Raw genomic sequence first — 72,089 nt, 5'->3', positions numbered from 1 at the left:
ATTGTTACCTCTAAGTTTTACATTGAGATGGTGAACAATTATTTCATCACAGATACGCAAAGAATGGAGGCTCAATAAATATAGCCCCAACTAGATAGAGCCATGACACACAGTGCTAGATCTTCAATTGCAGTTCTTAGGCGCGTATTTTCCTAACTTTTAATTTCAAGATTTGGTGATATGTTATGGCCTTCACAATCCCCTGATGTGTGCATATTAGTCTTTTACTATGGAGGCTACTCAAAGAAAAGGTTTACAAAGATAACCTCTTCATGCTAGATGAATTGAATGATGGGATTTGCCATACAGTGAGCCAAAATTAAAGGCATACCTACTAGAAAAAGTATCAGCTAATATGCATGATCAACTTTTTGTTGCCAAAAATTGGCCCCCACTTGTCAGATTTATTTCAGTGTAAGAGTATTAAATCCTCTGGTTTCATAAATGTTATTGTATAAATAAAATTTTAGTTTAAGCACATAGTTTGCAGTTATTTAAAATTAACCAGTCATCCATGCTCTACCTTTATAATAATAATAATCTTGTTTTCTTTTCAGAATCCTTTTGCTGCCTCTCACTTACATAAAATAATAAACCTGTGCAACATGGTACCAGAATCAAAACTTGTAGAAAAAGTACTACATATTTGCAGTGGAAAATCAAGGATACAGGGTGTTGTGTAGCCATCTGGCTATGGTAATTGTACAATCCAAGCGATTTGAACTTCTTTGTGTGTAATTAACTGTACCAAGAACAATTCCTAGAAATATTTAGGCTGAAGTATTTTTAATATCTTATAGTAAATAATAAGAATAATAATTCAAAGTTTACATAAGATGTTTTCAGTTAGCAGATAATCATGTAAGTTTCACCACTTTACAACATCTGTTGAAATGTTGTATAGCATATTTATATAAATGTGTACTATTTTAATTACTATAATAAATATCTCAAAATGAATAAACGGAAGATATGTCCTTAGTTTGGTATAAATCAGATGTTTTAAGTTCAGTAGTTTTTACAGTGAAGGATTTCAATAAAATAACATGATTGTGGAATTATTTGTTATGGATTTTATGTCTTTTTTGTGAGGGCTTTTCATTTGAAATTATTACAATAAAGTAACTTTTAAGTAAGTACTTTTATCTACTTTGAAGATAAATCTGTGAACTTAAATGATAAAAAAGCTATAGAAATCCAACTTTACAATGTTTTTCTCATATACTTAGCTTTGATTTCTCTTCCTTAACTTGTTTGTTTTAGCTGGGTTTATTTTTTATTTCATCTAAGTACATAATGAAATACCAAACCTCAAATCATGTTCCATTAAATAAAACAACTATAGTAAACAAACTTCTAACAGTCATGTTATTTTTTTTTAGTTTAGATGTTATAAGTGTTATGTTTTCTTGTAAATAAAGGAATTTTTCTAATCGAAATATAACGTTTTACTCATGAATATTAATCTTGTTTTATTACCATTGAAGATGTATAAACATCAAAACGATAGTGGAACAATCAAAACTACTAAACAAGACACAGACAAACTGCCAGTTCAAATTCATCTAGCACTTCTTGTCAAAGACTACGGTAACTAATTTTGACTGTACTTCCAGTTATATATACCAATCAAAATATAACATTCACTTATATTCTATACATTACTTTAAAAACATACGATCATTCATAATATAATTTAAAGTTAATGTCAAATTATTGACTTATTAAAACTATTGACTTTTTAATTCCAAATATTAATAACTGAACAAGTACTGAATTTTAAGAACACATACGTAATTTACAACATACGTTAGCAGAAGAAAATCAGTCTTTAAAAAAAGAAACACTCAAATTAAAAACCAATTTAAGTATTACTAAGGAAACATTAGAAGAAATGGAAAATTAAGGAAGGAAACACATGAATCAAATAGAACATTTACTAAACTCAGATGTTCAGGCTTAACTCACAAAAGAAAACTCCACCAAGAAACCTAAAACATCTTTGAGAAACATAACCTAAAACTATGACAACTCATAGATTTGTATGTGAAAAATTGGAAAACTTGAAAAAACTATTACTGTGGTGCAAAATAAACTTAAAAATGAGAAAAGAAAAACAAACAGTCTCTGGACAACCCTACTCATATTCTACTTGAACTTTCAGGTATAAAAACAAAACTTAGTCAGATGGAGACAACTTTTAATGTCTTAACCCCAGGAGCCAGAAATACATGTAACCAAACCTGGAAAACCATTGACAAAACAGAACCAAACTCCAACCTCAGGAACCAGCCAAATCTGCAAAGAAATAAATGAATATCTTGACAGAAACCTTAACCTTGACAGACAATACACATGTATTATCCTCTGACCTCAGAATCCAATATCTCCACTTTACCTGGCTGTCTAAAACCAAAAATATAGCTTAGAATTTTTTGGTTCACAACTCAAAATCAAAGAGTAGTGAAAAAGGTTATGAGGACTTCTTCATAAAACATACTTTTTTTAAGAACACATGAAGGAATATTGCAATATAGAGAGTGTAGGAAACATTAAAAACCAAGACAGCAGAGACTGCACTAACCCCAATTAGTCTCAGAACAAACAGACATTAGATCACCATTTACACAGAGTACAGACCACAATACTCTCTCATCCTGTGCCTCTAATCTATTAGAAATAGTCACTGACACAACACCATAAAACACGTTTTTAGGGAATCATCCAAAACTTTAACAAAATTAAAACCTTGAGAGAAAACCACCAGCACTCATAAAAAACTAACTTCTATAAAAGTTGCACATCAAAATATTGACTGACTGTCAAACAAAGTATAAATTCTCTCCTACTTCCTTTGTAGTGAAACACCAGTTATTATTGATAACAGAACATAGACTATCTAAAGAAAATCTTGATAACACCTCTACTTTATAACTGGTTATTCTCTGATAGGTGGCTTCTTTAGGAGAAACCATATAATAGTAGGAGTGGCAGCTTAAGCAAAATTCAAATCAAAGAATTTTTATTGTTAATTTCTTCAAGAAATAACATGGTGTCAAACTTAAAATGCAATACATTACAAAAGTAAAATTGTACATTACAAAGTTAAGTCTGGCTTTACAAAGTCTTGTTTGAGTCCTTTACTAAGTCAAAATATTCATTTAGGATTTAGAAGGGTCGCTGCACCAGCCAGTCTCTGAGTTGCTTTTTGAGTTGTCTTCCAGTAAGATTCTTCAGATCCAGAGGGAGTGAGTTGTAGATCTTCCATCCAATGTAAGAGGGTTTCTTATTGTATTTAGTGGTGTGATGTGCTGGTAGAATATAATCTTTAGCTCTACGAGTGTTTTAGTAGTGTACATCACTTCCTCTTGCAAAGTCTGTTTGGTCTGTGTACATGACCACTGCATTTATATACAAAGACACAACCGTCAGAAGCTTAAGTGATTTATATGCACTTCTACAACTCTCTAATGGACTAAGGTCTGCTAGTGCCCTCACTGCTTTCTTCTGAAGTATTAGGATTTTGTTGTTTTGTTCAGAAGTGCCACCCCAAACTATTAGAGCATACCGAATGTGGGATTTTATTAGGGCATAGTAGGCTACTTTTGCAGCGTCCAGCCCCCCTATCCATTTTATCCTACGCACTGCAAAAATACCAGATCCAAGGTTTTCACTTAATATTTGAATATGCTCATTCCAGGATAGATCTTTGTCAATAGTTAAACCTAATAGTTTGGATTTGCCCTCCACTATGATTTCATTGATATTGGGTATAGGTTCAAGTCTTCTGCTAAAATTTAATTGAGTGAGTTTTGGATGGGTTCATTGCCAAGTCATTCTGAAGGCAGTACTGGAGTGCTTTGTTAGTTGTTTTAGTTATTTCAGAGTTAAGTCCGTGTGCTGTAATATATTTTATAAGTAGAGTAGTGTCATCAGCAAACAATAGTTTCAATATTGCAGTCACTGATGAAATTAGGGAAGTCATTTGTAAAAAGTACAAAAAGGAAGGGTCCTAATACTGAGCCCTGAGGGACTCCTCTATTTATTGGTCTTGGTTTGGATCTGAATGTAGTTCTATTCCAATTTGATGTGTTCTGAATCTCTACAATCTGACTATGTCCTCTGAGATAGTCTTTGATCCAGTCTTTAGATCTTCCTTTAAAGTCCAGGGATGTGAGTTTCTCTATAATCAAATCATGTCCCAAGCAGTCAAAAGCTTTACTATAGTCTAATAACACAGCTACAACCTGATTATTTTCTTCTAGCTCATCCAGAATAGATTCGACTAAGCTTGTTAAGGCACTGATTGTTGATTTGCCTTTTAAAAAACCATGTTGTTTTGTGGTTATAAGATCTTGTTATTTTAAGTGTTTCAGCATTCTTGACAGTGCATTAGACCTAGAACACTTTTAAAATTCATTTTTAATATCCCATAATCATACCCATAACCCGAGAAGACACCGATCTACTTCGTGAGAGAATGTCAGATGCCACCCTATGGGAAGGCAGCTGTAAAACCATTCTGCTCATTCTCAGACCCAGATGCAGTCTCCACCTCTCTCTTATTCACCGTGGACCCATTCCGAGACAGCCCCCAAAGGATTCACAGCTAGAAATGCCACAGAACGGTTGAGGTTCCATCATATTGGACACTAAGTCTAAGTTAGCCAGGACAACAGCTCTTTTGTTCCCAGAGATCCCTTCATGACCAGGAACCCAAAAAATAGTCACATTGTTCATTCTGGCGAGGGAAAAAACAACTTAATAGCAATCCTAGACAAGTTTGGAGTTGAATACACAAGAATCCAACGCCTTCAATGCTGCTTGGCTATCTGTGAAACATGATCATACGCTCACAACTCCGGTGCCTGTGCCCCTTTTTTTTAGAGCCATCTGTAAACAATTCAAGCTCTACTGGTGGAAGAGGTTTTTTTTCCCTCCGACCAAGCCTCCCTAGAAGGTATGACAATCCTGAAGGGTTAGTCAAGGTAAAACATTGTGGCATCTGATCTGATATCATGTGCAGAGCATTTCTCTGAATCAGGATGCTAATTCTGCAGTGCTACCTGCTACAGCCTGAGGCCGAACAAAGTCTCGCCTGCTGCAGACAGTAGGCACTCCTCCTGGCCATATCCTGAGTGACAATGTCCAAGGGGACAAGGTTGAGTCAACAGTCTAGAACTGCGCCCCGCCGCAATTAGAAAACCCAAATTTATAGTAAGGCAAGCCAACCTTTGGACCATCTTCTCCATGGTTTTGAGAAGAAAGGAGGACAGACATATCGGCCTAAAGGACTTAGGTCGAACCATGCATCGGTATAAACACTACCCTGGATATCCTCCGGGACAGAGGAATGTACCTGAGGGCCACAGAGGCCCTGAACAGCTTGCACAGCAGGAGAAAGAAAATATCCCCCCCTGCTGCATGCAAACAGATCTCACTCCGTCTCCTCCAGGAGCTTTGTATGGGCTAAACGAGTTAATCACCCACTCAATCCTTCTGAAGGCTACTACACAACACATCAAAATCCATTCTGAGTGAGTGGTGTGCCCTGCAGTTCTTCCTCCACAGCTGAATGGTTGATCTTTGTCATAAAAATACAGTCTGGAAAGTGTGTTCCCATCATAACTTTTAGAACTCGCTCCGGTTCAGTAATGCATATACCTTTATTGTCCCTGAGACCACAAATCGGCGATTTTCACGAACTTTGTCATTGATTTTCAACATCAAATCTAGTCACTAGGCTATGCCGACCGCTATGACTATCGTCATGAACATTGGTGTGGCCATTTTTAAAGTCAGTATACCACTCATTTTAATTAATCACAGTAAGAAAAGTAAAAGAGATAAAGACCGTGCAGAACTACAGCTGGATGCGTACTGACCACCAGAGTGTTTTGATACCAAGATGGAGGCTGTAACCCTGCCCTCTACCGCACCATTCAAAAACATCTGTTACTCTCTGGATAGCCCTTGTGTTTAACCATACCCCCCGTCATCATGGTCACATCTATCACCTCCTTACGTGTCCGTGTGCGAAACGTAGGAACATTACCCACATTTGCAATCACTAGACTGCGGGTATATAATGTCTCCAGAAGCGACTTACCTTTGCTGTTTGTGTTGGTGCTGCCCCACACCTCATTATGTGAATTAGCATCATAGCCAATCACCAACTCCAAACCACTCCTCCTAACATGATCTACCAAGACATCCATCTCTCTGAAGGGGATGGAATCACATCATCATACAGTAGATATGATGATGTAATCAACAGGATTCGTCCAGTACCATTGTTGGATTAGAATCCCCATTGGTCTTGAGTGTCACCTCTGAGGAAGCACTTATCCAATTCATTGAGGATCATCTGAACAAAGGTCAGCCCATCCCCTAGACCCCAGCAGGTGGGCTTAAATTTCAGGGGTTATAGTCATAATGGTGGCGATCTTGAGTAGAACTTTCCAAATAGAAAGGGGTTATGTGGCATATCATTTTGAACTACCTCATTCTATGGAATACAAAAGTAAAATCTGATTTAAGATATCTTATTGTCGGACTTCTAGATAGCTGCCGCTGTCCCATACCTGCTGCAGTCACCTACAGACATTCCATACCAGACACTATTAAGATTCATCACACTGTGGTCAGGTGCGATTGGAGTGTCAGGCCTCAAAAACAAGCTTGTTATTTCAGAATGTAAAATGAATTTGTATCATAAACTATAGTCTTTCTAGTCTTAATTTTTAGATGTCACAACACATTTTTAACACTAGGTTTAACCTCCTCAGTGGCACTACATACATTTTTTTTACCTCACTTCAGTTCCAATGTACAGTACAGTGTACATCAAATTTACACTGTTCATATTGGTATGAATTCAACTCTATGTAAGTTAAATCTCAGAAGCTTTGTACAGTATATTGCACATTATATTTTGCATTGAACGGTATTGCCATCTATTGGAAACCCCTTGAACTACTAGAGTGCCACATGTCTGCAACAGTGCTGCCTTGTTTGTTTACAGAGCTATAATATGTGCTTTTTATACTCAAGTTTTGGCAACATTTTAGGTTCTTTTGTGTTAGGAAACAACATGTTTTGCATTCAGAGTGTATATATTAATTTTTGAGGATTTGGAATCAGTCATTATTTGCTTAGTTTTGTGTAAATCAGTGACTAAAAACATATGTACAGTATACTGTACATTGACTCTCAACTAGTGTCGTTTCTTTATTTCTACTGCCTTATGAGAAGTGTGTTTGTTCTAATATTATAAATGAGTGGTAACAATTTAAAGGCCTCTGACATTCTTGATTTGATAGAGAATACCTTTCTGATATTGAGGCTTTATCAGACACTGAAGATAAGGACCCTGAAAATTCGACTGCTGTAAACTTGGAAAATGGTGTCAATTTAGAAGATGATTTTTTTCTTGATGTGCAGTATGAACAAATACCAGACATTGATGAACAAATTGACTCTTTATTGTACACAGAACCAGATGAGGCTACTATTACGGTAGTGGTGCAAGTGGAAGCAGAAGTGGGTTGAACAACGTTATTGTTGGGGATGTTTCTGCAGATCAAATCCTACCTAACACTGGATCTTTAAATTATAAGCCTGCTGAAGAACATTCTGATTTGAGATATTCTGACACACCAGGTACGTCTTTTAGCAACATTGTAACGCTCAAAAAAGAAATACAGTGGAATAAAGAAATCTACACAACAAGGGACCCTCCAGAATGGGATAATGTGTATTCAACACAATATACATCAGTACCATCTCCTTTGGAACTTTTTCAAAGGTATGCACCTAAAATTATACTAGGGACAGCACGTGATTGTACCAATATATATGCAATGCAAAAGAATGTTACAAATTTTAAACACTGCACAACATCTGAAGTAGAAAGTTGCGTTGCTTTACATATTGCAATGGGAACCATTAAACACCCAAGGGTAAAAATGTATTGGGATCGTTCTTTAGGCATGGCCTTATTCAAAGATTCCATGTCTTTAAAAAGATTCTTTTCAATAAGGAACAACCTCCACTTTGTAAATACTTTACAAAGACCTGAAAACAACAATGATGTGTTTTTCAAAGTTAGTCCTTTGGTAGATTGTGTGAGAAATAGATGTAGGGAACTGGAAGTGGAAGACTCAGTCTCTGTAGATGAACAAATTATTCCCTTTACTGGAAAGAATCTTTCAGTAAAGCAATATATAAAAGGAAAGCCATGCTCTTGGGGTGTTAAAAATTTCATACTATCTGGAAAAAGCAGAATGGCCTATGATTTTATTTTATATCAAGGACAGTCAACTGAGCTTGATAAGGAGTATGTAAAAGAATTTGGCTTAGGAGCAGTAGTCGTCCTTAAGCTTTCTGAGTGTTTGAAACCTGGAAATATGTTGTTTTTTGATAACTATTTTTCATCTTACCCATTGTTGCAAATTTTAAAAAGTAAATTAATTTTTTCTGCTTGTACGGCCAGGTTGAATCGATTCGGAAAACCACCCCTGACAAATGACAAAGATTGGATAAAAGAAAAAAGCAGGGGTTACAGTGAAGAAGTAGTCAGTGAAGATGGTGATGTAGTTCTAACTAAATGGCTTGATAATAGAACCGTGACCTTTGCCTCTAACTTTGTGGGCATTGGTGAAAGTGATTTAGTCAAAAGATGGGACGAGAAGGCTTTTGTACAAGTCTTCCGACCACAAGTTACAAAGGAATATAACTCTGCAATGGGTGGTGTGGATCTTTACAACCGATACATTGCTCTCTACAGAATCACAGTTCGGTCCCAAAAATGGACATTGAGGGTGATATTTCATGCAATAGACATGGCAGTAACCAATGCATGGCTTGAGTACAAAAGAATATCTGAAATTGTCGAAGTTCCCAAGAAAGACCAACTAGACTTGCTTGCTTTTAGACTTCAACTGGCAGAGGAGCTACTAATGGTAGGAAAACCAGTCTGGCCAACAAGTAATAAAAATTAGACACTTAATTACATAAAACCTAAATGTGCAGTATAATGCACAAATCCACTGAGGAGGTTAAGAAACTTAATATTCAGCTGTTATTAAATGAGGCATTTAAGGTTTACATAATCGTAAAATGAATTGTATAAATTGTAAAAATTAATTGTACATATATTATCTTATATATATAAAAATCTTGAGTCACGATGTATGTTGCCAATAAACTCCAAAACGACTGAACCAATTTCAATCAAATTTCACATGTATCCGTAATTTAGTCTAACTTAGAAGATAGGATAGTTATTATCTGAATTATTCGCTTATGTCGTGAATATAAACGAATAAAATGAAGAAAAGTTTTCAAAGCGCCTGCACATTATAACCTGCAATTACGAGATAGATACGTATATTAAACAGTGAAACACTATTTGAAGGCGCTAAGTTATGATGTATAATTGTCTAAACTAAATTTTTGGTTGAACTTAAAGGTTGAGTGGTAGACCACTTTGTAATAAAATACATTATGCATGTACAATACATTTTTGACATATTTTCTTGATCGTGACATCAAGGTAAAATCTACATCGGGGTTGGAAATATAATTTACTTCAACCAGAAATGCTCATACGCGGGCAAAACTTACGAAAAGCGTGCGAAGCCGCGGGAAACAGCTAGTTTATATATAAAATCTTGACTGCTATAGACCTAGCACTGATACTGAATAAAAGGCTTAGTTGAAGGTGCCATAGTTTTAATGTATAGTTAATATAAAATTAGAATGATCAGAATGTGAATATCATAAATTACCTTTGGCCAGGAGGAAGAAGAGAGTTGCTTGCATTTATGGTGGTTAGTATAGAGTTTAGAAGTGTTGGAATAATTAAATCTGTGAACAATTGCCCTCTCCCTGCTAATTTTTGAACAGGTCCAGATGGAAAATAAGACTTGAGTATGTTCTAAATCAATACTTCCTACTTTTTGGGATATAACAAATTTTCAGGTATCGTACAGAGAGGCACAGACTAATCCCACATTTTCAAACTTTACATTTTAGGAAAGGAGATTTTGTACAGAAATTGTGGCTCAAACTAAATGTTTGTGTCCTTGTTTTGATTTTGAGAAATTTGGATGAAAATTTAAATTGAACCTATTTGTAAACATCCATAAATCCAAGAAATAAATAGCTTTACAGCCACTTTTAACTTAAAAATACAGGATATTAATATGAATTCTCAAATACATTAAATATTATTAAAAGAGTTTAAATGTTTTAAAACATCCCTGAATGAGTTATCACAAATATTATATTCCTAAATCTTAAGACACTTTCTGCGATTATTGGATACACAATCCTTATATTCTGGTATAAGCTGTTAATTATTTTGTAAGTTTCGACTTAAAATTCAGTAAGTGCCAAACCAATGCGTTCAGTCAAGTGCAGTCTGTTTCATCTGAGAAGGTAGTTCATTTTGCTTGTCAGTTTTTCTCATGTTCTCAAATGCAAATAAAGAGTGTGATATTAAAAATGTTCTTATGTTAATAACTGCTTGGAGTGATAATTCATAGGAAACTATAAATTATTTGGTACCTAATTTGTAACAAAATGTCATATTTTGTACCTATCAGAAATGTGGGTTATAGTGCATTCAATTCTCTCATGTTAGTTACTCATGGTTAATTATGGTATTTCACACAGTATCCTAATTAATATTATAAATGCGAAAGTGCCTTTGATTGTTTGATTTGCTTTCACGCTTAAACTATTTATATGATTGTATTGAAATTTTACATGGACATTCTTAGGACCCCTGGGATGAAAATGGGCCTCTTTTTATTTTGAAAATCCTTCAGGGTCTCTAAAGCAGTTAAAAATCCCATCTTGATCTCTAAAGTTATGAATGACTTAATTTAAAGAGCTTATTAAATGTACTCATGTATTATTAAATGTACTGTTCTATATAAACATTGTATTATGACAGCACAACCATGTTTTATTAATTTAACTACTATTCTCAATTTGTTTACATTTATAGACTGAAAACATAACAAAAGTTACAACACTTTTTAATTTAACAATACAAACCTTGTCTCATGGCAACAAAGCAAACCATTTAATTTATTCTGGATTTTACTTAATTAACTAGATTGTGAATGTGTACATGAAGGCATTGAATTTGGTTTCCTTAGACATTGTGGGGCAGCATATTTATAATCCATATTTACAGTAACTGTAGAAAAAAAAACAAAGGGTCTGGGCATTAGCTTGATTCAACAAACCTTTTGCTCCGTGACTACAATTGAAGGAAATAAGTGAGTGCAGTAAGTCTGTGATTATAGCAAGTGGAATCAAAAAGCAATACGCGAAACATTAAATGCAATTTTTACGACAGAAAATTGTTGACGGCACATCGCATCCATTTCTCACTGACGAGGTATACGATACTGCTTAGGTATATAAATACTGATATAATTCCTAGATTTGACCGAGGAAATAGTATGATATAGTGAACATGGAGATTGGAAAGCAAGAACAAGCACTTTACTATATTATATATCATATTTACATTTGGATGACAACTGTCATAATGTAAGTATTATTGATGTTGATTTAAGTTTTTAATTATCAATAACAATATATCAATACAATTTAGAAAACTGTACTATTTTGAATCAAACCTAATTACATAATTATATATACATTCATATATATATATATATATATATATATATATATATATATATATATATACGTTAAATTGTATAAATGGCAATAGCCTTATTTAATTTCAATAAACATTGAATCACAAAAAGTACTCGCTCCGCCGGGATTCGAACCCGGATCTCTCACTTGCCGGGTGAATGTGCTACCATTACACTACAGAGCGCTTACTTTTTCCGATTCAATTATTTTGTATTTGGCCGTATCTGTCACATATGTGTTTAAATAAGCAAACTAACATATGATCGGAAGACCAAATACCTGTCAAATGACTTTTATTTACGTTAAATTGTATAAATGGCAATAGCCTTATTTAATTTCAATAAACATTGAATCACAAAAAGTACTCGCTCCGCCGGGAGTCGAACCCGGATCTCTCACTTGCCGGGTGAATGTGCTACCATTACACCAATATATATATATATATATATATATATATATATATATTGCTTTTTGGCACTAATAGCAAACTCCAGTTTTATGTTGGAAATATAATAAATTTTAATTAGAAGTGAAAAATCTGAAATAAGAATGACTTACAATTATGCTTAAGATATGATCCTCTCTTAATCATGAACACTGAAACGTGGGTACCTGATGCATGATATATGACTAATTTCATTTTTTAAATATCACAGGACCCTATTATATTACATTAAAGGTGCTTTTACTAAGAAATATAATTACTAACTTCAACTTTGTAATTCCTCTAAATTGGTCTAAAATAGTTTAAAAGCTACTGATATCGTCGGAACTATTCAATCAATTTCACGAAATACTACATAGAAATTGCGGCCAAAGCCATGGGTATGTGATAGTTTTAAATTAAAACAATAAATGTTACTTGTCAATCAACTATTACCAAGGTACAAGATTTATTTCCATCTGGAAATCTGAGTGAAGGTGCATTCAATTCTTCCAGATTAGTAAAAATATAAACAGGTCCTTTTTAGGTACTGTTCAAAATTTTTAAATGATAGAAATTATAATTAACTATTTCAAATATCAATTATACATAGCCCAGGTATTAGAATTAATATTAATGACCACAAAATTGGGGGAGGAAATTGAATAATCATAATCAAATACATTGGGTTGGTTAAAGTGTACAATATGTCTTAATTTTAATTGGAACTTATATACCTACTAATAATTAGTATCTAATGTGTGTCATATAACTTATTTTTTAGCCATCAGGAAAGTGAGTTTCAATTTATTCTATTATGTTAGTAAAAAGTTATGCTACAATATTATTTTGCAATAAAATCTTGCATAACTATCAGTACTTAAATATTATAACTGACGGCAACCAATTATTTAGTATTTTAGCACAAAATAGGTAGTGATAATTGTACAGGTTTTACATAGAAATTCAAAACAAAACCCTAAATTTTATACTTAGTTTTATCAACCCCATATCATATTTAATACTACAACCTAATTTCCTGATAGATACTAATTCAACTTGGATTCAATCAAAGCTAGTTCCATATTCATTAGTTTATAAATTTAATTTTTAAACTTTGAATTGAACTTTTGGGTTTAAATTAAAACTTTAAAACCCAAAATATTAAAATATATTTTCAATAGTTGGGCAAATTTTAGTGTGAATAACACATGTAACAGAGGAATACAAGTTCTAGTATTTTGGAACAATTATTAATAACAAAATGTAGTGATTCAACAAAAAAAGTATGGTTTAAAATATACCAAGCACAGAATATCTCATACTCCTTAATATAATCCTTTTAATTTTCATATACATTTCCCTGCCGACCTAAAGTCGGCACATGACTTGTGTCATAATGAAAGTGTTAACATATAATGTAGGTAGAAATGTATCATAGTTTAACACATTGACTGTGACACACTCACATTGCTATTAAGATTTAAATTTGTACATGTGAGTTAGAGGAGATTTAAAATTTGCACGTTTAAAAATTAAATAATTGATTTTTTTAACAAAACACTTAATTTCCAAATCGCGTCAAATACCTCTGTGAATAGTCTTTGAGGCCACCAATAACGTTTTTTTTAATAAAATAATGAAATACAGAACAAAAATTAATGTTTTTATAAAATATACAAAATTTAGTAATTACACTATTATATCATTCATATAATATCTAGATTTAGTAGTGAAAATCACATCGCACATAACTTTTGACATTCAGTTTTGATTGATATTTTGAATTTAGCTAAGCCAATGTTGAAAATCCAGACTCACAGGTGTGTGGATGAGAATTGTAGTAATAACTTCGCAGCTTCCAAAGCAACTTTTGAGTAAACAGAGAGATAACCAAAAATATTGCAAACCGATCTTTTGAAATTTTACCTTTGCTTGAGAATCACATTTTATGTCGATTGCATGTTTCTAAATATGGTCAGGAAGTTCATTCACATTGATTTTAAATGGATCTCATGTCAACTTAAATTGCTAGCTCTGCCCTAACACCTGGGAAATACTGTCAAATTGAATTTGTAAGTTATACCAAATGTCGTGATACAAGGTCTTTAAATTCTTTGATAAATTGCAGCAGCAGATATCTTCAACAACTTTCTTGTTTTTTATTTGAAAACGTCCAGTACAGTAGAGTATCAAACGGCTAGGCACATGACATCATTACTAACAGCATTGCAAAGAATGCACTGAGGTAAATAATAACAGTTTTTGTTTTTGGAAACAAATCCATATTAAATATAATCATAACTATGCAGTCTTTTCTTTTGCAGTGATCTGGCCATTTTTAGGCCTAATATAAAAACACACAACTTGTCTGTTCCACTGTTTATGTTTACTGATTCAACAAACTGCAGTATACTACACTAATATGCCATGGAAGTCAAGAATTACTCAATAAACAAACTGACACGGGAGTATCACGAGAATCGCATGCAAACCGTGTCCCCTCATCACTTTCTTATTATTCTAATGCACTGACGCCTCCCTTGAAAATTTACGCCTCCCCAAGGGAATCTGCCCTCCAGGCTGAGAACCACTGGTTTAACACATTGACTGTGGCGGACACACACTGCTTCTAATCCCACTGTCCTAAAGTCAGTACATGAGTCATGACTTAATGAAAGTGTTAACAACATATAATATAGCTTGAGACGTATTATAGTTTATAACACAGACTCCAATGGACACGCTGTCCTAAAGTCAGTACATAACTCGTTTTGTAGTGAAAGTGCTGACAAAATATGATATAGCTAGAGAGGTATTATAGTTTAACACATAGACTCCGATGGACACGCTGTCCTAAAGTCAGTACATGACTCGTTTTGTAGTGAAAGTGCTGACAAAATATAATATAGTTAGAGACTTATTATAGTTTAACACATAGACTCTGATGGACACGCTGTCCTAAAGTCAGTACATGACTCGTTTTGTAGTGAAAGTGCTGACAAAATATAATATAGCTAGAGAGGTATTATAGTTTAACACACAGACTCTGATGGACACGCTGTCCTAAAGTCAGTACATGACTCGTTTTGCAGTGAAAGTGCTAACAATATATAATATAGTTAGAGACTTATTATAGTTTAACATATAGACTCTGATGGTCACGCTGTCCTAAAGTCAGTACATGACTCGTTTTGCAGTGAAAGTGCTAACAAAATATAATATAGCTAGAGACGTATTATAGTTTAACACACAGACTCTGATGGTCACGCTGTCCTAAAGTCAGTACATGACTCGTTTTGCAGTGAAAGTGCCAACAAAATATAATATAGCTAGAGACGTATTATAGTTTAACACATAGACTCTGATGGTCACGCTGTCCTAAAGTCAGTACATGACTCGTTTTGCAGTGAAAGTGCTAACAAAATATAATATAGCTAATATAGTATTATAGTTTAACACATAGACTCCGATGGACACGCTGTCCTAAAGTCAGTACATGACTCGTTTTGCAGTGAAAGTGCTAACAATATATAATATAGTTAGAGACTTATTATAGTTTAACACATAGACTCTGATGGACACGCTGTCCTAAAGTCAGTACATGACTCGTTTTGTAGTGAAAGTGCTGACAAAATATAATATAGCTAGAGAGGTATTATAGACACATAGACTTCCGATGGACACGCTGTCCTAAAGTCAGTACATGACACGTTTTGTGCAGTGAAAGTGCTAACAATATATAATATAGTTAGAGACTTATTATAGTTTAACATATAGACTCTGATGGTCACGCTGTCCTAAAGTCAGTACATGACTCGTTTTGCAGTGAAAGTGCTAACAAAATATAATATAGCTAGAGACGTATTATAGTTTAACACACAGACTCTGATGGTCACGCTGTCCTAAAGTCAGTACATGACTCGTTTTGCAGTGAAAGTGCCAACAAAATATAATATAGCTAGAGACGTATTATAGTTTAACACATAGACTCTGATGGTCACGCTGTCCTAAAGTCAGTACATGACTCGTTTTGCAGTGAAAGTGCTAACAAAATATAATATAGCTAATATAGTATTATAGTTTAACACATAGACTCCGATGGACACGCTGTCCTAAAGTCAGTACATGACTCGTTTTGTAGTGAAAGTGCTGACAAAATATAATATAGCTAGAGAGGTATTATAGACACATAGACTCCGATGGACACGCTGTCCTAAAGTCAGTACATGACTCGTTTTGCAGTGAAAGTGCTAACAATATATAATATAGTTAGAGACTTATTATAGTTTAACATATAGACTCTGATGGTCACGCTGTCCTAAAGTCAGTACATGACTCGTTTTGCAGTGAAAGTGCTAACAAAATATAATATAGCTAGAGACGTATTATAGTTTAACACACAGACTCTGATGGTCACGCTGTCCTAAAGTCAGTACATGACTCGTTTTGCAGTGAAAGTGCCAACAAAATATAATATAGCTAGAGACGTATTATAGTTTAACACATAGACTCTGATGGTCACGCTGTCCTAAAGTCAGTACATGACTCGTTTTGCAGTGAAAGTGCTAACAAAATATAATATAGCTAATATAGTATTATAGTTTAACACATAGACTCCGATGGACACGCTGTCCTAAAGTCAGTACATGACTCGTTTTGCAGTGAAAGTGCTAACAATATATAATATAGTTAGAGACTTATTATAGTTTAACACATAGACTCTGATGGACACGCTGTCCTAAAGTCAGTACATGACTCGTTTTGTAGTGAAAGTGCTGACAAAATATAATATAGCTAGAGAGGTATTATAGACACATAGACTCCGATGGACACGCTGTCCTAAAGTCAGTACATGACCCGTTTTGCAGTGAAAGTGCTAACAATATATAATATAGTTAGAGACTTATTATAGTTTAACATATAGACTCTGATGGTCACGCTGTCCTAAAGTCAGTACATGACTCGTTTTGCAGTGAAGGTGCTAACAAAATATAATATAGCTAGAGACGTATTATAGTTTAACACACAGACTCTGATGGTCACGCTGTCCTAAAGTCAGTACATGACTCGTTTTGCAGTGAAAGTGCCAACAAAATATAATATAGCTAGAGACGTATTATAGTTTAACACATAGACTCTGATGGTCACGCTGTCCTAAAGTCAGTACATGACTCGTTTTGCAGTGAAAGTGCTAACAAAATATAATATAGCTAATATAGTATTATAGTTTAACACATAGACTGCAGGGGACTCAAACTGCAACTATCTCTGCTGCCCTAAAGTCAGTCAGTACATGAATCATGTTGCGGTGAAGGTGTTAAAGCGTTAATTATGGCATTACTAAATAAAAAAATAAACCATACCATCACTAGGAGCTCATATGGGACTTTATTATTTCATATTGCAACATGGAGAAAGACAATACTTGATACTTACTAACTCACATAAGCCTACTGTTTATAGTATTTTTAATACATTAATTTATTCAGCTGAATTTTATAGGAATATGAATATCATTTGATTAAAGTTAACATTTAGTAAAACACAGAGAACAAAATTATTCTATGTTTTGAAGTGAAGTATGAATAGAAAAAGTTGAAATTGAAAAACTAGCGATTCAATTGGACCAGAGCTGAGGTTAAGTTAACTAGGTAAAAAACATGGCAGTGTATACAAGAACACAAGCGTAACATCAGAAGCCTGTAACCTAACATGAAGCTAAATAGAAAAAAATCCACAAATGACAACTAAAGCAAAGACTTATGCATGTCTGTGAGGAAGTAGCTTCCAAATGTTTTATACTGCTTCTCAATAATGAGAACAGATGCCAGTCCCATAACCATCATTTCAGGTTTGAACGCTAAATGATAGTAAATATTACAACAATTCCGGTTTCAGGATTTTGCTGTAAATTATGAAGATTGCTCTATATTTTCTCCTTTTTCTGCTCTATTGTATTTATCTTAATTAAGTACCCTAGGGACCTTCCACTTTTCTACTTCTGCCCTTAAAGCCAACTAGTTCCATTCATCTACTACTATTTTGGAGCTGGAATTTACAAATCCAATGCATACATACTCTCCAATGATGTAGTGTCATGAATAATAAAAGTCACAAGTAAATTAAGCAACATATGCTTTATTTACGATGTAGTCAAAATAATACATAAAAGGTACCATTTCATTTAATGATTACAAGTCCATTTAAGTAAAATGTAATCGTTTCCACAATTAATTATTAAAGGTAAATGGCCTCTCTCAAAAGTACTTATCAGACCTGACATTATCTAGCAATTACAATGTCACATAGTACATCTATGAAAAACTTAGTGTAATGTTACATTTACAAAATAAAAATTTAAAAATATGATAGGCATATTACAATATACCACAAGAATTAATTTAATAGTAAGCAGTGAATAATAACGCCAAATCTAAAAACATACAATATTCAGTTCATTAATTATTTTTTGTCATTCAACATTTTACTGAATTTGTCTTCAACAAAATAAGATACAACAGTTAGAAAATTATTTCAATTAATTGCAATGTTTTAGGATAATATTAACCAACAGCAGTAAATATTCAATGAAATAGCATAGTTCTAAATATAAAGCAACAATATCCTAGGAATGTATGATAAGATTTATTACACAAAATCCTTTTCTTGGAATCACTGCATTTAGCACAAATTTGCAGAGACCTGTAATGGGGTCTTTCTTTCCTTCAAACGACAATAATTTTTAAATAAGTACAGTACAAGATCTTCTCTAAATTGTTATTAGCTGAAATTAGTACACAATTTATAAAATTAATTGACACTCAAAATTTCAAATAAATAAAAAAACATTATCTAGTCATAATTCAGCCATGGATATGATGTTTTTATTACTTTCTAAATCGAATGTATTGGTATCAAGTGAATTCTTAGTGACTAAAAAGAGGGTATCACCAACTGACTGACTATGATAAGCCTTTCTACTAAAATATATTAATCAAATTTTCATTATCACTTTGACTGCTGAAAATACTGTATCAAAAATGCTTTTATGCTGCATAAGACCTGCCAAATCAATGCATGTAATGGATGCTAATTAAGTTTACTTATAAATTGTAGGCTAATTTAAAAAATGAAAATGTTTCCAAACATTTAAAGTTTCCAATTATTCCATCTACTCCACTCCCAAGCTTAAACTTTGTTCACATATTAATAATCCATTTCAAAATCTGATACATGAAAATTACATAATTAAATACAGAAAAACATATTTTAATATAAGAAATAAATTATACATTTTAAAAAATTAAACAAGGTTGATGTAAAAGGCTGTGAAAGGTCTCAATAAATATTGTGAGATGGTCTTGCCAAAGGCCCACACTACGTTTATCAATTAAGATATACGAATAATAGTTTCAACTTTAAGAGATTCCAAATATATTTTCTAAGATACAATGTTTTAATTGTAATTTTAACAATGTTAGGCCCTTTAGAAGAATAAGAAATATTATGTATCATTTATATAGTAGCCTATATATACCAAACATAGGTAAATTCCTATCCTTTTAACAAATTTCTATTTAGTACAATTCACTAGCACATATAACCTGGTAGCATATTCCAGAATAAAACAATGATAGAAAAAAGTAAATTAAAAATCTCAATAACTTATAAAACTAAGAGCGAATATTGTTACAATTGGAAAGACTAAAATTTAAGATTAATAATTAACTACAGAGCCCTTTTCTCTTAGATTTGCAAAGTAATATTTATTGGAATCTGGAAACAAATTCTCATAAAGGAGCCACACCTCTTGCTGAAAATTGACCAAAGATAGATAGTTATTTTGCAGGATATCAAAGGTTTTCCTGCAAACTGAATACCTTTGATTATTGAGGCAACTTAGATCATATGAAGGTGGTTTATTTAAAGAGAACAGATATCAAAATCTGTTTGTTTACCCTGCTTGAAGTAAACAAGAAGTAGACTTTTTACACTACCTCTAAATACAATCCTGACATTGGCACTACATTCAAATTTAAGAAATTCTTGCATAAATATTTACAATATAAATTTAAGTCATGATCATAAAAATATATCGTGTAGCTTATAACATTCATATGTTACAGTTTTAAATTGAAACACACAACTATTACGATTCTATTAAAATTGTTTTGAAATGGATTTTATGTTGTTAGACATGTTTTATTCCTTTGTATTTGTTTTCTTGTAGGATAACTGATGTATGATTGGGTCAAAGTGGAATAGAGTAGTTCAGATCAGTCATGATTTTATAACATATAACATTAATTGTAAAAAGAGCAGGTTAAACGAACAGACCTTTATCAGCAGATCTGCTGACATCTATGCTTGCACATTAATAATGAGTTGTATTTTTTTAAAAGGTTCTAATGCTTGAGTAATAAAATATAATTTGTTAACAACCATACAGAAACTAAAATTAAAAATATTGTATTTTTTAATTTTTACATGTAAAAGGATACATTATTGAAATGTTTTTATTTTTTATATTGTATAAGTTACTTAGTATAGTATGAAGAAAAAGGAAATTGTAAATAATACTGAATCTATAGTACAATATGTAAGTGACAGCAATAGCCTATGTTGAAACTCAGTATTCCCTTAAAAGGCTTGTAAAATGTGTTAAGAAAAGTAAATTTAATAATAATAAAGGTAAACAAAATGTTTATATTTAGACAAAGAAGTTACTGCACATAACTAAATAGATATTTGTCACATTAAATATAAAGGGCTGACAATAAATGGTTATAGTATATAACAATAGAAAAATAAAATTTAAAAATGAAATACAGCAGTGTAAGGTATGATAAATATAAATCACTGAATGATTCTATCAGAAGGAAGAAAGTTGATTATATTAAATCCCCACAGTAAAATATAAACTACTGTTTAAAAAAACACAATAAAACCCAAATTAAATATGTATTACTAATTTGATGCCAAATAATCTTAACAGACATCTGGTTTGGTAATTTATTTTTATTTTAATTGAGTAATTTATTATTTTTATTTAAAAGTCAAATGTCATGCTTTTTAATTTAAGTTATTTCTGATTAAACAGCCTTAAACAGAAATGAGTTTTGTATCTATGCAAAATATATTTTTATTCAAAATCCCAAAAAAGTAAAAATTGCTTTGGTTTTATTCTAAGATCAAACCTAAATGTATATTGTAAATATGGAAATTAGGATTTTTAGCACATTACGTACCATGAATATGCATATAAACATGTATTGGGATAAAAGGGTTAAACTAAATATATTATAAATTTAGCTTTGTTTTATTTATTAGTTTAACATTTATTTTAATATTGTAACAAACCTAAATAAGTCTAAAAACATTAATTAGGTATTATTTCAGTCCTTGTTGCTAATATGAATAATCCTGTTTTCCTTGAATTTAAAACAGTAATTTGGAAATTTCATGTTGGGTGTTTTTTATTTCTAAAATGTTCAATGATTCAAATGGTTCTACAGGTTAAGGTACATATTTACAATATTTAAAAGATGAATTAAACTTGATACATATAAAACTTGAATATTTTGTTTTATAAATAAAGGCTAGTTATTTTAAAACAGGAATGACCTACCATCAAATTCAATTATTGACATTAATTTTTAATCATTTATTTGGTTCAATTATGATATTAAACGTCAGTGACTAATATATTTGTCTATTTTTCTTATAGCTCATCCATAGCATTAGTCAATTTATTATTTTTAAGACAGACAATTACATTACATTATGAAATATACTATAAATTTAATTGTCTTTTAAAGAACAATCAGTGGTTGGATGGCTTGTAATTAATTATACTTATAAATATGTTTTTGTAATAGCCCTTTTTATGAGGGTTAAGTAGCCAGGTGAATAAAAGTTTTTTATTTCAACAGATGCATTTTTACAGTTATGAATGTTAACAACTATAAGAGACTTTTTAAACAAGTCTGAGTAAAAATTCTTTTTGATGAATTTATTTTATTGAATTTTCATATACAAAAGGAAATTATGATTTTGATTTTATACCTCTTACAAATTGACATACCTTATATTGAAAATTGCAAGAAAGTGAGTGATGTCTCAATCAGTCAAATGGTCATACTACACAAAAACTACACAATATCAATACACTCACTTCATGATATCAAGATGTTTCTTTGTTTAAAATTCGTTTTATGCGGTGGAAGGATTGTTGGAATAAAAACTGTTGATTACTTCCACATATTAAAATGAATTAATCACTTTGGTATTATATACACTGACATTATGTGATGAAATTAGAATCCATAAGTTTGGTTTTAACAATATACTGATTTAAAATTGTTTAGAACAGTAAAAAATTGGACTGGAATAAAGCCAATGGAAAGCTGTTATTAAATATTATATGAATTTACAAGTCCAAAATACTGCACTTTTTTTACTATAAAAGAATTGAAATAAATCTGTGTTTATTTTCATTTTTACAGAATAATACATATAGTAACAAAACCAATTTTTATTTCTGTACGCCAAAATAAATTTATTAAAAAAAGAAATCATGTCATCACGATGTATGTAAAATGTTACAATACTTGTATTTTTTCTTATCTAATTCTGTATTTCATGTTTGAAGAACTATTTCTCATATTCAGATCTTTTGTTTTCAAAATATATTAGCACAGCCTACACGTTCCAATTCACTATCTCATTTCTATACCAGGCATGTGATATACAATACTAGTATTAAACATTATTTACCGTCATAACTATTTATTAGTTGTAAACCAGCAATACGCTAATTTTACATTGTGTTCTTGTGAGGTGTAAACAAATTATTTTTTACACATTATGCAAAACAAATTAGAAGAAGATTAACATACATGTCTAACCAATTTATTCAACTAGCATGAGTTCTGCATTATGCATTAAGGTTAAAATATTTCTGTATACATTAAGTTTATAGGCCAAGACATAAATTGATGTTAAAACCTTTTCCATTTCTGTGTCAACATTTTTTATATTTTGAATGTAGGCTAGTGAAATTAAAGGGAATGAACTGGAGTTTATTGTTTGGATTGGTTTTCTTTTTTATTTAGTTACTGGTATGTCAATGGAGGTCTATATACAGTATAAAAATGAATTAGGAACAAATTTTATAGTAAACATTTGAAATTCCATAATACTATTTGAATGAATAATATTGTACAAGAAAATCTTAATCTGGAATCAACAAATTTAACAATAAGAGAAAATCACCTGCACAAAAAGCTTTGAACACCTATAGTTCACTAAATTTATAAAAGTTTAAATAATACCACCCATTGAGTAAAATGGAAAGGCCCCAAACTGAGTATTAACAGGTGTTTTGGGTGATGCACAACCATAGAGAAAATCATCGGATTGAAGCTGGGTACGATTAAGAGTAGGTTCAGAAGTTGATCTGTGGATTTTAGGCAGAGCTCGTTGGAGACTCTCTAGTGACACTAAGATCTGCCGGAAGAGTGGACGCTCATCTCTATTCAGCTTGATACAATCTTCAGCCAGTCTTCGTAGTGCTTTGGGGGTTTCAGAACTAATTTGACTAAGATCAGGTCGAAGAAATCCCCTTCCCACTAAATAAAATATTACGTCCTTATCATTACTAGCATACGGCAACTGTCCTGAAAATAGTTCAAACAAAACTATGCCAAAAGCATACACATCTGATTGAAAACTGTAAGGATTTTCTTCATCCATTCGGATAACTTCTGGTGCCATCCAAAGAATGGATCCTGTTGGTTGTAAAGACTGTTGTCCACCAGACCACCGAGTCTTGACTGTTGCTAGGCCAAAATCTCCTATTTTAACCGTCAGATCATGTAAAAAAATATTATTACTCTTTAAGTCCCGGTGAATTATGTTCTTTGCATGTAAATAGTCCATACCCTGTGCAATTTGACGGGATATCTCGATCAAAGTCAAAACTTCAAACTTAGTTTCCAGAACGTGAAGATGTCTGTACAAACTAGAACCTTCACACCACTGAGTAACTATTGCCAATTGAGGTTTACTAACACAACCCATGAACAAAAGAATATTTAGATGGCGTGTTTTTCTTAAAACAGCTACTTCATTTTTGAATGCTTGTAACTGTGTAGGAGTAGGGTCTTTTACATTCAACGTTTTTACAGCTACAGGCCCATGCCAATGGCCTTTGTACACTGTTCCGAATGAACCTGATCCAATCCTAGGCCCTACAAGAATTTCATCGGCTGGAATTTCCCAATCTTCAATAGATTCCCTTGGAGCATCCTTGTGAATTTTAATTTTATTTGCACTTTCATCAGCACTTCGAGCTCTTGGTCTCCAGGGTCTTAAAGCATTAGTAGGGGATGCCTGAGCACTCTGACTGTGAGAGAGTCTGTTGTTAACAACTGGTCCTGGAGCAGTACTGACTAAACTAACAAACTCTTCCAAAGACGGAATATCACCACCCATAGGATTAACAAGATTATAACAAACATTTGGTGCTGAGCTAGATCTTTCACCATGACCTAGAGCTCTTGGATGACGTCTGGAGGGATTTCTGTTCATTCCGTAGCCAGATGGAATCTGCAATATACCTGCAGATGTCTCTGCATTTTGTGCAAGTAACATTTGATAATAGGTATCTTGCATACGAACCTGTTGACATAATGCTGGAACCCCTGCAGCACATCTTTGATGAAACCGATAACCACAGGTACGACAGTAGAAACCTTGAAATAATAGACGCCGACAACATTCACAAAAAGCTAATGAAAAAAATGTTTTTCTTACAAAATTATGAGAAATGCTAGTTGCAATCGGGAATTTGTCCAAAATCTCAACTCTGATCTCTTCACAGTCAATTGTTGAGATATCAGCATCCCACGGTATTTGCACACCACTTACTATATTATAAACAATACAAACATCGGGAGTTAAGTTACGTAGTTTCATTGCCTTAGCGAGAGCATCACGTAGACTTTGTCCCTGCTTTACCTGTACACTAGTGCGTTGTTGATTAGGTAGATGTGCTCGAACTACTGATTTTAAATGTGTTCTTATAGGTTTACATGGCTGGTCATATAGAGAACTATAGTCACTATCTGCTAAAGTATCTTGTGGGCTGGATCTTCCATTGCCTATTTCCTCAATTAACTGTTGTTCTTTGACCTCAAATTCGTGAAGTTTACTCGTTAGTTCATGGTATTCACTTAAATACATTGACGGAGGGTGTTGAAACCCTGCAAACTTTGCATTTAAAGCATCAATGTTTTCTCTCGTTAAATGAATAACACTTTGAATATTCCTAAGTTCATCTTGCAAACTATCCAAATCTTCAAAGTCTGATGTCATTTTAAAAACTGTTAATCATAAAGCTATCACAAGACTAAATAAATATCTAATTTACATACTAAACCATTATAACCTTTCACACGTACAAAATTAGGTTGGTAATCTTAAAAACTAAACTGTTTGACAGCGCTACAACAGGAATATTATAGTAGTTGATGTCTGCTATGGTACGCTTGTGGTACATTAACAAGCCAGCACAATAATATAGTAAGTGTAGGTATGGCTTGACGGGTTTTACTCAACTTCTCTTACAACACATTTATTCAATACTAAGAAACTTTGACATAACTGCAAGTTGTTAGCAAATTAATTTCGAAATATTTAAAATTAGATCTAATTCGTAGCCTCCATTGTCTGAAAATGGTTACAATGGTATACATTGTTGTAATGACTTTAAAAGCCAGATAACGATTGAACATTTTTATTTGACTTCTAACGAGTCATGTATTTCACAAATTCAATTGACATATTAATATAAAAAAGTAATAATGTTAATACAATACTAATATAATGAAGTAAGTCAGTTATAAAAAGAAAAGCAATACAAATATTGCTACGTTAACAACAGAAAAGCACCGCGCCGTCGTAGTCACACAATGCCAAGATGAACAAGGAAGGCTGCAAAAACCGGCTTGACCCCGAAGCCAGGGAAGTCTTGTATATTCTAAAAAAACCTCCGCCCATTTTCCCAGCTCCCATTTGTCTCAAATAAATTCGAGAGGTTCTTCCTCACCTGTTTTGCACATCTAGACGGTTACATTCGGCTTGAGCTGTTTGGGTTTTGGAGAGATCACTCATCAACATTTCAGCTCGTACGAGTTATAAACAAACTGGTACATTACATGAATCTTAATATGAGCTCTGTTACAGTTTAAAACGAGATCTAATTCGTAGCCTCTCGTTCTTCAGTCCATCCTCTTAACAACTGTTTGTTTAATTCCACCATAGCCAGATGATTCCCTGTCTCTTATCTTCGTTTTTCACTAAATTCTTCTCATCAACTGCTGTTCCAATGTGTCTTCCTCATCCCTAGCATTTATAATGTATTATTTATTATTAATTAGTATTATAATAACCCACCTACGAGCTATAATCACTCTTATTCTTTCCTATACCATGAGCATCAACATGTCATTCCCATTCTACAAACTCACCGGCAAAGTTTCTTTATTAGGCTTTTCTGCTACTATCCTATATACATCACCCAGTGGATCTACCCTCCATAATCAGTGTTCCCGCAGATCTCTTTTCTTCGCTTTGTGATCTATAATAATGCAAGAAATCGATTTTCAAAATAAAAAACCAAACGTCTGTGTGTTACTCCTCATCTAAATTACAAAATTTTGTAAAACGTGTGTGAAAACGGAAAATGCAGTTATCTTAAAAGAAGGTTTTTTTGACTGAATCCCCACTTGTAGTTACCACCTCAATTATAAACATATTATATACTGGAGGTAACATCACACCTCGACTACAAAGGGACGACCATTGGAATGGACTTCAGGTCACTGTTAGGTGTTATTGTGGACGTGTTATAGACGTATAGATTATTAGCTACAACCAATCAGCGCAGGGATTAATTTGGTTGGTGAATTGCGAATATCTGCCTGAGCATAAGCATATTTGTCTTAGTAATAGGCTGTTTACATCAAAACAAATATACTCTTTTAAGATTAAAGCAAATGAACACATCTGTGAGAGAGGGAGAGTGAGAGTGAGAGTGAGAGAGAGTGAGAGTGAGAGTGAGAGTGAGAGTGAGTGAGAGAGTGAGAGTGAGAGAGAGAGAGAGAGAGGAGAGAGAGAGAGAGAGAGAGAGAGAGAGAGAGAGAGAGAGATTGAACTTAGAAGCACTCTTAATACTAGGAGCACGCCTCCAGTTACTACAGTTTTCTTTCTTCCATTGAGGAGGTATCGACTAATCTTCAACGAAATTATTTTAACTGGGGATTTTAATCTTCCTGATGTTGAGGGGCTGATCCTTTAAATTGTGTCCACAGTCCCGCTCGAATGTCATGGTTTCTCTAATGGAAATATTTTATCTTCACCGAGTTGACCATATTCATAACAGAAGAGGTGTTATTGGATCTAGTCTTCTGCTCAAATAAAATTACTGTTTTTTTCTTTGAAAATTGATGGTCTTCTTCCCGTGATAGAATCATCACCCCACCCCCCTTTTTGCTTCTTTAAGTTGCAATAAGAAAAGTAAAGAAGGCTATTCCGAACAGTATAAATACGACTTTAAGAGATGCAATACAAAATACCTACAACTCTCTTTCAGACGTTCACTTTACGTCTATTCTGAGTACTCCCAACCTCAATGAAGCAAATGCAAATTTTGTATCTACGAATGCTGCTTCGTTTAAACTGAATTCGCCAATTAGGGGTTAGTATTTCACCTTCGCCCAGATGGTTCTCTGCCAGCTCAAAAAATCTGGTGATAACTAAAAGAATTCTTCACAAACAATATAAGAAGCAACCTACATGATATAATTACCTGTGTTTTTCTAATGCAAAACCATCTTACAAGATTTCTGGATGGAATACTACTGTCGACACTTGAAGAGAGCAAAACAAGGTGCACCAGTGAACCTCCGTTTCTTCTGGAGCCACGTAAATGAAATTAAAAATACTTCCTTGACACCCATATGCATGTTTTACAATGGCGCCGTGTCAAATGAACCTTATAAGATGGTTTAATTGCTTAGGAGCTTATTTTCACTAGTTTTTGTCAGGCCGATAGAAGTTTCCATTCCTGCTAGCGGTGATCATCTTGGAAACTCCCTCTTTTAAAATTCAGCCCGCAAGAAGTATTGGATAAGCTACAGAAGCTTGAAGAAACTAACCGTTGGGATCACTATGAGATCCACATATGGTCTTAAAGATTACCACCTAAGTTTATTAACTGGAACAGTTTGTGATCTGTTTAACACATCACTGGCCACTGGTGTCTTCCCAGATGCATTAAAGTCGGCATGCTTAGTTCTCATTCCAAAACAGGACCTATTGATGATGTTTCTAATTACAGACCTATATTCTGTCAACTATATCTAAAGTTTTCATAAAGTTAAAACCTCTTCCTTGGTTGTATGAAGCTCAAACTGGCTGGCATAATCTCTCAGCAGCATGGTTTCTCTGACGGAAGGTATACAGCATCAAACTTCACTTTTTCAATAACAAACTCAAGAAGCTTTTGTCTCTACTCGTTAATTTGTTCCAGTATGTCTACATTTCTATAAAGCATTTGACACGTTCTTCTTTTAAAAATTGCTTATCCAGGGTTTGAGAAACATTTAATTAAAGTAGTTGACTAGCTACCTAACTCTCAGATTGGCGACTATATGTCAAATTTGCGTCAGCTATCTCCTCTGAATTTGTTTCTTGGAGATTGTTGCTTGGACCGTAGATTTTCTCAGATTCCATAAATTAGTGCCGAGGCACTTCAGGGGAATCCATTTCTTTTCGCTGAAGATGTGAAGATTTTATATATCATATATACAGAAGATGACTGTCTACGGATCCAAGAGGTAACCTTTTACTATTGTCGCTCTCCAGTAATCTTTAAATATCCGGTACGTGGTTAACCCATAGCTCGTGTTCAGGAAGTAAAGGACCTTGGCGTAATACTGACACTCTTATTGAGCCCTGATGGCCATGTATATAAGATCTGGGGTAGGATAAACAGAATGCTTGGATTCGTTCTCTGCTTCTCAAGACATTTAAGTAACACAGCAGCCTTAAAGACTTAGTACTGTGCCTTAGTTCGACAAATACTTAAATATAGCTCACAGATGTGAAATCCTCATTGAGAAACTGTAGGGTTTTCATAGAGATTTATCCGCGTGATAGCTGTCAAAAATAGGCTTTCCTACCAGAAAGTTTCCATTAAAAAACCTGTTTCGAGATCTGGGCCTCCACCCTTTTGTGAACCGCCGTTTTCTGCTGATGTTGTGCTACTGCATAAGATCATCAACGGAAAGGTTGACTGTCTTGACTTATTGCATCTGGCCCAATTCAAGGCTCTATCATCCACCCGATTCATAATGGTCCCCAAATCTCAATATAGTGATTCTAATCACAAATTGGTGAATAATAAGGCTTTATGTGTACAAGAATTTAACCTGCTGAATTAACATACAAGATAACAGGAAAGCGATATTTCATGTGTTATCCTGTTATGTTGTTATTGTGTTTGTTGTTAAATTACTAACCTCATAACTTTTTGATTGACAATCAAATGAGATTAACACCGTTTGTCAATGTTTGTCCGCTTACCGCTTTCCTATGAGGTTATTATAAAGTTTCTTTTGTTGATTGTTTTAGGTGTTCTTTTGTTAAATATATACATACTATCCCTGATATTCAGCAGTGAAGAAGTACGGTATAAACAAAAGGTGAGAAAGTTTTAAATCAATAATTTTACTTCCTGTACGATAGGTTTTTTTGAATTGTTTTTAATAAATCATTAATTGATAAATCAGGTTTAATATCTAAATAGTGCAATATTAGTAGTTCATTGTTATTACTAACTGTGAAGGAGTAGGCTACAAAGTAGGCCTAGTAAAAATTGGTGTTTTGTTACAATCACTGGACTTTTGGTGTAGGAAACAAATTTTAACACAACTACTTTATAATAAGCGGCCACCATCACAATCAAGCGGCTTCTTCCTCCTTCAATTTCTTCGGGAATAACTCTTTCAGGACGGATGCTTTTGGTTTCCTGAGAGACTAGAAGTGATGCGTGGTGCATGAGCTATGTAGTCTCTGTTTTACAATTAATTCCTATATGTTAAAATACCATGATATTGTTTTGTTTGTTTTTTGTTTTGTTTGTATACTTATTATCTATTGTTGGTTTCATTCGGATCTACTTGTAATATATGTAAAATTGGTGTTGTACCGTTGAAATAAATAAAAAAATCGGATTATGATTATCAATTTTAAATATCAATACTATGAATACGTCATTTGATCTATAATTCATAAATAATCATTGCCAGGTTTCTTTATTTAGACTAGTGATGTCATTACCAGCTGTTGTTTATTTTGTTTATGTGAGAGAAGGCTAGTGCCAACGACAAGAACAATGGCGATGCATATCCAGATATTATCTCAAAATGTTTTTATAAACACTGAGCAATATTCTAAGTGGTAACAAGATAACGACCTTGCTCCTTTAAAACCAAATTGTCCAGCTTTTTATTGACAAGATGAAAACTAGAATTAAAGGCGGAAATCAAATAGTGTTTCGCTGCGAGAAAAGTAAGAACAAACACAACATATCTAAAAACGATCTTGAGAAGACTAACATTTTATATTTGGTATTGTAAATATAATGAAAAATTATGTACTATTTTAGTTGAAATCAAATAAACTATTACTTTTTTTATTAATGAATGTGCTTTTGACGACATCAGTACCTGCAGAAATACCATTTCAGATTGGCTAAATTAATCGTAAGTACTTTGCTGCTCAAATGTTGTTTAAATAAAGTTTATAGTTATTTTATGCAATCTGAAACAAATACATTTATTATACATATTAAAGTATAGCTTCACTATAATACGATTTTAAAAGCTTAAAACTTAATTCAATAATTATTACTTTACAACATGTACTACATGTACACGTACAACATGTGTATTACTATATGTACAACACTATCACTCAAAATGAGTTCAAAGTAAAATCGTGTTTGAAAATAAATTCAAAATTAAAATCATGTGTTTCCTTATTAACTAATGGCGGCAAGAACAATGATGTACGTGTCTTTGTTTCACAAGCAATCACGTTTATTGTTGAAAATCCAAAAAGGAAGTAAATGTTATGTTTTGTCGTAATTATATACTATATTATAATTTTTAAACTATATTAATATTTATACATTCATTTCTAAGATTAAAAACTAGCAAAACCATATTGTTCTTTGAAATATCTATTACATTATTTGTTCTAACATTTTGCTTTCAGTCTTTTGAATGGTCATGAATATCGATGATTCAAATCATTGGATAATCATAATCCGATTGTGTTGGTGGCCTCTTATTATACTACAGCCTTTAATACTTCCAACTATATTGTACTAGGTTATTTAAAATGTAAGTATTAGAAATTTTAAGCAATGGCTTAGTTAGTGTAAAAAGTAAAATTAAACTGAGGACTTTCAAACATAGTTCTAGAAATAACAAGTTTATGCTTATTTTTCCAAAATATCAACCTGAGGGGAAATTCATAAAGGTTTATGAAAAGTTCTTCAACAAAGGAGCCTTATAAGGCTCTGAGGAAGAACCTTTTTTTATCTATTTGCTGCTTTGCCAATGCTTGCATTTATAGCTCCCAATTTGGGAAGTTTGACAAGTTATTAATGGTTGTAGGGCTTGCTTCTTCTTTTCTTGACATTTCTTCACTATATATCTGATCTTCTCTCATGATTTTTCTCTTAGCTTTGGACTGCCAGACTCTAATTTTCTTTTCATTTCTTCATTTATTTTTTTATTTCTTTCTCCTCCTTTTTGTAGGTGAAGCTTCCACTTACAGCCATCTAATTTCATTTTCTCACTACAGCGTCCCATCCGTGTATTCTTTTTCACTGGAGCCTTTTCTGTATAAAATAAATACATTTCTATGAAGACTGAATTAACACCAAACTAGAACATAATTTAATAGACTTTTGTAAAAAAATAATAGCTTATAACATGTCTAGTAAGCTCATGTAAACTGATATGAAAGAGAATTTTAATTGATATCACTTTTTGTTAATGAAAAATATTCTGTAATAATACACATTAGTGAAAAACAGGTGTAAATAATATTTAATTTATGGACGAATAATAAGCTTACATAATTCAATTCACTCCAAAATGGATATAAGCAAAATAATTTTATTAGTTGTGGATTGTATTGACTTGTAACGCAGTTTCACTAATTAGTGTAAGGGTCATTTCATTTAAATCAACCTATGAAAAAATAAATTTGGAGCTTGACCTCCCAGATATTTGTAATTTTTGTATGGAAGTTGTACCTACTAAGATTATTGTTAAAATGAAAACTTTTGCATATTTCTGCCTTTGGGTTTTTGAGTAACACAGGCTTTTAAAAACCCACAAAAAGACAGTTTTTAGTTATGTCTCAGTATTTTTAAACACTGTAATTAAAAAATTAATATAGCTAAAGAGGTAAAATGTGTGGCATTCTTTTCTATTTGAAATTTCCTTTATGTCACGTATCATACAAATGTTTTTTATATTTTGAATTTTTTTTATTCTCCCAAAAATGGTATTTGAAAAACAAAAATACGTCCCCTTATTTTTTTTTTTTAAATATATGTTATTTAGATTATAATTGACTACATATATGCCAAATTTCAGAATGGGATGTAATTGGGTTCTTATTCAAAAAGGTATTTTGTTACTGTAGTACATAGTTTTGGTGTGAGCAGTTATTGCTATGTATATTAACCCTTTGAGGAGTAATGACGTCTTGGAATGTCATTAGGTTCTGTTCCACAGGAGTAACAGCTGAAACAGGAAAATACAACCCAGAAGTAAAAAAAAAAACACATTAAACATATCTTTTTAATTGATTACAAATAAAAATGTACAAAAGTTGGAATGTTTACATTTTTTTGTGATTTACAGGTGATTTACAAATATTTTTGGTGTGAAATTCCTCAAAACAAGGGTAAATAAACAATGCTACATTGCAGTCTGGGCAGTGAAATGTGGTATCCTTCCTCTTCTTTTCACGGGTGGTTGTGTTGTAGCATACATAACACCGCTTTTGAGCTTTCCTTGCTTGACCTTCAAGGAGTAGGGAGGGGGCAGGCAACATGGCACGCTGTCAGAAATAAGATGGTTGATAATAATGTCTTATTTGCCGATTATTCTGCCTAAAAAATTACACTACCAACTATGGTTTTTTTTTTAAAATTAGTTTTAAATAACTATATGGTTCTAAATGGATACATATAATACAAAAACTAAAGAAAAAAATCAATTTCATAACAAACAATAAATGACGTTCTGGAACGTCACTACTCCTTTTGGCTTATTTTTCATTTGTCGTTCTGGAACATCATTACTATTTTGAAGCAGTTTCCCGTACTACTCAAAGGGTTAAATAAGGTACTGTGTTCTGCAATCATACCTAGTAGAGAAAATCTCAAATGATATAGAAATAGCCTTAAAATATTTTACCTTAAAGGAAAACTCAATATTGATTATTACAATTTATACTGCCTTTTTTTCATTTTGTTTATGATTAACCATATCGGCTATATCCTCTTCTGTCATCTGGTAATGCTGGTTGAAATTGAGCCACTCTGATGTTTTCTTTGGTAACCAAGTATTTGACTTACTTTAGTTCTCAACCACCATCAATAAACAACATTCGATTGTGGTATAAGCGGTTTATAGAAACCTGGTGTCTGTGCAAGAGGCCTGACAGACCACGCATGTGACTTGTTCCAGCACATAATGCACAGTTTGGAATGAATTAAGCTATTGAATAGATGTCAACCGTACAACTACTGGAGTACATAGTAAACATTTATAAATATTCTTTCCTTTGTGAGTGTTTCAAAGTTCAATCTATTAGTGTGAAGCGATTTTAAAAATATGGCACTTTAAAATCGGGACATACTTTTTTTTTAATATCGTTTACATTGGCCGTTACAGTATCGTTCAGATAATTTACCTTTTGCATTGGACCTTTATTTCGCTAATGCTATTAGAATGGGTTAAATACAATTTTTTATAAACAAATAATTAGACTAACCTGTTATTATTTGTGCTTATTTTAGATTTTTCTACTTTTGAGCAATTTTCATGTAATTCACCATGATAAGAAAATTAAAATAGTAATAGTACTTACTTTTGAGTATAAATTAAATTTTACTAAAACTCCTAATTAAAAAACCCAAGTATTGCAGAGCATCAATAATCTGGGTTTACTGCGACTCGACCAGTTTTTAATTGTTGAAATATTAGGATTTTTAAAATAAACCTATAAAAGGCCAGTAAATGTAAAAACCTAGCTAAAATCCACTGTAATTCACTCTAACAGTTAATAAGAAGTGGTGCATGTGAATAAAGCCACTACCGTTGTAAAATTTTAACAAGTTTATTATGAAAACATAATTAAGTTATTTTATGAGAGGAAATGTCTATAGATGTATCAAAATACATCTAAGTGTAGTATTCAAAATGCTGCTAACAAATACTTTGTACAGTTTTTGAACTTTAAACGCTAAAAAAATTTTAAACTGCAATAATCCTTTGTTTTTTTTTTTTTTTTAGTTAAAATCCCTTATGTGTTTAAGAAAAAAGGCTGGATCGGTGTCTTCTCATTTAATTTTTCTATTTAAGCTATGACAGTAGTGTCTCTGTTGCCATAAAAGTTACAGTATTTGTAGGCCCTGCTTCTTGAATGACACTTTCATTCTTATCCTCAACCGATTCTATTATTTCTGTGCCACTTTTAATTAGTACCCCTAAGTAAGCAAATAAACTCCTTACCTACCACAATTAATGGGCAGCTTATACCCATAGTGTTTGGCAAGTTTAAACTAAACCAATACCGTACTGTATTTACTTAATGCAATTTTTCATTGGGATCATATCTGGATTATTAATGGTTGAGATTTATGATGTCTGAATTATTGACATTCTACTGTAATTTTTCTTTTTAATCGCTCCTCTCTCACTGCTTAATACAGATTTATAGTTAGGCAAATAAAATTGGACAATGTGGCAAGTTTGGCTACTCTGTTCCTTCATTCTTGAGAATTCCTATTTGTAATGTGTAAATAATGTATGTGCTAATTGTTTATGTTTAACCATATGGTTAATATACTCTAAAATTGTTTATTTTCCACAGGATGATGAAGTATTTATCAAGACACAACCCATTAAAAAATTTAAAGATATACATGATGTCAAACATACTTCAAAAAAAGCTGTGTTTGTACAAACCAATACAACAAAGTTGGCAACAAAGAAAATCCTTGAAAATATGGCTGTGCTTGGAAGACAGGTTTTTGGGCAGTTACTATCTGTCAAAACAAAACGCATATTTCAGACATTGCTTGATGATGTAAAAATAACTGATCCAACCTCACCAGACCTCTTAAAAGAAGCTTTAAAGGTTTGTATATGTAGATTTAATTTAGTCGAGTATTAATCATAATGTGTAATTAATTATTATAATAATTTCAGGTTGTTTTACAAAGTAACTATATTCTAGTATAACACCTCAATTGACTTCACCCTTTTTCTGGAACATTGTTACCTCTGCCTCTATTGTTACTGTCCGTAGGTTAAGAAAAGTTACTTCGAGTGGGGGAGGGGAATTGATCGATAATGAAGTTGTGTTCTTATGGCTTTTTAGTCTATCAGATAACTATTTGACTACACGTGTGTTGGAAAGGAAAGCCTTGCAGCAGCTATTGACTTTTCTTTCCGGAGCTAAATGTTATACTGAAATTAGTTTTTGTTTTGTTCTATCAGTCAAAATTGGTCTTAAGATTTAATTTAATATTCACACTGTTTTGGCTATACAGCAATAAAATTTAAATAGAAACAAGAGTCAAGATATTGAATGTTTTCAAATAACACAGCAATGTTACTTTACAAAAATATTTACTGAAACAACAGAGCATCGAAGGACTGAACTTAACAAAAGACTACCAAATTAATTGTAACTTTTTTCCGGATTAGTAAAAACTGATGATTAATAGCTCAAACTGTTCTGTTTTTAATGCATCTTAATTGTAGGAAGCTTAGGTTTGTGTCCCTGAAAGGAACATAAAAAGCATATACAGGTAGACAAATAACGACAATATTTTAAAAAGTACTTGTTGGGTCCTCAATAAAGAAATTTAATATTAAATTTAAAACTAAGTACTCCAAAGATCTTAATGTTGACACATCTAGAATTATTAATTTAAACTTTTATGTTGTGTGACACTTAAGTAAGTTAATATTCTAAGATAAATAAACTAAAAACAACTTTTTTTATTTAGTTAATAAACGATAAAACTGGATCAAATGGTTTACTCAAGATTAAAAATTATGCAGATTTAAAAGAAAAAGGATCTTCATGTAATGTTTTCCAATAAAAATTTAGACTAAAATAAAAACTGTTCAAACATTATTATACAAATTTGCCCACTGTGCTAGTCTCAACATGTCCAGCACAATTTATTCATAAAGCTGTTCGTACACAATTTATAACTTTCAAATTTCAACAAAAGTCTTTAAATACTAACAGATTGTTATTCTTTATACTCAACTTTCAGTGTGTAAAAAAGTTTGTGGTCTTAAAAATTTATTGAAAAACAACTTCAAAATGGATCAAATTGCATCCAAAGATTATCTCTCTAAACTTCATAATTAATTTTATTAAAAGAGTAATATAATTGCAATGGTAAGAAGTATAATAAAATTCTGAAGTGAAACAAAGGTGTTAGATATTTATGTAGAAATCAGAGTATTATTATTTACTAGCACTTACCCACAGCTTTGCACACAATTTCCTGTTGAATAATAGATCATAAGCATATCCTTTTTAAATGGCATAAAAAACACTCCAGATATAATTAATGGCGATTGAAGATATTCCAGTCACCTGATCCATACCAGAATAGTTGCACTTTAAGTTTGGAGAGCAGTTGTTTAGGGGTCCTGAAGTCAGAGTAAAACAAACTTTATAAATACTAAATAAATTTTTTCTGCAACATTGCATGTATTTGATTGAATGGCTCCATCGATTTCAGTAACTACTGAACTGTTTTAGATCAATATGGAAGAACCCTAAAGTCGAATCTGTAGCTTTTTTAGCGAAAGCACTAATGATGTAATACAATGGAGCCCTATGATATTCCTGAAATGGAAGTAAGCGTATATCATAATATACCATCTACACATTTTTCGGTATTCATAGTGGAGGATCAGAGGTTAAGCGAAATTGCAAGTAATTCTTATTTAATTTTTTGTGCTTCTAGAGTTCTTCTGTTTCTAATTAAATATATTTACGATGCCAGACTTGAGTTTGCTTCTTTGCTCCGATAAACAATGTGTATATAGCCTAGTCAATGAATGATTCTAGAAGGAAAGTCATTAAGCGGAAAAACCATCTATGGGGTGTTAATCAGGTAACTTGGTAGTAAAATTCTTCAACCCTCGGGGTGGCACAAGGGAGGACAAAGGTACCTTTTTTTGTTTTTTGCCTATATCAATAGGGCTTGGTCATACAAAACTTTTATATACATAAAATAATAAAGCTGATAAAATTTCCTACATCTTTGGTTCTTATATTGAAAAAAATATCTGTTACTGTTAATGACATGTAAGGTATCGTAAATTAGTAATTAAAAAAAAACCCTTATAACATATTTTTTATCAAACTTCTGTCTCCAGTGCCTCCAGTCTTCATTCCACAGATCATTTGTCATAAAGGAAGTTGTAGAAAATTAAATGTACTTCAACACGAGTTTTTGTTTTATCATTTAAAAACAAAATGGAGGTTATATTTTTATTGAATTGATGCCATTTTGTTAATATTACACACATAATAACACAATTATTTGTTTTTATTATCCAATTATCTATTCAAACCTACTTGCCAAATTTGGTTTCTTTAGCTTAACTATTTCTAGAGATATTAATTTTTTAATAAAAAATACAAAATGACAGCTAGTGGCTAAATGACACATTTCTCGACCTATATTTACAGACATTTTTTTTGCTTGAAATGATGAATACTATCACCCACAGCTTGTGACCCACTTTTGTGAACACCCTGTATATATTTATATAAGTACTTGTCCCGTTGGAACAACCCGGGTACTTTTTGTGATCCAATCTATTAAAATTAAATTAGGCTATTGCTGTTTATTCAAATTTAATGAATGTTAAGTTGTTTAAGTGCAAAACCAGATAGACATTCATTCTTAGGAAATAGAAAATAATTTCATGTTTTCAATTGTTCTGAGTTTATACTAATGTTGTATTTATAAATGTAATAACACTGTTATCCAACTCCAGAATGTACCATGTCTTTAAAGTTTAAAATTTATACTTTTTACAGAACTTTAAGCGAAACTTGTAATATAAGCTATTATATTGTGTAGAAAAGTTTGGATTAGTTTTTACTATGGTTTGAAACTAATTTACTGAAAGTAAATTTTAACAAGATGCAACATTTCTGTAGTGGGTGAGTGGTAGACAGCTGTTCCCAGAAACCAGTTCCCTCCCGATTGGCCGAGTACTCAACTCTCTGTGTTCTAGTCGAGTTGAGAAGGCTGACAATATGGCAGAAGGAACTCAGCTCAAGCTTCTCCTTACACTTGAAGGAGGTTTAAAAGCTGTCTTCAAACCTCAATGGTGGGTAGATTATCGCTGTTTATTGGTTTACGTAATAGCCTTTGCTACAATAATATGTCCAGTTAGGAGAGTAATTAAACAAAAAGTACTTCAACAAATTTATCACTGTTTGAATTTTTAGGAGTCTTCCAGAAGAAGCAGCAATATACTGTTGAAGCTTTGCACAGAGTTTTTCCAGTTGTAGCTTTATCAATATTTAACTCTGTGGCCAATTTCTTTTACCTCTGTCTAAATGCTTTACAGCATCTAAGTTCTTTTTATGAGTAAGGGGTTTGTTTGCACTAACTTGCCATAAAAATAATCTCTCACACTTTTATATGCAAATGAACAAAGCAGAAGAAACAATTCATACACTGAAACAACAGGTAACTACTGCAAAGTTAATTACTGTACAGCACACAGCTACACTATGAGTTTCCAGTGTGTATTTTTGGCATGCCTAGGAAGGCAGAATACAGTCTGGTCTAGTAATCTAGCTATGTGTAATGTATGCTCACATTGCATTGCAAAACAACCATTGCATTACAATTTTGACAGTTACCTATAGTGGACTGTAACTGTACCTACAGTCTATAATATATTTCTGGCACATTTAGTGCTGAGATGACTCATTTTGAAGTTAGCTTGAACTACAGAAAACATCCATTGAAGGTGACTAGACATTTTCCAAGAGATGACCAGGAACACTTAATTGTACAAATATTAAACATTATTTTTAATAATGTAATTTAGACAATAGACAATATTCCTTATTAACAATATCATTAAGATATGTTACAGTGTTGTTAACAAAATTCTTTAGTCAGTCAGGTTCATCATTTCATGAGAAGAACTCATCCAGCGTGTAGAAAGTCTTGTAGCCAACTCTGAAGGGTCTTCTTCATGGCTCTTGGATTGTGGTCCTTTAGATATTCTTGTTGTGGTAGTTTGTTCAACAGTTTCAATCCTGCATATGATGGTTTTTTTTTCAAATAAGACTGTTCTGTGGACTGGTAGTGAATAATCTTCTGCTTGCCTGGTGTAATGGTTGTGCAGGTGGCTTTGTTTCGGAGGGTCTTTTGTTATGGAGTACAGGATGTTTTCCAGTATGTAAATTGAAGCTACTGTAAGTAGTTTCCAGTCTTTGTAAATGTTTCTGCAGCTCTCTCTAGGTCCTAGTCCTGCCATTATTCTAACTGCTTTTTTCTGCAAAATAATAGCTCTGTGAAGATTACCTTCAGAAGAACTTCCCCAAACAGTTATTCCGTAGCGTAGGTGGCTTTCAAATAATGCATGGTATGCAATTCTAGTAGCCTCATGAGTACTGGTTGCCTTTATTATCTTTAATGCATACAGTGCTGAGCTAAGCTTTAGGCAAAGACTATTTATGTGATCTTTCCAGTGCATATTATCATCGATTGTAATACCCAAGTGTTTAATTTTTTTGACTGCTTGGAGGCCTGGTAGGTCATATATGAGTGCATTTTTACTACCTAGTGACATTTTTTTTGTTTTGTTCTCATTTAAAACAAGATAATTTTTAACTGTATATTGCTGGGCCATGCTGAAAGCTATATAAGTGTCAATTTGTAGTTGTTTAGTATTCCCATTGGCTGAAAGCAGCACAGTGTCATCTATATACATTATCATGTTACAGTATTGTCTTAGATTTTGTTACAAATAAGATGAACAAAACTGGTCTGAGGACCGAGCCTTCTGGAACTCCTCTTCTTACTGGTAGAGGCTTGGACTGTGCTGATCTTGTGATTCTGCAGGTTGTTTCCTTCAGTTCGACCATTTGTGTTCGTCCCCTGAGTTAGCTTGCAAACCACTTGAGTGCTGTTTGTTGAATACCTAGATTTTTAAGTTTTGTTAGTATGAGGTCATACCCAAGGCAATCAAATGCCTTACTAAAGTCAAGGTATAAACTGGTGATTGTGTTACCGATTTCTAAGTTGTCAATTATATATTCAACAAGGTCAACAATAGCAGTGGTGGTAGATTTCCAGCGATGAAACTGTGCTGCTTGTCAGTCAATAGTTTATTGTCTTTTAGATACTCCATTAGTCTGATAAGAACGATTTTTTCAATGAGTTTTGAAACTGATGGGAGAAGAGAGATTAGTCTGTAGTTGGTAAGTTTTTGGGGGTCACTTTGTTTCAGTTTTGGATATACTTTAGCTATTTTTAATTTGGAAGGGAAGATGCCTTTTTCCAATGACATATTTGTGATTTCTACCAGGGGCTCTATTAGTTCTTTTCCACAATATTGAAGGATCTTAGTTGATATCCCATCAGTTCCAGAGGAAGTTGAACATCTTAAAGATCTCAAAACTCTAGTCATCTCATCAGCAGTTGTTGGATGTAGTGTTGTTAGGTTTTCTCTTGGAGCTGATTGGACCAATGAAGTGGTAGATACTGGGTTACTGTTTATGTTATTTGCTTTAAGTGTTTCTTCTGCTATGTCTGAGAAGTGTTTATTGAAACAATTAGCTATTTTTCAGTATCTGTAAGCCATCCTGTGTCATGGTGTATTTTTAATTTAGTGGTTTCAGGCTCAGTTTTCCTTTGTCTTTCATTGTTTATGGTGTTCCATATAGCTTTTGATCTATTGTCTGCTTGGTGTACATATCTTGCATTGGCTTCTTGTCTTGACTGCTTAAGTTTTTGGTCATATGTTTTCTTCAGTGCTGATGCAGTCTGTTTGTCAATTTCACTCCCAGTTAGAAGGTATTTGTCTTGTGCTTTTAAAAATTCTTCAGTTTCCCTGCTGTAGCCGATTAGTATGCCCTTTTTTCGTTTCTCTTGTGTTTTTATCTTAGGGCATGTCCAGTCAAGTGCGAATTGGAATGAAGTGTCAAAATGAGAGTAGGCCTCATCCACCCCTGTTGAGTTGATGACAGGGTCCCAATTTTTCTTAGACAGTAGATGTTTTAATCTCAGAAGATTGTTATGGGTAATATGTCTTTTCACAGTGTATTTATTTCCCCTTGTCTATTTTGGCATATTCAGTGTGCAAAATTGTCCTGTATGATCTGATAATCCTGTATTAATTATTTCAACTGTTATTGTATTTTGGTCTGGGTTTGTGCATACCATGTCTATAGAGGATACAGATGTTGATGTTATTCTGGTGGGTGGAATGTCTAATCTGTGGATGTTATATTGCTTTAGTAATTAATTTAGTGCTGGCCTTTCTCTTGAAGTCTCGTCTAGATTGTCAATGTTTATGTCTCCCATAATGAGTTTGTCAGTACCTGGAGTAAGTACTTTGTCAAAAGTTTCAGACAATACTTGAAGTAAAGAGTCAAGATTTGAACCTGGTGGTCGGTACACCCCCATCAGGCATATGCACTTTTTATTTGCAACTCTTAATTTAATAGCTGTTACTTCACGTGTCATCTCAATGCTGTGTTCTTCTACTCCCAAGCTTACAGTTTTGCACATAATTTGGTTGTGCTTATATATGGCAACTCTTCCTTTAGTATGATGTGCTCTGCCATATGAGCTGATTAGGGTGTAGTTGGCCAGTCTAGCATGCTCTATTATACCTTTTTTAAGTTTATGTTCTGTGAGTACTACTAGATCTGGATTTGTAGTGTGTAATAGGTGTTCTAGTCTGTCAATTTTGTTTGCCATTCTATTCATGTTTTGGTGGAAGAAAATTAGCTTTCCAGATCTAGTAATGAGTTTTGTTATATACAATGATTTACTGAGTTCACATGGTCTAAAAAAGAGTTGGGCTGAATGAGTTGGCTGTCTGGGAGTGTAAGAGCTGAATGAGTTGGCTGTCTGGGAGTGTAAGGCTGTCTGGTTGTCTTGACTGGTTCAAGAATTGTATGGTGTTCTCTTAGCTTTATAGACTGGTAGGGAAACACTCAATTTGTTGTTTTGGTTGTGTCTGTGAAGTGTCTTATTTGCACAGGTGAGATGGGGAAGAGATGATCAATTAATTACCTTCTTTGTTGTTCACCTTTGCTTGAGTTTCTCTTGTCAGAATTATTGGTTTAGTTTCGTTTTGTTGGCTATAGTCATGTTTAGGACAATATTGAAGATTATCAGCCAGCTATTTAATAATGTCTATCATTTTTATTTGCTGGGATTTCAGTTGAGCAAGCTCCATTAGTAGTGTTGGGGACTTCATGATTGGGGGCTCATCAATGTATGCAATTTGGATCCCTGCGCAGACACTTGGTTTTGCCTCTTGCTGAGAAATAAGATTTCTTTCTGAAGCATCTTTTTTGAGATGCAGAATAGTGTCATTTAGGATATATATTTTGGATTCATATTCACATATGTGTTTGTCCTGCAGTTTGTCATGTTCCTCACAAATATTTTGGATTTCGTGGTTATATTGCTTTTCTTTGGCAAGCTGTGCTTCTGTTTCTGTTGATTTTTTGATGTGGTCTTCTAGCCTTCTGGAGTAATTTACTCTTCTTCCAGTTCTTTCAATCTTTGCTTCAGAGCTAGCTAACCTGCATTCTAAAACTGATTTTTTATTATTTAGCAACTGATTATTTTCAAGTAGTTCCTCTAGTTGATTCTACAATATTTGATTTTCTTCTAGTAATGCTTTTCCAGCTTCTGCAGCTATAACTAAAGAATTGTTCAGGTCGGACTCCTCTTCATTCAGTGTAGCAATCAAATCTGTAACCTGAATCAGATTACTCTGGCTTGGTCTCACTGCTTTCAACAGAAGGAATGTTCATAGTGTCTGTTTGAGAGGTAGAGAGTGTACAAAATTTCAGTTCTGCATCTTTTATGGCCCTATTAAATTTGCTATTTCTATCAATTTTCAGTTTTGAGTTTACCATTAATTTCCCTGTTTGCGAGGTAAAAGCAAATGTCAAATTACTTTACTGTTGCTGTTTCACAATCGTCACCAAAATAGTGACATCGTATGATACTTTTTGCACTTACCTTTCTTTTTGTAATCTGAGATGGCCAGTGAGGGTAACCTCGTACTTTTGCAAAAACATCACCCACAGCAAGTACAGTTTCTTCTTCAGTTGACATGGCTGAACCAGAGGGTATTTTTTTGCAGATTTCCTGGTCACTTCAGATAGGAAAATAAAAGTTTATTTATGTTTGATTCGGTTCTTTGGTTAAAAATATTATTTGTGGTTTTTGCCAGGTGGTAAAAACACCTTTAGTTGGGTTCCCAATACGAAGCAGCAAATGAAGGTTATTACTTTTACAGCAGTCAATTCATAAACTTAGTCAGTGGTTGTTAAAATAGAAATAAGTTTTAATGACTTTGGCTGCTTGTCAGTCAAATTATTGAGTGTCTGGCTGATAAAATAAGTTCGTTTTAATGTCTTTGGCTGCTTGTAAAAGAATGGTCAGTTTTTTAAGCCTGGTTTGACTGGTTCCTATTGTCAGAATTTACTATATCATATAATAGAGTCAGTTCTTCAAAGTAGAAGTGAGTCAGAAGGAATGTATAATTTTATTTGTTTGTAAGGTTTAATCAAGTACCATGTCAAGTAGAATAATCTAGACAAGCAGTGAGAGTGAGGTGGTTGTATGCAGCAGTGTTGACTAGTGTGTGAGGTCAGTCGTGGGACTGCAGACTCAGCAGCAGCAGGTTACTGCTCCTAGTCTGAGTTGACACACTAGCAACTGTCACAGGTGGTGATGAGTTGGAGACTCTTAGCACTTTCGAGTTGGCCAATTCTTGTGACGTCACTTGTTGGTCATTTAGGTTAATTAGAATTATAAATTAGACTTGTCAGTTTTTATTAACAACTCAGACTACTAAGAACTTTTTTGATTGAGTTAATATTTTACTTAGTGAATTCTTGAGAAGTTCTTTATAAAAATGATAAAAAGTAGTAGATGTTTGTATTTAAGACATGTCTGTTGAGAAACGATCTTGAGTTTTACTCTGTAAGAACATTGATAAACTTAAAACACTTTTACTCCCTTATTTTGGTCATAGAATTATGGTAGATGTTTTAATTTAAAGATAGAATTAATATGCATTCAAACGCTTTTCAGCCTTTCTTGTAATGTGAAAACTATTTGAATATTTAAACAATATATTCAGGATTTATTTTTAGAAAAAATATGAAAAAACTATAATATGTTTGCACATTAATTATTTCTTTAAAATGAAACATTGTCCATAGTTCAAACAACCCGTCATAAAAGAGTAGAAGTCCGACATTGTTTGTATAGGGTTAAAATCAAGATGGCCGCCTCTTAGAACAGTACAGTCTTCTAAAATATTCTAACACTTTTTGACTGTTAGTGATTTATTGCAGAAGCCCCTATTATCCTATTTAATATACTTGGTTTTGAACTTAAGAAATTACCATTTTTATAAGAATAACTCATTAAATGAGATCAATGTTTTTATCTCTGAAGAAAAACAAATTTCAGATCAGTGTAAATAAGTACTTTACATAATTTTATATATTTATTTATTTTAGACAAAATTTACATTATGAACCATAAAACAACAATGTAAATTAAAATAAATATATGTAACAAGTTTAAAAGTTTATATGTTGATGCAGTTTACTCACTGGCTCAATTATTATTCTTGCTATATTGGCAGATCAATAGCTGTGAAACTTTTAACTTTTACTGAATTGAGCCAAAGAGGTATAATAGCTATTTTCTTTCAAAGCTCTTGACTTTTTACTCTTTTCTAAGTTAATTTCGGTATTTCCATGGGCCAATGAATAATCAATTGCTTGTAACTTAAGCCTCTTTACAAGTTAAAAGTGTAGGCTATCAGGCAAAAGATAAAAGTATAATTTTTTATCTTATGAGTACGTAATAAATACTCTTAATGTTACATATTTTTATAATTAAAACAAAAAAATTTAATGTTATTGTAAAATCTAAATTGACATGAAAATAAAAGTGTTTTTAAACATATATGTAACTTTAGAAAAATCCAAGGTTAATCTGCTATACAAATAGAATGAATAAAGCTCAAACCACAGGAAAAATTTAATTTAATAATAAAATACTATAATGTAACTTAGAAGAATTGTATGTAAACATTTGTTTTTAAATTTTGTATTTCTGATTTTTAAGAATTGTATTCTAGATGTTAGATTTCATATATATTTCAATAATTTTATACAATGATTCGCTATACATCATGGTTTCTAATAGAATTAAAAAAATCGATTTAAATTTTACTATGTACAGTATAGTCTATAATCTGGCTGTGCACCAAACTGGCGTGTCCAGTAATTCAGCATTCACTGAATGTCAGTGTGTCAGCTGTTTGTTTTCATGTTTCTACGTATAACGCATATATATATACATATATATATATATATATATATATACAGGGTGATTCGGTTAGTGTTACCGGCACTTTCTGAGCTGATTGTACTATAAAAAATAAAGAAAAAAGTTCATATAAACATGGGTCCGGAAATGCTTCCTTACTGGGTTATGGCCAATTGAAGATTTCACCAAAAATTGTGTGCAGGAGGTCAAATAATGATTTGCCGCGTGTTTATGAAGAGATATTTATAGGCGAATGCAACTTTTTCTAACGGATTTTTAGATGAGAAATTGAATAAAGTTCATCTCATAGCTGTATCTCATTTAGTTTTTTGTTATACTACAAAAAACAGAAATAAAATAATTTTGAAAACACTTTTTTAAGGTTTAACGGACAATTATTTTGTTAAATAGGCATTGAAGACCCACATTTTTACAAAGAAACTTGCAGAAAATTTAATTCTGAATAAAATTATGTGCCACACGGCTATTAACAGCGAAGTATTAGTTTCTGGAATTTAATTTTACAACAAACATTCTACCAAGCAAGAAATTCCAAAGCAAAGGAAAACCGCATTTTAATGACATAGAGTAGCCTACACATAAGATTTATTAGGATGCAATTTAAATTAAGTTTTAAATAAATTATTGTTTTTCATCTAAAGCTTATAATACTACGTACCACTTTCATAACAGGTGTTCAAAAATCAGTCCTTGTACTTCAATACACTTAGCAGCTCGCTTTCTGATTGATCGAGTTATCCTCCGCAACGCTGCACGATTGTTTTTGATTTGTGCGGCGGCATCTTCAATTCGATTTATTAACTCTTCACGTGTATTTACTTTTTCCTGGTACACCAGGTTCTTCATCCAACCCCATATACAGAAATCTAATGGAGTTAGATCTGGTGATCTTGGTGGCCAAGTGTGTGGTCCACCGCGACCAATCCATCGCCCGGGAAACTGCTCGTTTAAGTGCATTGTTACATTATGGGAAAAGTGGGCAGGGGCACCATCATGTTGATAAATAATATTGCACCTTGCTGCTAATGGAACATCTTCTAATAATAGTGGTAGTTGTTCTGTAAGGAATTCTAGGTACATGCGGGAATTTAGATGTCCTCGGAGAATGAATGGTCCTATTAATCGATCATGAATGAGTCCACACCATACATTTACACTAAATCTGTGTTGAAAGTTGCGCACGATTGTACTATGTGGATTTCCCTCTGCCCAAGTGTGTTCATTGTGAAGGTTGTTGACGCCATCTCGGGTAAATTGAGCTTCATCAGTGAATAAAATGGTTCTATGATGTTGACGGTTTCTAATTAACCAGTTGCAAAATTCCAATCGAAGAGGAGGATCTGTTGGTTGAATACTTTGAACTTGTTGTTTATGGTAAGGGAACATGCTATTTTTGCGCAAAGTTCTCCATACTTCAGACTGAGACACTGCGAATCGCCTAGAAAGACGCCGTGTACTGACACCAGGACTGCGTTCAGTAGCCATGATTATAGCCTCTTCCATATCTACATTATTCTGGGCAGGGCGATCCCGATAATTATTAATACTAGGAAGTTTACCTGTTACTCTTAGGGTACGAAATGATCCACTGATCGTTTTTGGGTTTGGAACTCTGCGATTAGGAAATCGTCTTCGGTATTCTGCAGTAGCAGCGGTTGCATTTCCGTCACAAACGCCTAAGACAAATACCATGTCGGCATATTCTTCCGTTGTAAATAACAAAGGCATTGCAATTGTGATAGTAAGTTACTTTAAAATACACTTCACTAACAAACGAGTAGTAAATTAATTGTATTAAATTGCACTCATTAAACTAGTACAGAATTGGTAACAAATAATTTTGATTCCTCAATAAGTTGCAGTGTATTGTTGAACAGCTGATTTGTGATACCAACTTATAAAAACATAATTTACCTTCTGTAAAGCTAACATGACAAAGATATGTAGGTACATGATGTAACCATTTGGATAGTCCTAAAAAGTAATAGTATTATTGTTTTTTAGTTGAGCATTAATCTATTAAAATCGTATTTACAATTGTATGCTAATCAATTATTTGTGTACCTTATATCATTACATTACGGTGTTTATTTACTAAATACGTATTTCTTGCTTGGTAGAATGTTTGTTGTAAAATTAAATTCCAGAAACTAATACTTCGCTGTTAATAGCCGTGTGGCACATAATTTTATTCAGAATTAAATTTTCTGCAAGTTTCTTTGTAAAAATGTGGGTCTTCAATGCCTATTTAACAAAATAATTGTCCGTTAAACCTTAAAAAAGTGTTTTCAAAATTATTTTATTTCTGTTTTTTGTAGTATAACAAAAAAACTAAATGAGATACAGCTATGAGATGAACTTTATTCAATTTCTCATCTAAAAATCCGTTAGAAAAAGTTGCATTCGCCTATAAATATCTCTTCATAAACACGCGGCAAATCATCATTTGACCTCCTGCACACAATTTTTGGTGAAATCTTCAATTGGCCATAACCCAGTAAGGAAGCATTTCCGGACCCATGTTTATATGAACTTTTTTCTTTATTTTTTATAGTACAATCAGCTCAGAAAGTGCCGGTAACACTAACCGAATCACCCTGTATATACAGGGTGTCCAAAAAGTCCCGGGTCGGTTGAATATTTTTCAAAATATTTAAAATAGAGCTACAAAACCTTACACAAAGTTACTGGACATAAAAATCTATTTTATCACATATTCAGTCATCCGCTACTTCCTCAGGGGGCGGCCCGCTAGGAGTCAGAAGAAAATCTTGAATGTAAGCATAGGTTGATATGCATATCAAATTAAAGGTCTTTATTAGTAGAGTACAAAGCCGAAAACCCGATCTCAAACGGATGACCGAGTCAAAAATGACAGCCGTTCAAAGATGGCTAGAGTTTGCAACTTAGGTTAATGTAACAAAATACACTGATGAGCGTTTTGATTTTAACTTTACTAACCCAAAACTGTTTACAATTTAATGAGTTATTCAAATGACCCTCAAACACCTCAAGAAACACCTCATGTCCATTTTTTAATGTTAGGAAAGTTAAAATAAAAAATCTCATCAGTGTATTTTGTTACATTAACCTAAGTTGCAAACTCTAGCCATCTTTGAACGGCTGTCATTTTTGACTCGGTCATCCGTTTGAGGTCGGGTTTGCGGCTTTGTACTCTACTAATAAAGACCTTTAATTTGATATGCATATCAACCTATGCTTACATTTAAGATTTTCTTCTGACTCCTAGCGGACCGCCCCCCTGAGGAAGTAGCCGATCACTGAATATGTGATAAAATAGATTTTTATGTCCAGTAACTTTGTGTAAGGTTTTGTAGCTCTATTTTAAATATTTTGAAAAATATTCAACTGACCCGGGACTTTTTGGACACCCTGTATATATATATATATATATATATATATATATATATCAGTATAATTGGTTCAGACAAAATATATATACAAAATGAAGTATAACAAATTACAAAAATACATCTGGTCACAATGTTCTATAATATTTAGCTGGTCTAGTTTTAAAGTAACATTTTGTTTATTGTCTTTCAGTATTGTAAAGTTTTTCTGACGGATATCATGCTTGTTCTCACAATTCCATGTAACATATGACCGTAGTATAATGTGTGCATCAGGTACAAGAGGACTGAGGTAGTTTCTGGTGATGTGTACGCTGGTAAAGATCGCCACAACGGTGAAGTGGCAGCATTCCATCTGTCTTGGTTGTTGGGTCTGCGAAGAGTCCCTCTTACTGTTGGTCGAAGGTTGAATCTGCGCCAAGAAATTATGCCAGTTGGATCTTCAAACCTTTTGAAAACTTTCCACCAAGAAGGTAAAATTAATTATTATAATCGGTATTGTTAGTAGTCCTTGATATTTTTGGGTATAAGTAAAAGTCAAAACATTTGTTTCACCATTGAACATTGCATAGATATTGGTGTTAATCAAGTAAGACAATATTGAAACTACAATGGGGATGCGTAAATGATATAAGCTTATATGGTACGGATAAAAAACCGTGTAGCCTTAATAAAGCTACAATAACTGAACAATAGATGGCAAGTATAAATTATAGAACCTTTTTCAAGTTTAAGGAAAATTGAAATATGCTTGAAAGAAACATTACCTCCAACATGATTCCTGATGTCACTTCCCTTTATACAAGTATCCCACACACGTATGCTCTAGCAGATTGGAATATTTTCTGGACAAACCCCAAACAAAGAACCATCAACTGCTTTCATTGTAAACCTAGCAGGGTGCATACTTCGAAAAAACAACTTCCAGTTTGACCGAAAGAATTTTTTGCATGTGAGAGGAACCATATACTTGAGGCACCATCTTACGCCAATATCTATAAGGACAAGCTGTTGCAGGCTTTTCAGAACAAACAACAACCTCGCAATGTATTGGTTCTGTATCACAGTCAACATTTTCATGATAGACTGCCAAGCAAGGTTCTAGAGAAACAACTTTCTGAGAAACCTCAACAAATTCAGCTCCCTGCAGTTAACCCATACAGCCTCCACCACAGGCACAGTGTTTCTAGATGTCATCATTAAACATTAAAATGTGAACAACTCCCTAATCTGAAAAATCTATGTGCCAATCCTAAAATCCCTAATACCAACACACCTAATAGTAAAAACAATTCTCGTTGCCATCATGGTTACCCATATGACCAATGTAAAAGGTTAATGCTCAGCAAAATCCCATGGAGTGACATGTACCATCATCTATCTCATTGATCCTCCTATATTTATGAAGCTTCATACACATTTTCAAGTTTATAGGTTAGTTAATTTTCAATATATATTGTGCGAATAGAGAGATAGTTAGACAGACAGACAGAAAGGATATTTTTCCAGCCCCACAAGTGATAGGCTTCGCTAAAGTTCAGCCAATAATAATAAAATGTTTTTATCTGTTACTATTGGATTAATTATTAAACATTATAATACTTTTTCTTGTACATATGATGTTAGAGAGTGTCAGTATGCGAGTTAACAGAGAACTGTGACTGGTACAAAAATTAGGCTAGTATTATATATCTTTAAGTTGATAGAACATTACTTACACTGTTGGTTGTTTATGTTTAGGCAACAACACATGTTTTTATGGAGTCTGTTACTATTGCAGTCCTCAGGACCCTGTGTGTGCATCTCAGGATATTTTAGAAGGAGCTCTTATTCTGTGGTTGCCTCAGGATTACACCCTCAAGAAGTTTCGCCATCCCTGGCAGAGAACTTACAAGCCAAACATGCCAGCCAGGTACATTTTAAATCTATAAGACACTTGTTCATTTCTAAAGTATGCAAAGAAGGGTATGGAGAAACATCACTGTATGTCACCAATTGACTGGTCCATCAAAAGTTAGAGTAGATGGGATTTTTCTAGAAGTCTGCAAACTTAACGTTTGTGTCTTGAAGCAAGGAAAACTGTTTTGGAAAAGGAGTATATGCTTTTTTCCATTTTAAACTAAAAATTGATGTTATATCTTCCATCATTTATTATTTAGTTTGTTTGACCATTATGAACGATCAGAACACCCCCACAAGATATTCTTGATGAAATGCTTGTAATTAAAGAGCTTAAACTATTTAAGAAAAGTCAAAGTCTTTATTGCAACAAAAACAAGTTGGTAACTCACACAGTTGACGTCAAGTTGCCATGAGGCATTACAAAACAAATAATAGTTAATACTACTTATATCTTTACATGTACATCTTTACTTAAAGTTAAAATAGAGTTCAAGTAATAAAATCAAGTCTTCATATAAAATTAAAACTAACAATTAACAAATGGAAACACAGATAAAGCGAAGTACAACAATTGAAGTTAGTCAATATTTGAAGGACAACACTAATTAAGACCTAAAATTCCATTTAAGGTAATGCACAATGATAATAAAAAAATAAAAACATAGATGTAAAAGATCCTTTATGTACACAAAATTCAAAATAGTTAAACAGTAATATCACAGATAAGGCAAGGTCATCAATTAAAGCTAATGCCAATGGTTGAAAGATCTAAAAACTCATTTACACTGCAAAAAGGATTCCTCAGTAGCCAGCTGTACAATTTTGTTTTAAAACATTTTAAATAAATTTCACAAGCATTTCTAGGAAGTTTGTTGAACATATTTAAGCCTACGTAAGAATAAGAGTTTTGTGTCGCTAAGCCTAACATGAGGTAAATCCAGTAAATCTCTGTATCTGGTGTTGTAGTTGTGAATGTCATTCCTAAAAAAGGAAGAATCAATCCTCAACTTAACTCTAACTAGACAACAAAATATGCACAAATTAAAAACTGTGGGTATTTGTTCACTTATAAACAATGGTCTGCAGTGAACTCTATAATTAGAGTAAGTAATTAATTATTCTGATTGCTTTTTTCTGGAGTAACAGAATGTTTTTTGTACTGGTGCTACAACCCCAAAGCAGTATACCATAAGAGATTATACAATGAAAAAAGGAAAAATAGGCCATTCTGGAATAAATTTTTGGGATATACTTTTTCAAATTACGCAAAAGGTATATTACTCTAGAAAGCCTGCTACACACACCCTGAATGTGAGGATCCCATGAGGGTTTTGAATCAATGTTGATTCCTAATAGCTTGACATTATCGTTAAAGCCTATGTCTTGTGAACCAAGTTCTAGAGAGCTAAGAGTGAAAAGAACAGATTGAGTTTTATTACCATTTAACAAAAGACCATTGCTATCAAACCAGTTTTCACATCCCTTGAGACTGTTATCAATTTGGTTAAAAGGAGTACTTACATTAGAATTACTACAAAACAATGTTGTATCGTCAACATACATAATTGACTTACATATAGAAATGTTTTTGGGAGGTCGTTTATCATGACTAGAAAGAGAAAAGGGCCAAGGACCGAGCTGTGTGGTACTCCACTCTCTACCTCTGCCACCTCAGAAAGTTTGTTTCCAAAGCTAACTTGCTGAGTGCGATTTTTAAGGTAGCTACGAAATAAGTTAAGCTCGGCACCATCAACGCCATAATGTTCTAGCTTCATGAGAAGATGTCATACGGAACACAATCGAAGGTCTTTGTCAGATCACACATGGTGGCGACCATACCCACACGATTTTCAAATCCACCAAGGACGGCCTCCACCAGACCCCCGACCGCATCCACTGTCGACAGGCCACCCCTGAAGTCAAATTGAGATTCTGAAAACAATCGGTTAGACTCAAAATAGTGATTAACGTGGTGTATCACTACTTTCTCAATAATTTTGGAGAAAACAGGCACCACAGAGATCGGTTGATAACTGGAGGGACTAGACGGGTCGCCCTTCTTAAAAATAGGGACAACTCTGGATAACTTGAGTACATCGGGGAATAATCCCTTATCTAGACACTCGTTTATACAGACTGTCAAAGGCTGTACTATCACTAACAGTACTTTTTTTACAAAATCACTGTTGATATCAAAGATATCTCTACACTTGCTAGGCTTAAGATTTTTTACTATTTTTATCACATCATCACAAGACACTTTCTTTAGCCTGAAATTAGCTGAAACAGTTCCAGGCGTATTCTGTAGGTAGAGCATAGCAGTTGCAACAGATGAACCAGTAGAGCTGCGGACCTCTTTCACCGAAGACGCAAAGAAATTGCTGAAGATCTCAGGAGTTAGATGGTTGACTTCAGGCGACATTGGCTTTCTTCTCTGTAGAGAATTGGATATAAATTCCCAAGCTCTTTTACACTGATTTGGAGCAGCAGCGATAGAATCTGCGTTTGCCTTTAACTTTGTCTGAAAAACACATTTTTTTATAATCATTCTTCGCATTGAGATACAAACGTCTTGTTGCTTCAATGTAAATATTGTAGCGTTGGGTCCATAAGTAGATGTCATAGCACATTTCTACATGTCTTTTCTTCATAAATAGGTCAACAGTATACCAAGTTTAGGAACCGATTTCTTATGCGTCTGTCTACTGAATTTAACAGTCTTAAAAGGAAAACATTTGTCCATTTTTTCTATGAATAAGTAGAAAATAATATCGACCTTACTGAAATTTTGCTGAAATTCTTCCTCCCAGTTTATGCTTCCAAGAGATTGTTCAAAAATGTCAAGGTTATGGTTATTAAAATTCCTTAACAAACGCACATTCTGCGCACTGATGCAAGAGTCAGGCAAGAGGACAGTAGTCAAAAGAGTATTGTGATCTGATAGTGGTGGGTAAAGCACCACAGTTTAAATTGTTAATTTTGGCAAATTTGAAAAAACATTGTCAATACATGCTGTACCTCTTGTAGGTTCGAGGTTAAGGCAGTAACAGTTGTGCAAACGAAGCATATCCAAAAACTGTAACGACAAGTTACGCGGTAACCTTATATCAATGTTTAAGTCCCCGCGCACAATAATGGGTAGGCTATAACAGTCTAGTAAATGGATCATTAGCCTATCCAGTCCTTCAAGGAATGATTCATGGTTTCCATCAGGAACACGATAAAGAGAGACAAAGAGGACTTCTAAGTTATCCAACATTACCTTTGCACACACAATCTTAAGATCACTTTCCTGGCACAAGTGGCTAACGTCTATTTTTTGGAACTAAAACCTTCTTTAACGTACACTGCAACACCACCTCTTGACTTGATGTTCCGACAGTACATTGTTGCACACAAATAGCCATTTATTTTGATGCAGTTCTTATTATCTTCATTTAACCAGTGTTCACAAACGCAAAAGATAGAACAATCATTTTCAGAAAGTAAAATCTCGACTTCAAACAGTTTATCCGCAAGGGATTAAGCATTGACCGACAAAATTTTACAATGTCTAGATACATTTTTTAAACTTTCAATAGGTCTAGTCAGATCACTACTATACGAATCATCTACACCACACGACACGGATAATCTTATGTTGGGTTCTTTTCCAACGAGGTCTTGGGCAAGAAACACTCATCGCCAACTGGTCTTCGAGGAGCTCGAAACACAAGGACACCATCTGGCCAAGTGTCAGCCTCCAGTGCAATATCAATTTTGTTTTCTGGCACACACACTTTAAAAGATCTGTAAGAGTCATACTTACAGAAAAAAAGGCATAGTTGACAAAGCAGTGTCCTAATGTTTTGCTCCTTCCTTCATTTTTACCAAGCTTAGATTGTATTAACGCGTTTTGTGTGGCAAACAGCCTCATCATACTTGTGTTATGAGGTCTCAAAGCGCATGAGACTTTCTGCATTTCATAACTCGTCATAAAAACCCAGCAGGGATCATTTTTGGCTGGTTTATATCTTCCAGTTGAACCTACCACTGGGGACAGTAAAGCCGATCACTTAAATCTGGGCAACCTTATGGATGTCCAGGAGCGGCACTTCACTAACCGCAAATGTTGAGATTCTGGGGTTCAAGGATAATTTGATAGGTCTAGTCTACTGCGGGAGATGACTGTTGGAGTTGGTGGGGTTTGATCCCTAACCTAAGAGGTTCTTGCTAGCCTCAACAAGGGTGTGCCACTCCCTGCCTTCTTTGACTGAAGAGGCTGGTTCAGAGCTGGCTTCCCCTTCTTCTGGGGAGACATGACTTTGAGATCTAGTGCCCTAATTCTTCCTCATGTATCTCAATAGGGAGGCCCCAACTCCTTAATCTTACCCATCCTGAATATCCTGTCACTCTGGAAGCAGCGCAAAGGTTCTTATAGGACTAAGTGCAATTTATAAGCTTCTTGTCCTATAAGAAAAAAAGGTTGTTCTATGGTCTTGTTCCTTTAGGCTATCTGCTATAGAAGTGCCAGTGTGCAAGAGCTTCATTAAGGTGTATCATAATTACACGAGGCCCCAAGATCTCGTAATGCACTAAAGTAATCAATTTTATATATTATACTGTTATACAGAAACAGAAAACAGTAATTTAGTAAGTAGTATTACACAGCTGACTAAAAGTATAAACAACAACCTGTATAATTTTTAAAAAATGCACTGGGTAAAATACTACTCTACCATATGTTGTCGATATTATTAAGAAAGAGTGACTCAAGTTTTCAACACATTTGGTAAAGGTTGAAAGGTAATAGAATAAAAGTACAATGTCCATAACTGCGCACCGATGCGATTTTCACACAGTATTTTGGTGTACACCAGCATTTTCAGCCTAGTAACCGGTGTGTGCAAATGTGCGCGTCTGCAGTTAAAGGTTAAACAGTTATTTATCCATTGGCAATAATTAAACTTGGTCAGAAAAGAGATGTTTTATTAGTTTTACTTTTATTAGAACACACTCATAATAGTAACATTTAACTTATGATCATTCTAGTTTTTATTTTTAAATTCTAATTCAATTATAATATCTTGTACTGCTATAGAAATATTGGAAACTGTTATCCACGACTTCACACGCAATTTGCAAAATCGAAATATTTAATAAAAGCGCTAAGGGTGTTATATTATGGAGTCCTATGGTAACTAGACATTCATCAGGTACATATTATTTTAATGTTATTGATTTAGAGGATCAGAGGTTAAGGGATTGACTCTTTTATCAGGTTTTACATGTGTAGGACCATTTCTGGTACTAATGAATTATATTTCTGAAGCCACATAGGCAAACTCAACTATGGCACTGGAAATATCTTAGATGTAAAGTAAAGGGCTAAAAGTAAATGCTTTTTGACCGAAGTAAGTTTTCAAACCCTAAATGTATATTTTCTTGATTGGGGCAACAAGGGAAACTCAGCTGTGGCTTGGCTAAAATTCATTTCACATAGTTTGTTATTGTTTTTCACTTACTAAACATTATTTCCGGCACTCTTTTAGTTCTGAAGTAACGATTTAGTCTTGGTAAATAAATAGTTTTTACAACCAAATATATATTTACTGTAATTTATGTAGTTGATAACTATTTGGATCATTCTAGGATCATTGTCTGTCACGTATATACAGATTTTGATTAATCCATGTAGTTGTGGAATAAAAATTAAATCTTGGTCAAGTTTCAGTAACAAGAAATTGTTTTTTTCTGAAATATTGGTGATAAAATAGTGTTTTATTGTAGGCAATGCCTAAGTGATGGATCATGCTCTGACCTCAAATGATTAGAGAGAACTGGTGGAGCAGGTCTCAGAAAGTGAATCTAGTGATGGGTCAGATGTAGACAATATCTTACGTGATCCCTCACTTTTAGACTTTTCATCTGGCAGTGAGGACTTGTTTAAGTCTGGGGGTGAATTCGATTCAGATGACTCAAGAGCTTCTCTTACCTCTTCGCAAACTTCTAACTGGTTGTCGATGAGGCACAGCTATATTCAAGCCATCCTGGACCTGTACCACAAGATGATGACCAGTCATCAGCCAGGATACTGGCCACCGACCTGGGGGAGGGTGTATAAGGAACCGTCTCTGAATGTGACATTTTTTTCACTATCAGACAGCCTGGCTCTCAAGATTGTCCTATCGATCACAAACCTGTAGATTACCTCAATCTATATGTGTCGGAAGAACAGATACATTTCCAGGAAAACAAATCCTAATGCCAGGAAGATGTGTGAAAAAATGCAGAGGAATTGTAAACTGAAGCAACATTTATGCATTCAGTCCTGGTACAATGTAACAATTGTAGAAATAAAAAAGTTCTTGGCTTTGGTACTGTACATGGGGTTTACTCGACACACAAGTGTGTCTGCTTATTGATCTACCAATCCAATCCAGTACCTTCCTTGGATAAACCAGACCATGACTTGCCGCAGGTTTCAGGCGTTACATGCAACGTTGCATCTGACGTCAAGAAAACTGTGTCTAAAGGTCACCCTGATTACGACCCTTGGGTAAAGATCCTGTATGCCTTGGGTTTAGGTGACATTACATGCTACACCAGGACCTGAGTATCGATGAGAGTATAAGAATGAAGAATCGGTGTGCATACATGTAGTATATGCCAAACAAATGAGGTTTGGAGTGAAGAAATTTGAATTTGTTGACTCCAAAAAAATATATGGCATACATGTTGACATGTATTCAGGGAAAGACCATCTGGTAGAGGGAAGTTCTCCATTCACACAGAAGATTGTAATCTGTTGGAACGGGAAGGATGTCTTGGCAACGGCTACCATGTCTTTACCATCAACTTCTATACTAAGTTGCCCCTAACCTAGCAACTGTTGGATTACAACACTTTTTTGACAGGTACTGTAAAAAAAAACTTGAAAGACCTGTCAAAAACTGTGCTTGGTTTGCAACTGTTTGTATACTTCAGGCGAGGTGCGATAGAAGCAGAAACCTACAAAAAAGCCAGTTAATTAAGCCGGTTATTTTGACTGCATACCCTGCACAGGACAGGGTTATCCGTAGTAGTGAAAATGGTTTGGAGGCCACCAAACCCATTCTGATAGACAACCAGCTGATGGGTGGAGTTGATTGTAAGGACAAATCCATCTACCAACCACTGATCATCCGTCCAAGCAACTCGTCAATAGTGGAAAAAGTTGTTTTTCAATCTCCTGGATTTTTGTGTGTCGAATGCCTATTTTGTGTACGCACATCAGTGCATTCCTGATACACCCATGGACAAGAAAACCTTTAGAGTGCTTGACTTCTGCCTCTGATCCTGAGCCCATTCGTGGTGCTGACCCTGAAGGAGATGCTGGTCCTTCACATCGAGTGGAACGCCTACCAACCAATCAGACGAGGGTCTGCGGTGTGTGTGGGAAGCGAGCAAATCATTGGTGCCCTGGCTGCAATGTCGGGGTACCGTACACAGACTGTGTGAGAACATCTCCAGCACTACTGGCGACCTACATATGCTGGCAGGAAAAAAAAGTGGCCCTCATCACTGAGCTCTCAAAGCGAGTCTGACCAGCCCCAACCAGTGAGTTAAATCATATTATATTGATATACCTGTTTGATCATCTTATTATTTATTATATCTCAGCAATTTTTATGCTATTGTAAATAAAGATAAGCTAATTTAGTAACATTGCGTGTGTTATTGGGGATTTGTATTTTTCTAACTGGTACGCATTATTACATATTATTTTGTAAATTTGTTATTATTCTATAAATTTAGACATAGTTTATGGTTTTCTAAAAATACATAACACTTCCCATCAGTTATAAACCATAAATTTATAAATTTTGATATAATACAATCTTTCAAAAACATACTTTGTTCTATGAAAATTTTTTGTACAATTTTTGAAGAATGACAAAAAGTACGTAACTTTTTTTATACTTTTCAGAAAATCAGGTATGGAATTTATTTCATTACTGCTGTATAGTTTATTCCATTCTGAATAAGAAAATATACAATATAACATATATTCATGAACAATTGTATTACCAAACTTCTATGTATATACCCGATTTTTATAATTTATGCGCATAGCTGCTTTTCGTTTTATAGCTCTATTATGGTTTCATATATGTGTATAAAGTTTATGTTTTTCTGAAACTAGATGAAGATTGACACAAAATGGACATCTCACATTAACATTTTTCTCACAATAACGTGATTTAATAGGCTTGCCCTCCAAATTTTAAAAATTCTTTTGCACAATTTGCATTTTATTAAAAAAATTGTTATGGCTTACAACAAAATATATATAATTTTTATAAAAATTTCAAAAACCTTGTGTGAAGCTCTAAAACAGCCCGACATTACTGAATGAATTGACCACCAGTTGTAAGATTAATAACATCTAATGAATTGTAAATACTATTTCAACACTATTATAAAACCAAAAAAAGCTGCGATTGTTTTCACATAAGGTAGGCTACTCCAAACTAGTGGGTTTTCTGGACATTGTGATACAGTGGCTTATGGGAAAACGGTGAAATGAACAATAACATTCCTCAACGATCATCTCTTCCCAGACTACAGTCCAAAAAAGAACAAGACTTCAAACGACCTCAAAACCTTAATGAACGATTATTTTGGAATGTCGCATGAACATTAAGGATTTCCTCCTTATACCGGAAGTAGATAGGAGTTAGGTAAGATTTTCCGCTAGACTGTGATAGGCTTCTTAATTCTACGTATGTATCTGTATTTTATTAATAGAGACAAAACTATGGCACTGGAAGTATATTAGACTACCAAACATAGATTAGAATAGCCGGAAGTAGGCACTTTTTGACCGAAGTAGATTTTCGAGGTCTATATACATATGTTGTTTTGTGATCAAGGCCAAACAATACACCAACCGAAACAATTGTGGCACTTTACATTAATTTGGCTGGAAGTAGACACCTTTTAACCTAATTAGGCTTTTCAGTCCTAATTATGTACATATTTTTATTTGTTGAGATAACAGGCAAACTCTACCATGGCACTGGAAATATCTTAGACAGGGCTGACTCACCTACGGTGACGGAAATATAATTAAATCCAGAAATACTACTACATGTTTAATACATTGTAAAATACATATATATGCAAAAAATAACTGTTTTAACGATTTATAATACAGTAGACTCTCACTAATCCAGCAAATATCAGACCATGTATTCACTAGTGAAAAAACAACATCTTTTAGGTTTGTGTCTTTTAATGACTGGATTACACTATTTTGTAGTGCATTTTGACTGTTTGATTGACGTACTGGTCCATGGGTTGTAGACAAGGTGGAATGTTTGGTGGTAAAAACATGACATGGATACAATTAGTGTTCTTCTGAATGGACGGGACAATTATAAGCAGAGCTTTTTGAGGCAGTTAATTTTTTTTTAAGAAAATGTTTTACTTATAGCATGAATATTTCATGAAACCATTCCTTGAATAGTGACTGAGTCATCCATCCCTTTTGTGCATTTTTGTAATCAACTGTTCTTTTGTATGTGGTGTATTGTTACGTGACTGACTCCATATTCATTTACGAGGTTAGCAAGCGTATCGCCTTTTTCAAGTCTCTTTAAAATCTTGTTCTTCTGAAGCAGAGTTAATGTTTTATGTTTTTGCTACACTAAAACATTTTTCACACTGTCTTGAAATATAAGTTAAGCATAAACTACAACACTAAGCACGGTAGTAATAACACGGATAACACTGGCACTGTTAACGTGAACAGCAGGTAAAGCAAGCAACAACTGAGCTATTGTAGGTTGTTTGTTAACACAGTTTTCAGTAACGTGTTCCATCTTGCATTCTATGCTTGTCAAAATACGCCGGATTACTGGCGCAGTGCCGGACTATAGAGGATCTGCTGTAACAGTTGTGGTAATAATAAGATCCAAAAATAAGTGTGGATGGATGAACGGTTGTTAAGGAATAGTTTATTAAGGAGTTTGTAAACTGTGTTAAAGAATTCAGTAAAGTGTAAAGCACTGAAAAAAATTGTAGCAGTGAAATTAAAGCAACATTTTTCCTCCAAATGTTACACCCTTACTGCAGATTATGGATCAGGAAATTTAGCAATCACTTAAACTAAAATAAAGTAGGCATCTTTTTCAAAACTTGATTAACCCTAGATTACAAAACTTGTTTTGGAGTCTCATGTTCACAAAACCTCCTTAAAATTTACGGCTAGCTTCGTTATTATTTTTCTCATACTGTAACGCTAATTAAGTAGTTTTAAAATTACGTATTACATTCTCTGTGCATTATGTGAGAAGAATTTATTAATATTAGTGTTTTTAAATCTTATATAATATTACTTTACAGATATTTTGAATATGTGTTAATTTGTATAAACAAATTAGTTCTGAAAAAATTTAAAATGTGAGATAATTATTTTATTTATCCTAAGAATTAAATAAATAAAAAATGTTACTATAAATACTTATAAAAAACGAAATACAATCAATATTGAGTAAAAAATAATCATCATTAAGTAGAACCACAAAGTTACTGTACTTTATGAGGCCGTACAATTGTTCATTGTTCTTTATCACCTAAAATAGAAGTGTAGCTTTGTGTTGGGCACAGAAAGAGTGGCGGCAATGCTTACAATACATTGTCGTTATTCGCCTTAGGTTAGAGGGCGATAGAAACAGACATTCCTCGTACATGGAGATAAGGCAGCACTGAGATTGTGGGGGATTCCCAGATCGCCACAAATCATTGTGTGCAGTCTTCTTCTAAGGCTTGTTATCTGGAAGCGGTTCTGCATGTGAGGTCTACAAAGGTCCATAAATATTTTTTTCATGAAGGTTCTTCTATTGGCAGGTTTATTCCCTTTTTCCAAATTGTTTGTGCAATATATCACATATAAATTTACAAAGCTGATGTTCAGTATGCCAAAGTACACAGCTAATGGCCAGTATTGAGTCTTCTTACTGCATGACATGTTGTTACACAATTGGTCCATGGCATCAACTCCTCCTTTCGTTTCATTGAAGTGTGAATTATATCTGGCTTATGTGTTTTGTTGTTCAGATGGTCACCTTCATGCATGGTTGAGAGGAGGAGAACGACTTTGTTCTTTTTAGGTTTGTTTGATATAAGTGTTTTTTCTGTATCAAACAAAAATAGTGAAGTGGTCACAGTTCGGAAGAGACACCTTTTCTTTTTGCACGTATGGTACCGACTAAGGTCAAGTTGTATGGGTCTCTTAGCAAATCTTCAGCCAGGCTGACACCAGTGAACCAATTGTCCATAGTGACACTTTTATTTGTACCATGAATCAGTATAGTAATTTCTTTTACAGAGAATTCTGCAAGTGGTTGCCCTCTGGTTTGAGTTTTTTACCAACATATGGAATTCCATTGAACATGTATTTAGTGGTTATATCACAGGTCATAACTATTTTTATTCCATACTTGGAATGTTTGTTTGGGATGTACATTCTTAGGAAAAATTTTCACCTGAATCCCAATAACTGCTCTTCAATAGTTACTTAAGAGCCTGATTTATACTTCGTCTGACAGTTTATAACAAAATCATTCCATAACTCTCGTATATGTGCAAACGGATCAGTTGACGCTCTAAACTCATTCGTTTGTTGTCAAAACGAAGACAGTTCAAAATGAACTAAAAACACTGTTTATAGCACACTTGTATCGACAACCACTCCATTCATTATCAAAGAGTTCTCTTGTTGTTAAGTGGTTATCTTTGCACGCTGCAGAGTTTGCTAAAATACCTAGAAACACCCACAATTCATAAATTGTCAAGGGGGAATGCTAGCGGCCAGATTCGCATAATATACTCATACACGAGTTATTTGGTTGTTTGTGTGAAGAATAACTTAATTTAGAACAGCTTCATTTATAATCAGTTTGAAACATTCACGAGCAGTGATAGCATTCCGTGCTGTACCAACTACTCTCCTGGTTATAAAAATATTTCTTGCTGGGTTTCGAATATTACCGTGGCTTGGTTTAGTACTCCAAACATGGCAATTGTTTGCTCTAATTACATTAGTTCTAAGTTTGTAAAGGTAAGTATCAGTTAGTTCATCTGTACCTCTAGCCGGTGGTGCGGTGGTTTGTGGCGTGACAACTTGTGGCATAGTGCCCTGTGGTGTGGTGGCGTGGCAACTTGTGGCATGGTGCGCTGTGGTATAACAGCTTGTGGTGTGGTGGCCGGTTGTGTGATAATTCGTAGTGTGGATGTACATGGTAGTATATTGTAGTCAAGTTGTTTTTTTTTTCTTTTAAGACTTGTTTCGATAACCAGGTGTTCGGATTATTAGGACTCTACTATACGTATAAATTTTAGAATCTACAAGTTAGAATAGGCCTTTATGCTACTGTAATTAATTCACAAGTGTTGATTTGTACTTTCAAGGTCCTTGGCTTCTCAATATTTGTAACAATTTTGTGATAGAGTCAAAGACGTTCTTGGAATATTCAACTCAAAGAAAGGAAAATAGTTTTTTCTTGTGATTAGCAGCTTTGCTGATGAAAGCTCTGATCCATTATAGGTCTAACAACACACATCTGTCACAGCTTTTTATGGCATCATTGGAAATAAGTAGCACTCAGCTGTTTAGCACTTAAATATCATTTAAATAATTTACTAAAATATAAATTTGACTAAAAGTAGCGAACACCTGCTTTAACGTAGGAGCTATTCTAATTTTTTTTACTCTACTTACCTCATATATTTGAGTTTTAACATAATCATCATCATCATCATCATCATCGTCAGACGTTTCCGTTCTCACGGGTCGTCGTACACAGCCTCCTCCACTTTAGTCTATCATTCCAGGTCTCCTCTTCATCCACCTGTATTTTCTGTAGTCCCCTTCTCTCTATGTCTTTCCACACTTGGTCCTCCCATCTTCCTCTCGGTCTTCCTCTTGGTCTTCTTCCTCCTTCCTCCTTCTCCAGTGCTATTCTAGGCATTCTATTATCTCCCATCCTCTTCACATGCCCCATCCACTGTATTCTTCTTCCTTCCATTGTCTCTTGCAGTGAAACTACCTTCAATCTTTCTCTAGTTATTTCGTTCCTTATTCTATCTCTTCTTGTAGTCTTCTCTATCCCTCTTAAAAAATCTCATTTCTGCAGCTTGCAATCTGCTTAAATAATTTTTAGTCCACGTCCACGTCTCTGCTCCATATAATAAAATTGGTTGGAAATAAGATTTATACATCAATACTTTTGATTCTTTCCCAATGTTCCAACTCCACACAATCTTCTTTACCATATTGAAAAACTTTCCACTCTTCCATATTCTGTTTCCTATCTCTTCTCTTATTGTGCCCCTATCTGTTATGATACTTCCTAAATAACAGAATTCCTTCACCTTTTCAAGTCTTTTTCCTTCAACTAACACGTCTTTGTTATTTCCATCCCTTCTCTCTACTTTCATTACTTTACATTTTTGTATGTTCATCTCTAAACCATATTTCTTCGCCACTTTTGCCCATTTGTTTAACTCTCGTTCTAACTCTTCTTCCCTATTTTCCCATATCATTATGTCATCCGCATATGCTATTGTCTTAAGTTCTTCTGCTCCTCTGTTTCCTTGTACTTCTAGAATAATTTCATCCATTATAATATTGAAAAGGAAAGGTGACAATATGCTTCCCTGCCTTACTCCTCTCTCTGTTTTAAAAGTATCTGTATATTTTTCTTCAATTCTTACCCTGTTTTTACATATGCCGTACAGGTTCTTTATTCTTTCTACTATTCCCTCACGCAATCCTCTCTTTCTCATACTCTCCCATATCCTTTCTCTCAGTACCTTATCATATGCCTTCTGTAGGTCTATAAACGCTACCATTGTATCTTTTCCGTATTCCCACCTCTTTTCTAACACTTGTCTCATCACAAAAATAGCATCCACCGTTGACCTACCTTTCCTAAAACCACATTGCTCCTCTCTTCCTGTTTCTTCCAGTACTGGTCTTATTTTCTGCAACTTAATAACTTAATAAGTTTTAACATAATAACTCATTTTTTTCCAGGTGGGAATTGGATGCTGGCTACTGCCAAGTAGTTCGCAAGTCTGATTTGTATTCTCGTGGTCCTCGGCTCCTGGATATTATTGACACAGCTATATTTGACTTCCTTATTGACAATGGAGACAGACATCACTACGAAGTTTTTCAGAACATTAATGATTCAGCTATTCTACTTATAGATAATGGAAAGAGGTTAGTGATTTAGAAACTGAAATCAGATGTTTACTCTAATAACCTTTTGAGTTATCAGGAGAAAGATAAATGCATACTTCTAGTAGCTAGAAAAATTCTAAAATATTTAAACTAAGGAAAGGTCTGTAGATATTACATTCTGTACATTGCTAATAAAGTAAAATAGTATTGGAATGAGAAGTGAAACCATAGACAGGCAGTGGGCTAATACCCAATACCCTTGTCAATGATCCCTCCCAGTTCCTTCACTGTTATGTACACACGTTAATTTTTAGCGCTAGTGTTCATTTTATTAGCATATTAAAGATCTTGTGATTGCCTTGAAAAATTATAAGTAATATTTTGGTAAGCGGCTAAGCCTGAAATGAAATGAAATGAACAGATTTTGTGCCAAAATGTCATACGAAATGAGAAGTTATTGGATTAACTTTGTACTTTTATAAAGAGTCAGGCTTAAGGACCGATTATCTTGATATTTGGCTACATTCATGGATATACAAACCACTGATAATAGACAGATCCTCAGAGTCTAGCTTAGCCCTAATCAATGTATCCTGTATTGGTGAAAACGCATAGTTAAAATATTTTTTGCTATTTTCATATTGTAATAGCTGTCATACGTTGCCTTATGGACCAGGCACTTCAGGTTTAAAATTTGAAAGAATTTTAATATTTTGAGATGCCCCAAGGCTGTTGAAATACTACATTTCACGCATTTTACAGTATCAACGATATTTTTGTAATGTATTTTAATGTATAATATAATTAATTTTATCACTTTAATGGCATAGTAAACTATTAATTATTTATATGTTTCCTACCCGTAAATATTAAGAAAAACTGTAATTTTGTCAGCACCTTAGAGTACCTCTCAAAGCATTAATCAACATATGTTTGTTTGTTATTTTTTCTTGCCTACAATAACCAAATACAGCATTTTTGAGGTATTACATGTTTAAATTTCAGAGCAAATTTTTCTCTCCACCCTACTGTATAATACCATAAATATTAATGCAAATTTTCAAAACTGTTATATACTAAAAGTGAAGCATAAACAAAGAAGAACTCATAAAGTATGATGAAAATGTAGGTAGTTAAAATGTTTTTTTTCTATTTAATCTCCACTGTTAATGAGAGTTTTGAACTTATGAGGGAAGTAGGATTTGTAACCATGTTTTAATTTTGTTATTTATAGTTGTATTGGAATGTTGGTGGCATGATAATAGTAAATCAAAATTATGTTTTGGGAGATATTAGAGACCTATATTTTTCAAGTAGTATCTACATATTAACCATTTATATTTCCCAAGTATACAAAAAAACTATCTTGTGGTAGCACTTTTTGTTTGTGATCATTGCTATAAACAACACAAATATTAAGATTTTTTACATTAATTTGTCATATTATTGGTTTTATTATTTACAAAATATATTTTCATTCTTGTATATTAAAAAAAAGTCAATTTTGTATCAAAGAATAATGAAATCAATTTATAAAATCTGCTTTGTTATATTGAATTGTATTTTTACTATTTACAGCCCTTTATATTGTAAACTGTAAACATAGAAACATTCTTGTCCAATAGATAAAATTATAATATTCGTAAAAATTCACACAACCATAATATAGTACAATAACATACCTACATAATCGTAGGTATATATAATTGACATAAAATTAAAGATTGTAGATGTCATATTTTATTACAAACAAAATTATTTTTAACCGTCAATTACTGTGTATTTTTTAATATTTAAACTGTGGACACTATTATTTTTTTATAACAAAACATATAGATGTTTGTCAATTAAATATATGCCAGTAAACATTGTCTTGAATGTTGAATGTAAACAAAATATGTTATTGTGATGTTATAGTAACTGCAATATTTACAAAATATACAGGTCAGACTAAGAATAAATTTACATTAAAATTAAAAATGTAATTGCATTTCTGTATATTTAAAAATAATTTTTTCCATGCCATTAGTGGTTACTCGTAGCATGTAGCTGACTATTAATGACAAAAAGTGTCAGAAGATGTAATAAATAAAAGTTATATATTTGTAAAAAAAGGATCTTTTAAATATTAGATATATTTTTTAAATTAATTTGTATCAGAAACTTGTGTAGTACATTTTATTCTGTGTAGTATATTATTTTATATATACATGAATACTATATTGCAAAGAGAAATTTCATATGTTTTGTATTTAATTAAAATATATGTCTAAATGTTTTCCAAAGTAACAAGAACATATTCTAAATTTAACCTCAACATTTTATGAAAATTGAACACAATTTGAGATATCAATAAAATTATTTATTAAATATAAAATATTAATAATAACCTTGAAGCTGGCAATATACAGCTGCTGATGAACCAAATGTAAATCCCTGTAAAAATGTAAAATGGTAAGCAAATGTTGTCAGCAAAACCAGTGTATCCGCAATACTGCCAATTTAAAATGTTTAGCGAAAGCAGTGTATTGCTAATTCTGATGTGTGACATCAAATATTGGCTTGAGGCTGGCTATATAGGGCTACTGGTGATAACATGTTTTTTTTATTTATTTCAACGGTACAACACCAATTTTACAAATATTATAAGTAGATCCAAATGAAACCAACAATAGATAATAAGTATACAATCAAACAAAACAATATCAAGGTATTTTAACACATAGGAATTAATTGTAAAACAGAGACTATGTAGCTCATGCACCACGCATCACTTCCAGTCTCTCAGTAAACCAATAGCATCAGTCCTGAAAGAAAAATTCCCGAAGAAATTGACGGAGAAAGAAGCCGCTTCGCCAGTCCTCAGGAGTCTGGATATGCTGTGGTTTTGAGTATAATTAGTTGGCTGGAAACGCCTACTGAAAACTGACTTCAAGCGAGATCTGAGTTCTTTAGTAGAACGGATGACAAAACCAAGAAGGAAGAAGCTTTTGAGGAAATGTGTTGGAGATGAGGAAAAGGAGATAAGGAAGGAGCACTGATGACACCCAGATCCCTCACCTCATCTACCATCTTTAGCTTGTTCCCATTGATTGCATAGCTATAAGAGAAAACCATTTCACTGCGGCTGAAGTGCATCACGACACACTTTTTTGTATTCAGCTCCATTGCATTCACCTCACACCACTTGCATATACTATCAATGGAACGCTGGAGGTCCTCTTCATCAAATGAAGAAGTGACTGTTAAACAGCTTGATATCATCCGCAAAGAGAAGGAAACGAGAGGCTGCCACACTGGTGATGTCGTTTATGAAGATATTGAATAGTAATGGTCCTAGGTGAGAGCCCTGAGGAACACCAGACAGTACAGGAAAAGGGCACAAGTTACCTCCATCGCACCTCACAATGAGAAGACGATCACTCAAGTAGCTTTTAAGTCACTGAAGCAGCGATCCACAAACACCATGACCCTCAAGCTTTGCAATCAGCAAACGATGGTTAACGCTATTGAAGGCCTTGCTGAAGTCTAGATAAATATTGTCCACCTGTGAAGAGTCCCTGAACGCTGCCATCACAAACTCCTGAAAAACCAATAGGTTAGTGGCCGAAGATCGTCCACGAAGAAAGCCGTGTTGTTCAGGGGAGATACGATTGTTGATGGCAATATAGTTACAGGCTGATTCAGGCAGTAAATTCCTAACAATAAAAGACCAACAGAGTAGTATTACTGGTAAAGTTTATGTAAATCTAATGTATCAAGGCAAAGGTGATAGGGACTTTTAGAAATGTTGTTTTATTGTGTAATAGGTGAATAGTGGAGAAATGGCTCCTGCAAAAACTTGAGCAAGGTGGTTACAATAAAGACGACCAAAAACTTTTCAGAAATATGTAGTGGTTTTGCATTTGAAATGGAAGTTTGTGTCAGCCATGTGTTACCATTTATTACATATCTAGAATTTACAGTTTCGAATACCGAGTCTTTGAAAAAGCTTTCTTTCTTATACTACATTTGTATGTAACTTTACGTTCTTTTCCTCCCGACTTCAACAATGCTAGATGAATTGAAAGTATTTTGGAGTTGTGTTCTAACACAGTCTAAACTCATACATCTGTATTTGTTTGATCCTAATTGATATTCCTATTTGGTTTCAGTTTTGGGAATCCACACGTAGATCACATAGACATTCTTGCCCCATTGTATCAGTGTTTGCAGGTGAGTTTAAAAACCTACATTAACTGAAATATAAATTATAAATAGTTTTATTGTACTCTATCCAGTTCATATTTACATTAAGCAATTATTAGTAATCCTGTTGATGAAATGTCCATTGTTTTACCCATATTGTCAGCCTTACTCATTGACAATTTTTGTACAAAAGTGATATATCATATCCAAATCTCATGTATCCAGTACATACAGATACAGAGGCTTTACAGAATACGATAATTTGGACACAATACAGGATTTCAGACATTTGGCATCATTATACGGTACAAAATGTATAACACTAAGTTTTAAGGATTTAAATCTACTATCTTCCTCAGCTGTAAAAACCTTAACATAAAAATGTATTTAAAACCTAAAATATGTGGTAATGAACTGCCACTCAAAAACATATGTATATTTTTGAAACTAATTTGAAACTAAAGGAAAAGTTGAGGAGAAAATATAAAAAATACAGTTCTTTAGAAAATTATAATAGATTTAAGAATCAAAGGTCTTTTTTGAAGCGCGAAATGAAGGTTGTGTACGATAATTACTTGCATAACATAGAAATTTTAATTAATAGAGACAGTACTAAATTTTGGAGTTTTTTAAATAGTAAGAGAGCTGAAAATAGTAAGTTAATGGTTATGGAATATAATGGAGTCAAGCTAGATAGTGGAATGGCAATCGCCACTGCATTTGCAGAATATTTCAGTTCGGTTTATAACAAATATACAGCGGAGCCGAGTGTAGAGTCAGCGACGGCGGCGCCGTGCCTGACGGGTGTGTCATGCCTTACTCTCCCGCACATTAGCGAACATGACGTGGTGGACGCTATTAAAAGGGTAAAATCTAAAAACACCACTGGGCCTGATTTTCTACCTCAATATTTATTTAAAGGGGTGCGCGGACACTTTAGTAAAACCATTAACACTTTTGTACAATTTAAGTCTGACCTCTAACGTTTTCCCCGACAAATGGAAAATTACAAAAATTACTCCTATATTTAAGAGCGGAAGGAGATCGGAAATAGTTAATCACAGGCCAGTGGCAGTTTTGAATGTATCAGCTAAAATATTTGAAATAATTGTACATAAATCTATTTAATCACTTTAAAAAATACATTTCTCCAGCACAACATGGATTTGTTCCGGGGAGGTCCGTTAACACAAATTTGTTAAATTTTTACAGGATATATCTCCTTGGGGATAGACTCTGGAGCTCAGACTGATTCTTTGTTTCTCGACCTGGCCAAAGCTTTTGATAAAGTTGATCATCAGATTTTATTGCAGAAGCTGCATTTTTATGGCATATCATTAAGTTTTTTAAATTTTTTCAAATCTTACATTGTTGATAGGAAACAATTTGTTTTTTATAATGGTTTCAGCTCATCAACCTTTAATGTTCAATCAGGAGTTCCTCAAGGTTCAAATTTAGGGCCTTGCCTGTTCACTATATCAATAAATGATATAAGTAATTGTATATTCTCTTCTAATACTCTTTTGTTCGTGGATGATTTAAAAATATTTAAGCAAATAAGGTCACATTCGGACACTGATGAGCTGCAAGCCGATCTTAATAACGTTTTTAGATGGAGTATTGTAAACAAAATGTCTTTTAACGCATCGAAATGTCAGGTAATGACTTTCAGAAGATCTCATAATTACATAGAAAATGATTATTTTTTGAATGGAGTACTAGTATCTAGAGTGAACGAGAAAATTAAAGATTTAGGAATTTATATAGACTTTACTTTATCTTTTAACTGTCATGTAGATGCGTGTGCTTCAGCAGCTAGTAGAATTATGGGGTTTGTTATTAGACAAAGTTTCAATTTTAAAAATGTAGAAACTCTGATATTGCTGTATTATTCATTGGTCAGGTCGAGGCTAGAAAACAATATCATTATTTGGAATCCTATTCACACTACATATCAAGATATGTTAGAAAAAATTCAAAAACGATTTTCAAGGTATTTATTTTTCAAATGCTAACATTTTTATGAACGCAGTTCCATATGACGAGTTGCTGGAGTTGTTTGGGTCCGGGAGTCTTAAATTGAGGAGGAAGGTGGCTAGCCTGATGTTCCTGTACAAGCTGGTGCGAGGCGTGGTAGACAATCCTGCTAGCCTGGCCGTCCTATCTTATTGCGTACCTTCATTCAACAGTAGGAGCAACCTTCTGTTCTCGGTTCCATTCTGCCGCACGACGGCTCATGCTTCCTCGCCACTCTACCGGGTGATGAGGTCGTACAATTTCATACAGAGCTTAGGG

General features: G+C 33.5%; 3 protein-coding genes and 1 non-coding gene across 4 annotated transcripts in view; 2 read left to right on the top strand and 2 right to left on the bottom strand.

Annotated features, from left to right (window-relative positions):
- Positions 1-1,459, top strand: part of LOC124360278 (legumain-like) — a 21,369-nt gene extending 19,910 nt beyond the window's left edge. The window contains exon 7 of the mRNA XM_046813743.1: positions 558-1,459. Coding sequence (XP_046669699.1) covers positions 558-683 — 126 coding nt within the window. The 3' untranslated portion in view covers positions 684-1,459. The remainder of the gene's footprint in view (positions 1-557) is intronic.
- A 10,339-nt stretch (positions 1,460-11,798) lies between these two features.
- Trnaa-ggc lies at positions 11,799-11,869 on the bottom strand. Its single transcript has one exon. It is a non-coding gene; the product is annotated as a tRNA-Ala (tRNA).
- Positions 11,870-18,230: 6,361 nt separating this feature from the next.
- Positions 18,231-25,612, bottom strand: LOC124360277 (raf homolog serine/threonine-protein kinase Raf). Its single transcript, XM_046813742.1, has one exon. It carries the CDS (start codon positions 25,487-25,489, stop codon positions 23,435-23,437), a length of 2,055 nt encoding a protein of 684 aa, XP_046669698.1. The 5' UTR covers positions 25,490-25,612; the 3' UTR covers positions 18,231-23,434.
- A 4,020-nt stretch (positions 25,613-29,632) lies between these two features.
- LOC124360276 (glycosaminoglycan xylosylkinase) lies at positions 29,633-69,892 on the top strand. The gene is made up of 7 exons (XM_046813741.1): positions 29,633-29,880; positions 35,363-35,629; positions 38,696-38,868; positions 49,769-49,965; positions 51,233-51,404; positions 65,457-65,645; positions 69,761-69,892. The coding sequence occupies exons 1-7, from the start codon at positions 29,746-29,748 to the stop codon at positions 69,846-69,848; spliced, it is 1,221 nt and encodes a 406-aa protein (XP_046669697.1). The 5' UTR covers positions 29,633-29,745; the 3' UTR covers positions 69,849-69,892.
- Positions 69,893-72,089: the final 2,197 nt, after the last annotated feature.

The sequence above is a fragment of the Homalodisca vitripennis genome, chromosome 4 (assembly GCF_021130785.1).
Source record: "Homalodisca vitripennis isolate AUS2020 chromosome 4, UT_GWSS_2.1, whole genome shotgun sequence".
Taxonomy (NCBI): Eukaryota; Metazoa; Arthropoda; class Insecta; order Hemiptera; family Cicadellidae; genus Homalodisca; species Homalodisca vitripennis.
The sequence above is the reverse complement of the archived record's forward strand: the minus strand, read 5'-3'. Positions and strand labels throughout refer to the sequence as shown.

What these genes read in the sequence shown, in the direction of transcription:
- LOC124360277 (XM_046813742.1), bottom strand. Translation starts at nt 25,489, where the DNA reads ATGACATCAGACTTTGAAGATTTGGATAGTTTGCAAGATGAACTTAGG.
- LOC124360276 (XM_046813741.1), top strand. Translation starts at nt 29,746, where the DNA reads ATGTTTGTCCGCTTACCGCTTTCCTATGAGGTTATTATAAAGTTTCTT. An exon ending in TCTTAAAAGAAGCTTTAAAG is followed by an intron (nt 35,630 to 38,695) that starts GTTTGTATATGT and finishes ACATTTCTGTAG; the next exon opens with TGGGTGAGTGGTAGACAGCT. An exon ending in GAAAACTTTCCACCAAGAAG is followed by an intron (nt 49,966 to 51,232) that starts GTAAAATTAATT and finishes GTTTATGTTTAG; the next exon opens with GCAACAACACATGTTTTTAT.